General features: G+C 38.5%; 2 protein-coding genes and 1 long non-coding RNA gene across 3 annotated transcripts; all 3 read right to left on the bottom strand.

Annotated features, from left to right (window-relative positions):
• Positions 1–40,690: 40,690 nt before the first annotated feature.
• LOC124555421 lies at positions 40,691–45,566 on the bottom strand. The gene is made up of 3 exons (XR_006968551.1): positions 45,555–45,566; positions 45,340–45,439; positions 40,691–40,964 (listed from the first exon to the last, which is right to left on the bottom strand). It is a non-coding gene; the product is annotated as an uncharacterized LOC124555421 (long non-coding RNA).
• LOC124556142 lies at positions 45,566–47,752 on the bottom strand. Its single transcript, XM_047130156.1, has 5 exons — positions 46,433–47,752; positions 46,224–46,296; positions 45,980–46,078; positions 45,796–45,865; positions 45,566–45,653 (listed from the first exon to the last, which is right to left on the bottom strand). Exons 1-5 carry the CDS (start codon positions 47,750–47,752, stop codon positions 45,566–45,568), a joined length of 1,650 nt encoding a protein of 549 aa, XP_046986112.1.
• A 146-nt stretch (positions 47,753–47,898) lies between these two features.
• On the bottom strand, positions 47,899–48,759 carry LOC124556141. The gene has a single exon (XM_047130155.1). It carries the CDS (start codon positions 48,757–48,759, stop codon positions 47,899–47,901), a length of 861 nt encoding a protein of 286 aa, XP_046986111.1.
• Positions 48,760–72,089: the final 23,330 nt, after the last annotated feature.

The following is a 72,089-nucleotide window of genomic DNA, read 5'->3' as shown; positions in this document are numbered from 1 at the left end:
ACAAGTGTTGGTAGTCCCCTGCAGAAATAATGAGCCATGCTACCTCTGTAGCCATCCCTAATAGCGAAAGTGTTGCCTGTGCAGGATTTTGTGCACAAACCTTTCAATCATGTTCCATAAACTTTTGATGGGATTCATGTCAGGTGATATGGGTGCCCTGATCATTCGTTCAAATTGCCCAGAATGTTCTTCAAACAAATTGTGAACAATTTGGACCCAGTGACATGTTTGGGAACTTAAATTACATGACTGGCTATAATGGTCTCCAAGTAGCCGAACTTAATCATTTCCAATCAGTGAACAGTTCAGTTGGACCAGGGGACCCAGTTCATTCCGTGTAAACATAGCCCACACCATTATGAAGCCATCACCAGCTTGCAACGTGGGCTTTTTGAGCTCTGTACCACACTCAAACCCTACCATCAGGTCTTATCAACTGAAATCAGGACTTGTCTGACCACGCCTCAGTTTTCCAGTCATCTAGGGTCCAACTGATATGGTCACGAGCCCAGGAGATGCACTGCAGGTGACGGCATGTTGTTAGCAAAAGCACTCGCGTCAGTCATCTGCTACCTTAACCTATTAACACCAAATTTCGCTGCTTTGTCCTAATGGATACGTTCATTGTATGTCCCACATTGATTTCTTTGGTTATTTCACACAATGTTGCTGGTCTGTTAGTACTGACAACTCTATGCGACCGAGCGAGTTGATGTGGTGTCTAGCAGACTGGACTTGAATTCAGGAGGACGATGGTTCAAACTGGCATCCAGCCATCCTCATTTAGGTTTTCTGTGATTTTCCTAAATTACTTCTGGCAAACGCCAGGATGGTTCCTTTGAAAGGGCAAGCCCAATTTCCTTCCCCATCCTTGCCTTAACCAAGCTTCTGCTCTTTTTCTAATGAGACCATTGTTGATGGGATGTTAGTCATTAAGTGAAGGCCATTGGCCACTGCATTCTTCACGGTGAGAGGTAATGCCTGAAATTTGGTATTCTTGGTACACTCTTGACACTGTGGATATTGAGTTATTGTATTCCTGAACAATTTCCTAAATGGAATGTCCCATGTGTCTAGCTGCAACTATGAATCCAAGTTTAAAGTCTGTTAATTCCAATCTTGTCGCCACAATCACGTCAGGAACCTTTTCACATAAACCACCTGAGTACAAATGGCAGCACCACCAATGCACTGGCCTTTTATACCTTGTATATGCGATACTACAACTATCTCTATATGTGCATATCAGCACCCCATGACTTTTGTCACTTCAGTGTACCTCTACTTCTGCACGATTACTCTGCAGTTTGCACTTAGGCATTTGCCAGTGGGTTCATAGAACCATTTTCAGATCACTTCTCTACTGTTCCACAATCAAACAGCATGAGGGAAAAGTGAAAGTTCAGATTCATCTTATTTGAACATATTGATCAGTTCCTCTATGTAGATGAGAGTCAACAAAATATTTTGACTTTCAGGGGATGAAGTTGGAGATTGAAATATTTTGAAAATATCTCATCACAGCAACAAATGCCTTTGCTTTTATGACTGCCGTCCATATTTGCTTATCATATGTGTCAATCTCTGTCTCCCTATTTCGCCATAAAACAAAAGGAGCTGTCCCTCCAGCCAAACTATCTGATAAGGACTGCACACTTTGCAAAAGCACTGCATAAGAGGTCTGACAGGGGAAGTATAGGCAGTGTCTTTAGTTGCTTTGTTGCACCTTCTAATTGTTTTGCTAGTACAATTCCTACATTATGGTTCCAGTTTAAGATTTTTTGTATATTTTCAACTCTAGATATTTAGTGGGGTCTACAGTTTTTAAATTTGTTATTCATTATGTAACTAAAATTTAACGAAATATTTTTAATATTCATGTGGAGGACTTCACACTTTTTAGTCTTCAAGATCAGATATCACTTTTTGCATGATGCAGATATCTCAGTTAATCATTTTGTAATTAGTTTTGATGTTAGTAAATGACAGATATTTGCAAGCAATCTAAAAGGGCATCCCTGATTTTGTCCTGCATCATCTGTATAGATTAAGAATAGCTGAGGGCCTACAACTCTTGCTTGAGGGACCCAAGAGATTACTTCTGTTTCATTCACTGACTTCTTGCCAATTACCACCTTTCTGACAGGAAATCACAAATCCACTTGCACAACTGAAATGATACACCATAGGCATATAATTTGATTAGAAGCTACTTGTAAGGAATTGTGTCAGAAACTTTCTGGAAATCTAGAAATTTGGAATCAACTTGAGTTCTCTCATCGACTAGCGCTAATTACTTCATGTGAATTAAGTGCCAGTTGTGTTTTACAAGAATGGTATTTCCTGAATCCATTGTGACTATGTGTCAACAGCATTTTTTAAAATATTTGATAATGCTGGAACACAGTGCATGTTTCAAAACTTTGCAACAAATAGATGACAGTGATTTGGGTCTACAGTTTGATGGATTACCGCTATTTCCTTTCTTGTGTGCTCGTGTTACCTGTACAATTTTCATTCCTTAGGTACAAATCTTTCATCAGGCACGTGGTTATATATGATTACTAAAAATTGACCTATTTTATTATCTTACTCTGAAAGGAACCTAATTAATATACAGTCCTGGGAGACTTGCATTTATTACTGAAGAAATCTACTTCCAAATTACTCATGCTTACCAATATTTGCAGGGGTTTCTCAAAGCTAACAGACTAATGAAACACACACACACACACACACACACACACACACACACACACACACACACGCACGCACACATGGTTACAGTGTTCCAACACTACAACCTGACTACTGTAGTGTCTCTTATTAGTCTGTTAGCTGTAAAGAAGCTTAGTAAAGATTTGTCTCATTTATGTGCTTTTTGATCATTCAGTGTCTCTTTCCATTGTATTTTTTATGATTGTTTGTGAAATTAGGCTAACTCATGATTCAAGTTTTGAAATTTTTCTGTAAATACCAAACGTCAGTCACTGGACAAAAATTAAAGCTTTTATTTCTGGTACTCTTGTTGGGTAGGTAGAGGATGAGGATAAGAGAGGCAAATAAGTATTTCAGTATAAAACAAATAGGAGTTATGGAGCATGTAGCTTTTGTTGTGGGGAGGTTGAGGGTATTGAGGGAGATTTTGAAAACTTCTGATATGCTGTGATATTGTACACATTATCTGATAAGAGGATCTTAGAAAGTGGCCTACTTTGATGTTCTTCATACTTGTTCACACCCTGTCATCAATTCCATAATGCTGTAAGATGCAATATGAAAAAACAATAGAAAATTACATTTGAAGATTAAATTTAAACAGAGTCACTGGTAACTGAATGCATAGTATAAGTGTTTTGTAATCATGAAGTCTCTGACCATATGAATGTCACCAGCAACACCTTCTTTTATTCACATTTTATTTAAACTCTACTTTACTGTCATTGAAGTGTTAACTAACAAATACAGACATAATTTTTTTAAAAAAAAACATCCTTTTATTTTTAATTACTAATCACATGTAAATAAACTCAAATTTGCTTGACGTGTGAAAGGTCTAATTGTCAATTGATTAAATGTATGATTCAATAGTACTGTTCAATTTATAAAAATGAAAAAGTGATACATTTTCTATTTGATGCTACACATTTTTGTACAAAAGTTTCATTTATTAAGAATAATTGCCTTTACTAAATCTAAAGTGACCTAGGAACTTAATGAATACAAGACTTTTGTGCAAGCACTGCACCTCTAGCAACTTCGCTAAAATGCCCAAAACATTTTGTACTTAACAATTCCCAGATATCTTCAATCTTGGAAGGAGTTTTTTTTTTAAGAATACCATCATAATGCCTTAGGAAATTGATGAGCTGGCACTAGCCTTCAGCTGTTATTACCATCTAGGAAATAAAAGAAGTTTAGTTAAAGAACAAGTAAATCAATAAACAAAAATGATGACAGATTTTGTCTCTTGTCTACAGAAGATCAAGAAGGAGCTGGCGTTGATGGGAAAGCTCAAGGACTGGAAAGGTAATGAGGAGGCACTGCTCCACAGTTCTCTGTTCTGCAGCAGCTGCAAGAACTCCACATATCAGTCGGAGAAGAGTAAAGGTAACAAGGTAAATATTATCTCCAACACAGCCAGAGATTGACAGTAAGTCTTCCCAAAACCCTTATATGAAGGCCATCTTTTCACATTTTAGATGGTTCAGATGGCTCTGAGCACTATGGGACTTAACAGCTGTGGTCATCAGTCCCCTAGAACTTAGAACTACTTAAACCTAACTAACCTAAGGACATCACACACATCCATGCCCGAGGCAGGATTCGAACCTGCGACCGTAGCAGACGCGCGGTTCCTGACTGCGCGCCTAGAACCGCGAGACCACCGCGGCCGGCTTTTCACATTTTACAAATGACCTCTATATGGTGTTCAAGAGTTGTTTTAAAGTTTGTCTTACATTATTTTTAAAACAATGGCAGTTGAAAAATTTGAGAAATTATGAGGCAGATTTGCAAGCTGGTACTTGATTCAGGAGGCGAAATGTGTAGTACTGTCGGTAGATGTGTATAGAAGCAAGAGATATGCTTTTACTCATACAAAGCATGTCCACCAATTAAGTTTCCCACTCGTCCCACACCTAGAAAAACATATGTTATAGGAAGCAATTGTGTATATATGAAGGAATAATGATGTGGCATGCACTATCAAAACTTTCTGGGGTCTCCCAGTAGCTTTGTAGCAGCAGTTTAAAATGTGTGAAGTGCAATCAGTGATAAAGTTTTTGAATGTACAGATCTTATTACCAATTGAAATTCAGTGTCAGGTGTGCCAGGTCTGTTGGACTAATGTCACAAGCAAGCAGATGGTGTGTCAGTGGTGCAGAAACTTTGGAGTAGAGAGTTAAAACGTTCACAGTGAGGAGTGCAGCAGAAGACCATGTGACATTAGAGCTGATGGAGCTGGTATGGGAATGCATTATGGAGAATCATCACACTATAATTACAGAAATCAGCAGTTAGTTCCCACACGTGTGCCCCTCCTTGTTGCATGCTGAGCATGTGTAATTCTGGAAATTATGGCTAGGTGGATGCCAAAGCAACTGACTCCAGAACACAAAGCCAAGTGCATGAGGGCAGCTCTGACTTTCTGTAGTGGTGCTGTGATGATGGCAATTCATTTCTGGACCAGATCATCACAGGTGGGGAGATGTGGGTTTCACATGATACCCCAACAAGTGAGCAACCGGCAATGAATTGGCACCACAGTGGTTTTCTCTGCAGGATGAAATTCAGTCAGTTTGTGATTGCACAAAAAGTGCTGTTTTCAGTGTTCTGGGACAGAAGGCACGTTCTCCTCATTTTGAATTTATGACTGGAGGTGAGATGGTGAAATCTGAGCATTACTGCAAACCAGTGTGAAAATTTGGCAGGCCATTAAGAATGAGCCTGCGGGATACTTAGTGCCAGTGTTGTCTCACTGTCCAATAATACTCGGCTACACACGGCACTGCAGATGACATAAGTCCTGCAAATGTTCAGCTGGGAGATGTCTGATCGCCCATCCTACTGTCCAGACCACACTCACCATGATTTCCCTTCTGTTCCAGAGCCTCAAAAAATTCCTGTCCGGTTGGAGTCATTGCTTTCAGACTGACAAAGAGCCAGAGATGGTTGTCATATGGTGGGTCCAATCCCATGAGGCAGACTTCTGTGACATGAGGATACAAAAAGTTTGTCTGAATTTTGATGGTAAATGTGCAAAAAAAAAAAATAGCACAATATTTCCTTTATCTGTTCCTATAACTTTTTAATTAAGCTTTATTTTTTTCTTTTCTGTTCATGATCCCAGGGAAATTTATTTCATTGCTGCACCTCATATGTGTGTCTATAGGCAGTTCTATACTTATTGCCTCCTAGCATAAGTACTGGCAGTAAGCTTACTGGCCTGTGTTTGCCTGGCCTTGGTAGCTGCTCTTCTTGATATCTCTTCCCTTGTAATTATGTGCTTTAGCAACCTCATGGACAAGATAGCACACATGTCACCTAGAAATATTCTAAAATTCATTGACATCTCAGAAGCACTATGATGATGAGCTTCTTCTAATGAATTTACACAGTGCACATACCACTGGGCATTAGCTACACTTATGAAGTCTTATCAGTGGCAACAAACATACTGAGTAATTTCATTATCACATTTCATGACACATTCACTGTTTGCAGTAGATGTTCACACAAATAACATACTTGATGTTTGCACAAACAATTTATCTGATACTTACTAAATATTAATTAATCTCAGAGTGAGTCACAAAATAATAATACATTCAGGTGGGATCATTTGACCACCCAACCATATCAGTGTCACAAAGACTTTAAGGAAATGCTTGCAAACCATAAACTGATATATGAAGATGGCATAAGAGTTCACAATGCAGCCATTAGGTGCCGAATGACTGGAGGAAGTTCACAAAGATTGAGATCATAAAGATGTCCATACCATGGCCTGCCTGACTGACAAAGAGCCAGAGATGGTTGTCACACGGTGGGTCCAACCCCATGAGGCAGACTTCTATGACATGAGGATACAAAAAGTTTATCTGAATTTTGATGGTAAACAGCTGATTAATGATGTTGATGTTGTGAATCACTCCTGCAGACTGACTCAAAGAAGTTCACAAAGATAATATTTTTTTATTTAAATGACTACATTCTATTTATGAACCATGGACCTCGCCAATGGTGGAGTGGCTTGCATGCCTCCACAGCATGGATAGCCATGTCATTGGCACAACCACACTGGAGAGTTATTTGTTGAGAAGCCAGACAAGAATGTACTTCCTGAACAGGGGCAGCAACCTTTCCAGCAGTTGCAGGGACAACAGTCTGGATGATTGACTGATCTGGCCTTGTAACATCAATCAAAACAGCCTGCTGTGCTGGTACTGTGGACAGCTGAAAACAAGGGGAAACTATAATTACAATTTTTCCTGAGGGCATCCATCTCTACTGTATGGTTGAATGATGATGGGATTCTCTTGGGTAAAATATTCTGGAGGTAAAATAGTCCGCCATTCAGATCTGCAGGTGGAGAGTACTCGTGCGGGTGTCATCGTCAGGAGAAACAAAACTGCATTCTGTGGATTGAAGCATGGAATGTTAGATCCATTAATTGGTTAGGCATATTAGAAAATTTAAAAAGGGAAATGGAGTGGCAGAAGTTAGTGATAGTGGGAGTTAGTGAAGTTCGGTGGCATGAGGAGCAGGACTTCTGGTCAGGTGAATACAGGATTTTAAATACAAAATTAGATAGTGGTATTGCAGAAGTAGGTTTAATAATGAGTAAGAAAATAGGAATATGGGTAAGCTACTATGAACAGCATAGTGAACACATTATTGTAGCCAAAAATAGATATGAAGCCACAGCCACCACAGCAGTACAAATTTATATGCCAACTAGCTCTGCAGGTGATGAAGGGATTGAAGAAATGTATGATGAGATAAAATAAATTATTCAGATAGTTAAGGGAGGTGAAAACTCATTTGTGATGGGGACCGAAATTCGATAGAAGTAAACGGAAGAGAAGGCAAAATTGCTGGTGAATATGAATTGGGGGAAAGGAATGAAGGAGGAAGCTGCCTGGTAGAATTTTTCACAGAGTATAATTTAATCATTGTAACACTTGGTTTAAGGTTGATGAAAGAAGGTTGTGTATGTGGAGGATCCACAATTTATTGGTTATGAACTGCAGGGGGGGGGGGGGGGGGGGGGGGATAAATGGAAAGAACCAGAGGTTGTAGAGAGTAGGGAAAGGGATACAGTGGAAGATGAATGGATAGCCTTGAGAGATCAAACAGTGAAGGCAGCAGAGGATCAAACAGCTAAAAAGACAAGGCCTAGTAGATATCCTTGGATAAAACAGGAGATATCAAATTTAACTAATGAAAGCAGAAAATATAAAAATGCAACAAACAAAGCCGGTGAAAGGTAATACAAATATCTAAAAAATGAGACCGACAGGAAGTGCACAGTGGCTGAGCAGGAATGAATAGAGGGCAAATGCAAGGAGTTAGAAGCATATATCACTAGGGGAAAAGTAGATACCACCTACACGAAAATTAAAGAGGCCTTTGGAGAAAGAGGAGCAGCTGTATCAGTATCAAGAGCTCAGATGGAAAATCAGTCCTAAGCAAAGAATGGGAAGCTGTAAGGTGGAAGGAGTATATAGAGGGCCTAGACAAGGGAGGTGTATTTGAAGACAGCATTATAGAAATGAAAGGGGCATCAATGGAGATGAAATGGAAGATATGATATTGCCAGAAGAATTTGGCAGATAGCTGAAAAAGACTCAAGGCAAACCAAGGTTACTGGAGTAGAAGACATTCTGTCAGAAGCATTGATAGCCTCGAGAGCCATAGCAAAATTCTTCCATCTCGTGAGAAATATGTATGAAATGGAAAATACCCCCAGACTTCAAGAAGAATATAATAACTCCAGTTCCAAAGATAACAGGTGCTGACAGGTGTGAGCACATCTGAACTATCAGTATAAGTCATGGTTGCATTTTACTAAAACAAATTCTTTGCTCATGAATGGAAAAATTAGTGGAAGCCAACCTCAGGGAAAATCAGTCTGGATTCTGGAGAAATGAAGGAACATGTGAGGCAATACTTAACCCACAACTTATCCTACAAGACAGATTAAGGAAAGGCAAACCTATGTTTATAGCATTTCAAGAGTTAGATAAGGTTTTTGACAATGTGGACTGGAATTCTCTCTTCGAAATTCTGAACACAGCAGGGGTAAAATTCTGGGAACCAAAAGCTATTTACAACTTGTGCAGAAAGCAAACAGCAGTTATAAGAGTTGAGGGCATGAAATGAAAGCAGTGGTTGAGAAGGGAGTGAGACAGAGTTGTAGTATCCCTGATCTTGTTCAGTCTGTCCATTGAGCAAGCAGTAAAGGAAACAAAACAAAAACTAAAGTTTAGGGAGAAGAAATGAAAACTTTGAGGTATGCTGATGACATTGTAATTCTGTTGGAGACAGTAAAGAACTTGTCAGAGCAGTTAAATGGAACAGACAGTGTCTTGAAAGAAGGATATAAGATGAACATCAACAGAAGCAAAACAAAGATAATGAAATATAGTCTAATTAAATCAAATGATGCAGAAGGAATTAGATTAGAAATGAGACTCTGAAGGTAGCAGATGAGATTTTCTATTTGGGCAGCTAAATAACTGAAAATGGACAAAGTAAAGACAATATGAAATGTAGACTGACAATGACAAGGAAAGTGTCTCTGAAGAAAAGAAATTTGTTAACATAAAATATGGATTTAAGTGTTGGGAAGTCTTTTCTGAAAGTGTTTGTGTAGAGTGCAGCCATGTGTCGATGTGAAACATGAATGACAAAACAGTTTAGACAACAAGAGGATAGAAGTTTTCGAAATGTGGTGCTACAGAAAAATGCTGTAGATTAAATGGGTAGATCATGTAACTAATGAGGAGGTACTGAACAGAATTGGGAGAAAAGGAATTTGTGGCACAACCTGGCTAGAAGAATGGGTGGGTTGACAGTACACATTCTGAGATGTCAAGGGATCAACATTTTAGTATTGTAGGGAAATGTGGGAGTTAAAAACCATAGAGGGAGACCAAGAGATGACTAGAGTAAGTAGATCCAGAAGGATGTAAGTTTCAGTAGTTACGCGGAGATGAAGAGGTTTCACAGGATAGGAGAGCATGGAAAGCTGCATCAAACCAGTCTTCGGACTGAAGACCACAACTCCAGTCTATTCAACATAAGAAGCATCCTGATGCAAACATTAAGCTGTGTTTTCTTCTTCATTTGCTATTACCACATTGAATTATACAGGGTGATTCAAAAAGAATACCACAACTTTAGGAATTTAAAACTCTGCAACGACAAAAGGCAGAGCTAAGCACTATCTGTCAGCGAATTAAGGGAGCTATAAAGTTTCATTTAGTTGTACATTTGTTTGCTTGAGGCGCTGTTGACTAGGCGTCTGCGTCAGTTGATGCTAAGATGGCGACCGCTCAACAGAAAGCTTTTTGTGTTATTGAGTACGGCAGAAGTGAATTGACGACAGTTGTTCAGCACGCATTTCGAACAAAGTATGGTGTTAAACCTCCTGATAGGTGGTGTATTAAACGTTGGTATAAACAGTTTACAGAGAATGGGTGTTCGTGCAAAGGGAAAAGTTCTGGACGGCCGAGAACGAGTGATGAAAATGTGGCACTCATCCAGCAAGCATTTGTTCGCAGCCCAGGAAAATCGACTCGCAGAGCTAGCAGAGAGCTGCAAATTCCACAATCAGCTGTATGGAGAGTCCTACGAAAAAGGTTAGTTATGACACCTTATCGTCTGAAATTGGTTCAAGCACTGTCTGCAGCTGATAACAGCCCGTGACAGAGCACTTCATCACTGGCCTCCAAGAGGCCCTGATCTTACCCCCTGCGATTTTTTCTTATGGGCGTATGTTAAGGATGTGGTGTTTCGGCTACCTCTCCCAGCCACCATTGATGATTTGAAACGAGAAATAACAGCAGCTATCCAAACTGTTACGCCTGGTATGCTACAGAGAGTGTGGAACGAGTTGGAGTATCGGGTTGATATTGCTCGAGTGTCTGGAGGGGGCCATATTGAACATCTCTGAACTTGTTTTTGAGTGAAAAAAAACCTTTTTAAATACTCTTTGTAATGATGTATAACAGAAGGTTATATTATGTTTCTTTCATTAAATACACATTTTTAAAGTTGTGGTATTCTTTTTGAATCACCCTGTATTTCCTACACAGCTTCTGCTACGTATAGTTGGTACAATAACCTTATGTTTTATGTGGCAGCATAGCTCACCCACAATACTCTTTCATTTAATCTGTTTCCAATTACTGTACTTTAACTTTTGTCACAGATATATATTTGAAAACATTGGAACACTGTGAAATAATATATGTCAAAAGTATTAAAATAAAACATTGATGAGCAGATTAGACCAAACATTCCACCTGCAGACAGTTAATAAAATCAACAAACAGCAGTCTAATAATATAACTTGAAATCTAATTTAAATTTTAAAAGGGATACATTAATATACAGTTACACTCCAGTAATATTTTTCTTAAGGGATCATCCAGAAACCATATTTTAGCGTATAAAAAAACCTTAAAAATACTTGCATAAGCACAGTACAATTTGTCTCTGAGAGCACTGTGCGAGTTAAACAGTATATTCCAGAGATTTAGCTGTATAATGAAATACTGAAACCACTTAAGGTATTACTCACCTTAATCATGTGATAACCTCTGAACTCCTGCCATCTCTCTCTCTGAAGTAAAAATTTCATTAGTGGAACTGCCATCTTCAACACTGATGAGTAGTCAACCAACAACACAATCTATGGAACCACCCAAGAGCTACATTTTGTCTTCTTGTTTCATTACCATACATGTTGTTCTGCATCCCACCAGTGTTCAGTAGTGACTGACATGTGACAGAGTTTTGTTTATTAATTTAAGCATGTCTAGTAGCTTAAATGCCATATTCTTTCTTGCGACATGCGCTTCAGCTTGGCTTCAAATAAGATCTGTGGGGTTAAAATTGCAGGGGTACAGTGGTAACCTAATGACAATGTGACGTGAATATGGCTCTGTTTCATCAATAATGTAGTGATCTACAATGTTAGCTTCAAACTGTGTCAGTAATTCAAGCTTAATTGCAGTAGGATTGATGTGTGCTTCCTTCCCCATCAGCCAGTTTACAATGTATTTCTCCCTCCAAGATTTTGGTGGGCTACACTCAACCTTATTGTTATGATATGAAGCACTGTCCATAAGTATAACACTGTTGGGCTCTAATTTTGTTTTCAGGATAATCTCCAGTCCTTTCTGATTCAAATATCTATTCAGCAGCTTCCACAAAATCACAGTTGCTTCCTACATGCACTGTGCTTAGCCTTCTTCCTTTTCCCATCAGATTTTTTAACCACTGTGGTAGACCTGCAACAAAACCTTTCTCTTATCACTCATTCTTTTATCAGTCCACACTTTTCATGTCACATGTTCTGTGTTACCCATGTTTTGTCAAGGTAATAAATCTCCTGTATCTCTCACCTGAACTGTTGAACCTGCTGGTGATAATGCTTCCTCTACAAAGCAATATCCTCTCTATGTATAATTATGCTATTTCATTTCCTAATTTTGAATTGAAAATGAAAATCTTTCATCAGTGTACAAAATGTTGTTCTTTTAAAACTAAGCAAGTCATCATCATTATTTACCACTTGAAGTGCCTTGTTTATTTTAGGTGATTTGTTCCTGGAGAAAATGCTTGCACATTTGACCACAAGCATTTTTAATGAAATCATTACATTTGCCTTATAAATACACAACTGACATTTTCTTGTGTTTTCCAAAGTTGACAGCTTACCTGTATTGCATCTTTCTTTACAGACATACACACACACACATTATACTTGTCACAGAAACACAGGTAAACATGAATGTTATAGCTGCAAATTCCTTTCCTAGTAGTGATGGATGTTTCTCCTATAACTTCACAGAAACATTGAGAACAATTAGTCTTTTACCAATTTGTACTGGTGTTCCTCCTCTATGTTTCACAAAAGAAACAACTTCACAGAAACATTGAGAACAATTAGTCTTTTACCAATTTGTACTGGTGTTCCTCCTCTATGTTTCACAAAAGAACATGACAGAGTTTCAGCCTCTTTCACCATGCAAATGGGAAACACAAATTAGTGAGAAGCAGCACTATGATTGGCAACATGTCCATTGAGAAGCAGCTGGAGGTAGGGGCCACATTTCCCGCCATTGTCTTCAGTACAACAAGGAAGTTTTTTGCACCCACCTACCCTCTGTGTGTTTCTTCAGAATGACATATATAACTGAGCACTCTTGTACAGAAAGATCACCACCTACAAACTGAGGACTTGTGAGAAGTGCATTGTCACATACAAAGGATGATTTTCCTTCACATACTCCATCTACTCTCAAGTGTACAACACAGGATGTCATTTTGATAAGCATTAAAAAAATTAACTTAGAATGCAATCAAACCAACAACCTTGCATGTACAAGTCTGTTATTATATCCACTAGGCCACTACAACTGTGCAGATTTGGAGATATTTTTATAATGATACTATACCATGTTTCTCTGAGTTATTGAAAAGGTGAAAACCTAAGTTTTTCAACATTTCATTTTCAAAAGAGAAACTGAGAGAATGTATACAAAGCAAGATGACATGTACTGATCAGAACTAACCATAATGTCATGCACAGAACTGTTCCACGGAAACGATTGTACACTGAGTTTGAAAAAAGGAATAGCTGTCATAAACATTTAGCATACTGATTAGCAAAACTGTTCCTGTCTGTTAATGCTTTGGAACATCTTAAAGTTTCATTAGAGATAGTGTAACACAAAACACCTAATACATAATTAGAGGCATAACAACACCGATGAACACATGCTACAACCACTGACCAATCACTGCACATGTGTTGTTAACATCAGAATCATTCTTACGATGAATGGAATAGAGTATACATAGAGTTACAGAAATTACTGACTACTGCAGGGATTCACAAGTCCCACAAAAAATTGCAAAACTATTAAAACTTGTAAATTGAATAATTGGCAAACTAACCAACTTTCTGAGTGAAAGTGAGTATTTTTTGTAATGAACTACAAAACTATGAGACTGAATTTTGGAAATCATCATTTCTTAAAAATGGAATCTTCTGGAAGACAAGAAACTTTAATTGAGAATAACTTACCAAGCATGACATTTTTGGAAACAGCAACATGTTTGCTAAGAAGAGAGTAATGAGGAATTTAACATCAAATGTATCATTTTTGTCTGTAACCACCATTTAAGTTACAGCACATTTCATCTCCAACTGTTTATGAGGATTCTCAGATCACTGATATTTGTTCATAAAAATTTTTTGGCCAGATACAAATAAGAGACATGTGCTGAGGTTTCTGTACAAACATAATTATGTATATAGGCAGTTTATCCATTCTGGGAATCAAGAATCTCTCCATTTATGTCTGTTACTGACACTGATACTGGCAAGTTATTGGTCCCCATCATTCTAAGATTTTTGAGACTGTTTTAATTTCAGTAATATTAATGCGACATAGTCATGCAGGGGACATGTTACCATTATTATAATAATCAATAGCTCTCCATTCAAGCTGACTGGCTTTCAATGGTGAAAGTCAAACATCAGGCAATGAATGACTTTATTGCTCCTATGATGTGTTTCAGAATTTATCCTGATTAGATGTCCAGACCAGTTTTCAAATGTTTGTTTCACATAGAACTTGAAACACCATATCTATGTGCAGTCATCAGTCCTGGATATCTGATGACAGATAAATTCTGAAATGCATCATATGAGCAATGAAGTCATTCCTTGCCTGAAGTTTGACTTTTACCATTGTGGCCCATTCAGCCTGAATGCAGAACTACTGATTGTTTTATTTTCTACTGTGACGCCAGAAAACAAATGAGAAAAGAAATACTCCTTTTGTCACAAAGTTCCAGGACGGGTTTTTGACGTCAGAAAAAAAATGAGAAAAGAAATACTCCCTTTGTCACAAAGTTCCAGGACAGGATTTTCTTAAAATAGAAAATTGCATTTACCAAGTAATGATCCTAGCTCTTATCAGAGTAGTCCCCTTTGCTATCTATACACAGTTGCCAAGTTTCTGGAGGTCTTGGAAGCAAGCAGGGAAATTTTTATCTGTGATTCTGGGACGCTCATTTGTCACAGCCTATTGGATGTCTTTGATATCTTGATGAAGCTCTTCCCTCTCACAGAAACAAAGAACAAAAAAATCGCAAGGTGAGAGGTCGGGCAAATATGGTGAATGTGGGATGGAAGTAACAGAATGTCTGGACAGATGCTTGATTACAGATAAAGCAGTGTGGGGTCTTGCATTGTCATGCAGTAGGAAGCAGTCCTGAGAAAGCCACAAATCAGAGTTGTGATGTCGAACTGCTTCTGGCAAACATTTCAAGACTTTGATGGAAAGAGTTTGGTTCACTGTTTGACCTGGAGGAACATTCTCATGGTGAACTAATCCCTTACTATCAAAGAATGTGATTAACATTGTCTTTGTTCTTGAAGGTTGTCATTTGACTTTTTTTAAGACTGGTGATCCAGCACATAGACACTTAAACTGACGGTCATACTGGTAGCACCAGCTTTCATCCCCAGCAATAATCTTTGACAGAAGTATGGGAGCATGTCTGGCTCTATCCAGTAGTACAGCAGAAATTCTTTGTCTTTCCATTTCCCTAAATCTTTGTATAAAATCTTATCATGGTCATCACAATTCAAATTAAGTTCCTCTGATATTGCATGCACACTTCCATGCTGGTCTCCTTGAAAAAACTGCCTTACACACTTTATAATTACACTGGTATGTGCTGTAGACAGGCAACCAGCTCTGGGATCATCTTGCACTGAATCTCTGCCTTCAGGCAACCTTTTGTGCCACTCAAAAACATGACTTCTTCAAACTGCCTCACCTACATATGCTTGCTTACTCATTGTCCACATTTCACTATGGATTTTCCTGAGCTTAACGTAGAACTTAACATTCACTATTTGCTCACAGTCGGCATCCATTGCTTCACTGTAACTAATACACTGAGAACTCAAACAGTGTGTTGCTAAGCACAGCCCTGCCATGTAGTGAGTTTGCACAGAAACATGTCCAAGGTTATTTCAAGGACGCGCACATATCGAGTAACATAAGAACAACATTTGTTCCTTTTTATTATTGCAAATTCAGAAATGTTCTGGAACTTTCCTGACAAAGGGAGGTTTTTTTGTGGGGTGTAGTTACAAATTTACATTTTTCAGGTTTTTCCTTTGGTTGCCAAATTTCATGATTCTACGCCAATGGGAAGGTTAGTGCTTTTTCTTCTGGCGTATGGAACCCACATTTTCTGGTAGTCTACGAAAGTATCCTGCCCTGCCCCGTAATTCTAACATAAGTGAAAAGATTTCTTTTGTTAAGTGCAGTATACAATTACATTTGAGAACTGCTTTCAGAAATATAATTATGTGGTGTAATTAGTATAATAACATAAATTGGTAAGACTGCACCTGAAAACTTAGTAAAAATTAGACAAGTTTTCTGGCTTAGATTTTCACCTTTTTCTTACCTCTTTCACACATTTTTTTTCTTTTAATTGAGAATTTTTGGGGTCTCTTGCTCATTAGAACCAAACTGGGAGCAGCAATATATTAAAATTATGACTGCACTATGCTACAGCTAGAAGTCTCTGCAGTGATTAAAAAGAAAATGGGCTGTGGAAAAGCAGCAAGGTAGTTCAAATCCCTCAAAGAACAAATGAAAACAAAGTAAAGTGTCTTCATTTAAAGAAATAAGTGTGCCAGATTGCACTGAACACTGAAGAAGAAGAAGAAGAAGAAGAAAAAGAAGAGAAAGAAAAAGAAATTCTCAAACAAGTCCTCATGTGTACATGTTGGGGAATGCTTTTGATACTCTTGATCTACAGCTTATGATCAAAAAAATTTCGATTCAGTGGGGAAGCTGGTTTCACAATTCAAAAATAACTTACCTGGTGATGACTGGATCAGTTCTTTTGTGAAATGGCATAAACAAAAACTTTCTCATGCTACAGCTAGTGGTGGAGCAGATTGGCTTAAAGTATACTTCAGCCATTTTAAAGCTTCATTAGACAAGACAAATCTGTCTTATGATCCAGGGCCTAAAAAATGATACTTTGTAGAGGATACAAGTATCTACAAAAAGTTATAAATTCTACCAAAGCAAGTATTTATTTAATGCTTTCAGCTTTGGCATCAAAAGAGCTGCTTTCTCCTTTCATGGTGTATCATTCAAAGCAGTGACACATGTGGATTTTAGAAGGACCAAAGGAAACAAATATGGCAATTCAGCAGGGGGATGGTTTGATGCTCTGCATTTTGAAAAATGGCTTTTCCTTGTTGCTTTGCCATGGTAACAGCCTTGTGAATGTAAAAATTATGCAGAACTCATGACATTTTCTTTGTGTTCTTGCCTCCAACATACACTCATTTATATCAACATTAGGATGTTTCATCCTTTCCTCCATGACTTTTGTTCAGTGAAGTACATAATTACATTTGAAAACCAGTTGTAGAAATAAGAGAAATCAAGGCTTGTTATTACTGTCCCCCCTTCCTTCACCTCTTCCTTCCACGCCATAGCCCCCCTCCACCCCACTATGTCACCAGCACCTGTAGCCAGTCCATGTGGTGGAGCTGTTATGTTCCCATCTGGATGATCTCCTTGTTAACACAGGGATTACACATCCAATACCTGAACTGTTGCCTCCCCATGTATGCCCATGCTTGTCATTCTGGAGTAATGGAACTCGTGGCAAAAGTTGTCAAGTCAGACAGTCCTTGCTGTGGCTGAGTGGAACCCATGGGTAGAGCCCCTGATTGTAGTGAGTAATATCAGGGTGGACACTTTGATTACAAAATGTATCAACTTCCAAAAATCTGGCTATTCTTCTACAGCCATTTCTTTGGTTGGTAACATATCATTGACTGCTGCTTCTTATGACCCTGTGCCCTTCACTTCCCTGGCTACACCCTGAGAGGAGGGTCAGGCTCACCTACTTGCGCTTTCACCACTGCCTGGTCTGTACTAGGACAGGTGGGGACATATTCACCAACATAAGCAGTTAATTTTGTGGAAGATATGAAAGACAAGTTTGGCAAAGTGAAGTATCTCAGTAAGATTTGGTCAGGTTCCCTTTTGATCAAAACTACTTCTGTCACTCAGTCTGCATCTCTTTGTTCTTGTAATCATCTTGGTGATGTCCTGTTGTCCATTAAAACTTGCCAATGTTTTAATATGGTTCACATTTTTCATAGGGACTTGATACTTCAAAATGATGAGGATCTCTGGGACAATCTGGAACAATGGGGTGTTCATTTTGTTCAAAATGTGCCGATAGGTCATAAGGACAATTGCACTGATATTAGCACCTTTATTCTGGTTTTTTAGTGAGATACTCTCCAAGAGAAAGTTGAGGTTACGTGTTATCGACGTGATGGGAAGCTGTATGTCCCATCACCCATGACATGCTTTCAGTGCTTGCATTTTGGGCGCATACAGTAGATCCTCTATGTGGTGAATGAGGACACCCACTCCATGAGTGGAGCCCCTGTGGTCCACCACCCCTGTATGTTGACTGTCATGACTATCATTCTCCATGCTCACTAGATTGCTTGGCTTATAAGAAAGAAAAGAAGCTATGGCAGTATAAGTCTCTTGATCATTTGTCTTATGCTGAGGCTTGTCGGAAATATGACCAATATCACCCTGTGTTGATGACTTCTACTTTTGCCTCTCCTATGTCCTTTCCCCCTACTCCCTCTTCCTTACCCCAGTTCTATCCTCCTCTCCTCTCCCACTCCCCTGCAGTTACCACACTGTTACCACTCTTACCCGCCAGTGATGGGGCTCCCACCCAGAACCCCTCAGCATCTCTGAGGCTGGAGGTCTCCTACCACAAATTGGCCACAGGACACACAGTCTCTGTGCCCCAAGGTCAACCGCTCTCTTTCAGTTGTGGATCTTGCAGGAGCCTGCACTCCCTCCATGCCCTGCCCTCCTCAAACCATGAAAGAGAATAAGAAGAAATATAAGTCCCAGGTAAAGCACCCCTCCCCCACTAGTGCCGCCCTAGCAACCTGAGTCTGATTTCTTCTTTATGGATGTCACCCCATCCTCATTGCTGACGTCTGGTGACTTGGTGGTGTGATTGGCTACAGCCTCTTGGCCTCTCGTTTGCATACCCATTTCATGCTTATTCAGTGAAATTGTAGTGGATACTACTATCACCTCCCAAGACTGCTATCCCTTATTGATTTTTACTCAGCAGCTTGTGCAATTCTCCAGGAATCTCATTTTACTGATGTTCACTCACTGCCCCTTCATGCGTTCCATGCTTTCATTTGGAACTGGGTCAGCACTTTGAGGGCTTCCAGTTGCCTTTGCATGTTGTTAGTACATGGGTCTCACTTCATATAATGTTGCAAGCAGTTGCCGTCTGGCTTGACTTGGATTCTGTAGTCACGCTGTGCAATTTCTATTTCCCTCCTGACAGCCATCTATACCTGCTACCCAAACTGCCATCCTTCAGCAACTCTCTCCTCCCTTCCTCCTTCTTTGGATTTTAATGCCCATCGCCCTTTGTGGGGCAGTGCTTTTTTGTACAGTCTGCCACTTCTCATTGATCAGTTTCTTGCGGACCACGAATTGTGCCTCCTTAATGATGTTTCCCATACTCATTTTAGTGCCACATATGGCACTTTTTCTGTCATTGATCTTTCGCTTTCCTCCCATCCTCTTCTTCCTACCTTACACTGGTCACCACACAATGACTTCTGTGATAGTGACCACTTCCTGTTGATTCTCTCGTTCCCTTCCCTCCTCAAGATGAGCAAGTTACCACACTGGGCTTTCCATCATGCTCATTTGCCTCTACATATCTCTCAGTTTGTGTTTACGCCTTCTTTGTCAGGTTGTATTGATGAAATTGTCCATGATCTGTCGGATAAGGTAATCTGCACTGCCAACATTGCCATTCTCCACTTGACAGGCCCCGTTCACCATCAGCCAGTTCCATGCTGGAGCACAGTTATTGCCGCCACTATCCATGGTCATCATAATGCCTTGCAACATCTTGAGTGGAACCTGTACTCCACTGCCCTTATTATCTTTAAACATCTTTGCCCAAAGCCCATTCCTTAATGAAACAGAGCAAGCAGGTGTGTTGGGAACACATTGTCTCTTCTCTAGGTTCTCCTGTCCCTTCATCATGGGTGTGGGCTACACTCCACTCAACATCCTCCAAGGTTATCAGCTGTAGTCTTCCATCCCATGCCTTGCCCTTACAGGTGGCCTTTGTACAGATCCATCAGTTCTTGCAGAACATCTCATGACCCATTTTGTGATAGCATTGTCATCAGCCTCCTATTCAACCACCTTCCTCCTTCGGAAACAGTGGGCTGAAGCTTCCCACTTATGTTTTACCCCTTGTCAGACAGAATCCTACACTGAACCTTTTACTGAATGGGAGCTTCTGCTGGCCCTTTCGTTTTCTCATGATTCAGCTCCTGTCCTTGATTCCATTCATAACCAATTGCTGCAACATCTCAATCCTCCACAATGATGATATTTCTTCTGGGTGTTTAACTGTATTTGGCTCCAATGCATTTTTCCCCCTCTCAATGTTGTGACCATATTGTAATTCCTGTCCTTAAGCCTGGCAAGGAACCATCATTCCTTGACAGTTACCAGCCAATCAGTGTGACCAATGTCCCTTGCAAGTTGCTGGAACACATGGTGTCTCATCAGCTCATTTGGGTCATTGAGTTTTTGGACCTTTTATCTCCTTATCAGTGCAGCTTCTCGGACAGACAGTCTCCAATTGATCATCTGCTTTGATTGGAAACTGCAGTTCAGAAGGCCTTTTCTCAGTACTGCCATCTTGTCGCAGCTTTTCTTCAATATTAGTGAGGCCTGTGACACAGCTTGGTGGCCTCACATCCTCCTTACACTCCCTGAGTGGGGTCTTTGGGTCTTTTCCTTTTTCTCATTGATATTTATGGACTTGTGGCCTCTGCCAGACCATCATCTCTGCTCTGTATGTAGATGATTTGTGTTCTTGGGCTAGCTCCCACTCAGTGGCCTCTGGAGAATGACAACTCAAGGGTGCCATCCATTGTGCTTCCATGTGGATGCTCTTGCATGGTTTTCAGTTCTCTTTCCCTAAGTCAAGAGTGGTGCATTTCTGTTGCTGTACTATGGTTCATCCTGACCCTGAGCTCTACTTCTAGACCCATCACCTAACAGTGGTCCCCAGTTCCATTTCTTGGGTCTTCTTCTTGGCAACAAGCTAACATTGTTGCCCCATATTCATTATCTGAAGGTTGACTTTTTCCATAAACTGAATGCCCTACACTTGCCTTTTGGGGCACAGATTGTTCAACCTCTCTTCACTTTTACAAGATATTAGTTTTGTCTCATCTGGACAATGGTTGTCAAGTTTATGGATCAGCTGCCACTTCCACACTGCTCCTCTTGGACCTGATTCACCATTGTGGTGTCTGTTTAGCCACTGGTGCCTTTTGTACTAGCCCTGTCAATAGTCTTCTGGCTGATGCTAGGATGCCTCCGCTTTCAGTATGGTGGTCCCATTTTCTGGTTTCCTATGGCATCACTATCCACTCTTCCCCTGCTCACCCTTTCTCCCCCTTTTTCAGGTGTGTTTACCAATTGGGCTCTGCATTGCTTGTCTCAGTCCCCCCTCACTTTGATTAGTTCTTTGGCCCTGGATTCTGATGGACCACTTCCAGGGTCCAAAAGCCTCCAACACTCCAGTAGTGTTCCACTGTCTGTTCGGAACATACTTAGAGAAGATTCAGGATGCTATTGCTTTTTACACCAGTGGCTCTAAATTTGACAATCATCTGGAATATGCCTCGACATCATCTTCTGTTGGCACAGAACACCATATCTTGCCTGCCAAGTGTGGGATGTTTATTGCGAAATCGAACATGACAGTGGGTAAATAGCTTCTTGAGGTGATGAAAATGGCTGTCTTGCCTACTTTGTTGACACATTCATAGGATACATTAACGTGAAAAAAACCATTCAACAATGTAAAATGGTGCAAGATGTTCAAATTTTTGAGAAAAATGGAAATAAGCCATAAATAAAAATGGATAATATACAGTATTTAAAAGAACCACCAGGTAACAACAATACTGGAAGATGAAGAAAGAAATGCTCAGCTTAAAAATGGTGTAAGACAGGGATGTTGTCTTTTACCCCATACATTTACATTTATTCAGCAAAGGAACAATGATGGAAATAAAAGAAAGATTCAGGAGTGGGTGTTAAAATTAAGGGTCAAAAGGATGTCAAAGAAAAGAATCACTGATAAAACTGCTATCCTTACTGAAAGTGATGAATTACAGGAACTTTTAAATCTAGTTACCAACACTTCTTATGCTGATACATCAGTTTCTGCAAATACTTGAATTCATCAATAGTATGTTGTTAAGAAAATGGCAATAGAAAGCTCAATATTCCATTACTGTCAATCATCATTACTTAAATTAAAACATTCACTACTTTATCAATAAAATTAATACAAATTTGCTTTTTTGTCTTATATGTAGTCATCCAGGGGTAAATTATCATCCTGTGATGTATTCAGTGCGTAATTTTTGTTGAAGTTCACAAAAATCCAAGTGTAAAACATTGACTGGCTCATACCATGAAGCATTCTAAATTGAAGCAGACCCAATCAAAATTATTGTAAATGTACACAATGGTCTTGCAACAGCAAAAATGCCTGAGTTGTGCTTGAAAAATATTTTGCAGCTTCCTTTTCTTCAGATCCCCCACTCCACTCCCCATTCTGCTATCTTACCAAGCTAGGTGGCGCAGTGATTAGCACACTGGACTCGCATTCAGGAGGATGACGGTTCAATCCCACATCCGGCCATCCTGATTTAGGTTTTCCATGATTTCCCTAGATTACTTCAGGCAAATGCCGGGATGGTTCCTTTGAAAGGCCACTGCTGACTTCCTTCCCCATCCTTTCCTAATCCGAGCATGTGCTCCGTCTCTAATGACCTCGTTGTCGACGGGATTTTAAACACTAATCTCCTCCTCCTCCTCCTTTCTGCTATCTTTATCACAATTCTCAACAAAATTAGCATAAAGCAAGAAAATTTTCGTCGTAGGAAAGTGTTATCAATTTTGTAAATGTATTATAATTTTCCTTTAGGAGTGAATTCAAAAATTTCATACCTCTTCTCCAAAACATCACTTCATTGATATTTTCTTCAGCCTTAATGAGAAATGTTAATGTATTGTGTAAGGTTAATTGTTGATCAGTCATGTGATTACATTTTTAGTTGTTATTCAAGCCTTCGTCTTGCTAAGAAAAGTAAACTGCACAAATCAAGTTGCAACGTATACTGGAATAATAACATGTGCCTGGAATACCTCTTACAAAATATTAATATTTGCACCCATTCTTCCTCAGCTGCTACTGCAATTATGTGTATCATACAGATAAGAATTAATATTCAAATATTGCTAAGATTCAGAAGTTCAAAGTATTTGATTGTAACAATTGAACATTTTCCATGTTTTCTGTTTCAGGCCTGAAGGCACGCAACACTCAGAAATCATTACAAAAAAGCCTACAAAAATAAATGAAGTAGGATGATTCAGACAACAACTTATATAGACAACTGTTTTTCTAATTTTGTACTGCTTGCTATTACATCATGTGTTGTATTCAAGTAGTTGGGGTATTCTGTATGGTTGACATTTGAACTGGAAGTGATTTTTGTTTCTTTAGTTATACATTTATTTATTTCTTCTTCTTGTTTAAAAAAATGGTGAATATCCCTTTTGCTACTATAAGAAATGAGATCATTTTTGTATATAGAATAAAACTGCAGCAGTTTAACAAAGAAAGTTTATCCATTACTACACTGGAAATGTGGTAGAAACACAATACATTAAGAGCTGTGTTACATACATTAGTGTCCACATGTTATGAACAACTAGTTAAGAGCTCAGTAAAAAAATTTTCCCAATTTCTGAGAGCATAAGGACATGTTTTCACATTTAGTTCCTTCAGAGAGATGTTAATGGTTCTAAACTTTCCTTTATATGTCACTATGGAACAGTCACCATTCAGCCTAGTGATTTTGTGAGTAATTCTTTCCTCACTTTCCTTGCATGCATGGCATAGCCCTATGGTACACTAGTATGTACAGGCATTAGTGTATGGGCATTGGTACAAAAAGAAAGGCAAACAGAACACAGAAAATATTCTTCACTTTTTGGTTCTTTTATTGGAATAGGACACAATTATATAAAAATTAACATTCATATAGCATACAACAGACTCACAGGACTGAGGTTTCAGTGTGTGGCAAGTAACAAATTGTAAATGCTGAAAATTATACAGGGTGTTACAAAAAGGTACGGCCGAACTTTCAGAAAACATTCCTCACACACAAATAAAGAAATGATGTTATGTAGACATGTGTCCGGAAACGCTAAATTTCCATGTTAGAGCTCGTTTTAGTTTCATCAGTATGTACTGTAATTCCTCGATTCACCGCCAGTTGGCCCAATTGAAGGAAGGTAATGTTGACTTCGGTGCTTGTGTTGACATGTGACTCATTCCTCTACAGTACTAGCATCAAGCACATCAGTATATAGCATCAACAGGTTAGTGTTCATCACGAATGTGCTTTTGCAGTCAGTGCAATGTTTACAAATGCGGAGTTGGCAGATGCCCATTTGATGTATGGATTAGCACGGGGCAATAGCCGTGGCATGGTACGTTTGTATCGAGATGGATTTCCAGAACGAAGGTGTCCCGACAGGAAGATGTTCGAAGCAATTGATCGGCGTCTTAGGGAGCACAGAACATTCCAGCCTATGACTTGCGACTGGGGAAGACCTAGAGCGACGAGGAGACCTGCAATGGACGAGGCAATTCTTCATGCAGTTGATGATAACCCTAATGTCAGCGTCTGAGAAGTTGCTGCTGTACAAGGTAACGTTGACCACATCACTGTATGGAGAGTGCTACGGGAGAACCAGTTGTTTCCGTACCATGTACAGCATGTGCAGGCACTATCAGCAGCTGATTGGCCTCCACGGGTACACTTCTGCAAATGGTTCATCCAACAATGTGTCAATCCTCATTTCATTGCAAATGTTCTCTTTATGGATGAGGCTTCATTCCAAGGCGATCAAATTGTAAATTTTCACAATCGACATGTGTGGGCTGACGAGAATCCGCATGCAATTGTGGAATCACATCATCAACACAGATTTTCTGTGAACGTTTGGGCAGGCATTGTTGGTGATGTCTTGATTGGGCTCCATGTTCTTCCACCTACACTCAATGGAGCACGTTATCATGATTTCATACAGGATACTCTACCTGTGCTGCTAGAACATGTACCTTTAGAAATATGACACAACATGTGGTTCATGCACGATGGAGCTCCTGCACATTTCAGTCAAAGTGTTCGTACACTTCTCAACAACAGATTCGGCGACCCATGGATTGGTAGAGGTGGACCAATTCCATGGCCTCCACGCTCTCCTGACCTCAACCCTCTTGACTTTCATTTATGGGGGCATTTGAAAGCTCTTGTCTATGCAGCCCGATACCAAATGTAGAGACTCTTCATGCTTGTATTGTGGACGGCTGTGATACAATACGCCATTCTCCAGGGCTGCATCAGCACATCAGGTATTCCATGCAATGGAGGGTGGATGCATGTATCCTCGCTAACGGAGGACATTTTGAACATTTCCTGTAGCAAAGTGTTTGAAGTCACGCTGGTACGTTCTGTTGCTGTGTGTTTCCATTCCATGATTAATGTGATTTTAAGAGAAGTAATAAAATGAGCTCTAACATGGAAAGTAAGCATTTCTGGACACATGTCCACATAGCATATTTTCTTTCTTTGTGTGTGAGGAATGTTTCCTGTTACCTTTTTGTAACACCCTGTATACAGCTATTGCATACCCAGCAAGTACAAGAAAAGAAAACTTGTAGGTAGACTATGGAAATAAGGTGACACCTGACACACTGTCCACTGTGATAAAACTGTTACTGACTATTCCCTGATGCAGAAGTAGCCTACCGATTCTGTGAAAGTACCGCGAATGGTGTGAAAAACATCAATCTCAAATTGATCTGTATGAACAAAATTCTAATGCTCTGCCACCAGTGCTCAGCAAGGTATGTGCAGATGCCCGAAAGCATTGTTTAATCAAAATGTATGATACAGACCCACCAGCATTGTCTTGTTTGCAATCTTACATGTCCAGGATACTCTCACTGCATCTTGTACAAGCCCCTTCTTCAAGTCCACTTAGCGCAAAGGATACTCACTATTGAAAACTATCTAGTTCTGTAGCACTTCACCTCAACACCAATGAATACTACTGGCATTAATATTGGCCATATTCAACATTTTCAGTAGCTTTTAGAAGTCTCACTCCCCCCCTCCCACCCCATCCCAAACACACACACACACACACACACACACACACACACACACACATTCAGAGAGAGAGGGAGAGAGACTTGGGAATTATTCATGTAACAAGAAATTGTGGTATTAGTGATATGGGTGTGGTGTGTGTATTGTGCAATATAATCCAAAAAAATGGTTGCTTTATTTGACCAATTAAAATTAGCTTCTGTTGATCCTAGTTCCTGAAAAAAGAGGGGAAGATCTTGAAATTGTATTAATTAGATATTTTAGGGTACAGTCATTCTTAGGAGGGGAGGGAAACACTTTGATACCTTAATGGAGGCATAATGTGGAGACATGTGTAATGTTTATCACAAGCTGTATTAAGAGGTGGGCACTGTGGCTGGGGGATGGATTGCTAAATCAAGCACAACATCAGTACATTGTGGTGATGTATTTACTGTGTTGAACATTCTTGACAGATTTATGAACCTGTACTCTTCAGTGACATTACTCTTGCCAGAGCATGCTGCACTGTGTGATCTCAAGCTTCATTACTACTTACTTCTGTCTCATTTGGTATTGACAGAGACTATACTTCTGAATTAATAGCTGAAATGTGGACGAGCGGCTAAGGTGAAATGAGGATTTTCTGCGAAAGACAGGATCCCACTCTGGCACAGATGTGAATTGCAAGTGGCAAGAAATGCCATAATTTAATAGCAGTATGCACTCAGAAGAAGCAGACTGACGAGCAGTCACTTATCTACTGTGGGACAACTCATGAAAAAAGCTGAGTGTTCATTACTGATGCTCACTTCATATGTTTAAAACTAAACCATACAACAGTACAGTATAACACAAACCAGATTTGGAAAGTATATTAGAAGAATTTCACTCTCATGCTACAGACAGGTCTCTGACAAACACTCTGCAAAGTTAGGACAGGGAAGTTATAGTGTGTAGTTAGTCAAAAATTGATCTTTTCTCATATATTTTCAGCCAGGTATCAGCAAGGATACAATTGCAATTCTAAAATTGCCTCAAAAGAATACACGGGTGAGCCAAAACATTATGATCAACTGCTTAGTAACTTGTCTGTCCAATTTTGGAATGAAATACATCACTGATTCTGCATATCAGGCATCTGACAGTTTTTAGTAGGTGTTTGGAGGTATGTGGCATTAGATGTCTATGCACAGTTCATGTAATTTGTGTAAATATGTGCAGCTGATTTGCGTTCACAGTGATGGCACTCAATAGCAGAAGGGTTCCATAGAATTTACATTGTGTGAATTTGGTCACCAAGACATCCACGTGAGTTCACTATAATGCTCCTCAAATGACTGTAGCATAGTTCTGGTTCTGAGAAATGGACAATGGTACTGCTGGAAGATGGCATTTCCATAAGGTAAGACATCAAGCATGAAGTGATGCAGGTGGTTCACAGCTGTTAGCACATCTCCAATTACTACCACAGGTTCACGCAAGTGCAGGAGAATGTCTCCCACAGCATTAGAGTGCTACCTCTAGCCTGTGTCTGTGGCACCCTGCAAGTTTCAAGCCACCATGCACCTCATTGACAGTGTTTGTGGAGATGACCATTGATCTAGTGTAGCAAAAATGTGATTCTCCTGAAGGGCTGACACATTTCGACTGATCAACGGTCAAATCACAGTGGTCCCATGCCCACTGTAATCATAATTGACAATAATCGACAATGTTGCTGGGCCAACATATGAACGTGTAGGGGTGGTCTGCTGCAGAGCTCCATGTTCAACAATGTATGATGACTGGTGTGCTCCAAAACACTTGTGTGTACACCAGCACTGTACTCTTGCAACAGAGGTGCCACAGATCACCATCTATCCTACTTTACCAAGCAGACAAGTGTCTAAACCCTATGTTCTGTGAAGAGTCCTGGTTGGACAACCATTTAGTGTCTACTCGTATTTTCACTGTTCTACCTCTTTCTGTAGATGTAGCATTTGAATGTTCAACTAACTTTGTTGTTTTTGAGATACTGATTCACATGCTCTGTGTAATAATAATCTGCCCTTTGTCAAAGTCCGTTTATCTCATTGGATACCCCTATTTGCAGCCCATATATTTGCTAGGGTGATCCCCGATCCTTGTCTGGTCTGCTTTCTTACTTTCATTATCATGTCACTTGCCCACAATGCCATCAGGTGGCACCCAACATTGCAGTGGGCAGTGGTCATAATGTTTTGGCTGACCAGTGTAAATGTGGGCTGAGTAACACTATTCCAGCTCACCTAGGTAGCTAACATTGCCCTAATAAGAAAGGGAAGAGAGGTAAGAGAATATACCCACAAAATTGCAGACCAATATCCTTAATATCAGTTTGATTCAGAAGTCTTGATTACATTCTAAGTGTAAGTTTGAATATATTACAATTCCATGAGAGCAAAAACCTTCATGCCACAAATTGGCATGAATTTCAAAAGCTTGTCTACTGCAAATGTCAAGCTGCCCTTTTCTCACACAATATTCTGTGAACCATGCATGAAATGCAACAAGCAGATTCCACATTTTGTTTTAGATGGAGCCAAACTGCAGAGTTTTAATGAAGGTCTGATCATATGGAGTAGATTCTTAGACACGTAAGTGGCTTGAAGACTTTTTGAATGATAAAACGTAGTAAATTGACCAGGATTGTGAGTGTGCAGGAGAGAAAAGAAGTATTATCAGAAGTGTCCCAGAAAAGTGAGATATGACTTCTCTTATTCTTTATATGTGTAAATGATCTGACAGATAAGGTGACCAGTAAACTGTATATTTTTGGTGATGGGAAAATGTCATTGGGGTAACAGCAGGAGGGTACAGTATGACTTATATAAAATGTCAGTTTAGTGTGGTGAATGGCAGATTGCTCTAATTATGGAAAAATTTGAGTTAATGAAGAAGAGTAAAATTAAGACTCTGGTAACGTTTGAATATGGTTTCAATGGTATGCTGATTGACATGGAGATACTGATTAAACATTTTGGAGTAAAACTGCAAAGTGAGAAAAAATTTGGTTGAAGGGAAGGTGAATGGCAGACTTCAGTTTATTGAGAGAATTTTAGAGCAGCGTAGATCATACATAAAGGAGACTGCCTACAGAACACATGTGCAACCCATTCTTGGGAATTGCTCGAGTGTTGCAGATTCCCGTCAGGTTGGTTTAGAGCAGCGCCTAAGCAATTCAGATGTATGCTACTAGATCTGATCAACACATGACTATTACAGAAACGCTCCAGAGACTCAGATGAGAATCCTTGAGCAGAAGATTATGATTTTTTGAACTACTATTGAAAAATTTTAGAGAAGTGACATTTGTGAACACTGTAAAATGATTCTACTACATGTAGATGTAGAAAAAGGATAAAACCTCATCAGCATACAATGAAAAATTATATTATAGGTAGGGCTACAAATCAAAGAGGGGAGAACAATACGTGGTATAGTTGGACAATGGAAGAACACTTCTAATTTATGATCTGAGATTCAGTACGACAGGGAACTTTAAATATGAGTAAACCACATTTGGTGAAAGGAGTCGCTATTAAATTAAAATTAATGCAATATACTTGGCAGCATATTTCAGTTTCACACACATACTGTGAAACAGACCATTTAGACAAAACTTCGGAAATAATTACAGACAGTCTTTTATACAAAAAGTTTGCAGATATTTTGCAGTGAAAGTGGCTGTAACCAATCTTTCTCTAAATGAAAGGAAATGTATATTTTCTACACAGTAGCCTACTATACTATCAAGAATGTATATGAGCACTAGGCATGCTCTACACCAAGAAGACTTTGTACCAATCCCCAGCGGCTTCCAGGAATACCTGTTCCAGCGAGAAGTGATCTGTGCATGATAAAAGGAGAACGCTTTTTTGTACATACAAGCATTCAGTGTAAGGTAAGTGTGTTTCTTTGTGGCATTTTGTATGTTACTTGCTTTGGCTTATTTTCATTTGTCATTTGTAACCTAGCAATCTATTCTCCAAGGTTCCACAGTTGAAACTGATGTACCCAACTAACAGTATTGTTTTATCATGTCATAGACCGCAAGATGACCATTCACAAAAATACCATATGTCATTCATTCACAGCTATTTCTCCATGGGGCAGCTATCCAGGTTGCAGGCTAGGTACCCAACAGCACAAAAATTTGAAATAAATAAGTCTTTGTTTTAATAACCATAAAAATGGACCTAATTATTTTTATGGGCTTATCTGGCTGATTTCTTAAGTTGACAGCTGTCTCAAATTAAGTTAAAATTCACCTATTGAACTTCGCATTCACTCACATCAAATTCCCAGTGGTGCCCAGTCACATGAATTGCACTGAATTTTGGCAAAATGACTAAGAATAGTGAGAATTTTAACAGGCTGAATTGTATAATGTGCCTTAAGGTCAGTATTGTTATGTCTTAGAGTAAATTCAGAGGCTGAATAAATAAATGGGTTTAAAAAATACAATTGTATTTTTATAAAAAATATGTTTGGTTGAAATAATTATACATCTATCAGTTGGAAACAAATCAAACATTTTATCACTATCCCTGTTACAGTGTTATAATGGAAGTAATCCCTATTACAGTGTTATAATGGAAGTACACGTCATTGTAGGAGAATATGCAGAACTATCACAGTGGCTGTCTCTGTTATTAAAGCTGATTAACAACATCCAAGTAAAGCTCTCCTTCAATAAGATGTTGCTTTTATTTTTTCATGTAATCTATACCGACTCACCACTCTATGGTGAGTTTGTGCTTGGGTACTGCCAGTCCCCAGACTTTACAGCACCTCTTCCCTTTCCATGCTGTATGTCTATCCTCCGCTACTCATTTTTCCCTCCCATGGGGAACATATCTTGGATAGTTTTGGGAACACATTCTGAAATTTTGATAGCCTGGTATTGGAGCAGTCTCTCATTTGTTTTTGTTTTTTTCTTTCTTTCTTCGATCTCAATCTCCTCCCCTTCCTCTCCTTTGGTGTTTGAGGTTTCTCTTTGTTTCTTCTTCCGCCCTGTGCAGTTCTGAAGGCCGGCTCATGTGTTTGACGCATAACAGGTGACTTGGTAACGCGTAATTCACAGCCCAGGTTCAACAGATCGGGTTTGCACATACCCATATTACACGTCAGGCCAAGGGAGAAGCTGTTACTAAGCTGTTACCTTTCCAGTTCTCAATTGGTCCCTCTGTCAGGAGCTTGGGAGGTGTGAACAGTCACCTAAGGTAGGTGAAGCCCCCTCTGAGGAGGCCTCTGTTTGAATCAGTGTGCCATCAGAGGTGCTGGCAGTCGTGCTAGATATTTTCACTATGAGCCACTTGCTGTCCCAGTCTATGTCTACTAAATGTAAACAGAATCAGGATAAAGATTCAAAGACTCTACAAGCTGCACCTCAGTTTCTCATGGTATTATGTACCAAAGAAGGTCAGCCTTTTGCTGTGGTTAATCCATTTATTATTCAGAAAGGTTTTGATGCAGTTGCAGGCCTGTGAAATCCTGCTCTCACTTATGCAATGGGACTTTGCTTCTGAGTCCAATTGCAATTTTCAAGCCCAACAATTGCTTACAGCTTCGTTACTCCACACCTGTCCTGTTCATGTTGAGGCCCATCATATGCTGAATTCTTCACATTGTGTTATTCACACGCAGCTGCTTAATGTCATGACCGAGGGAGAACTCCAAACTTACCTCTCTGAACAGGGCATCACTAGAGCCCATTGGGTAATTAGAAAAGTTGATGGAAACTTAGTGCCTAAATGCACTCTTTTTCTCACATTTGATTGAGTTGTGCTTCTATTAAAAATTAAGGAAGGCTGTGAAGTCATCATGATCAACCGTATATTCCAAACCTGATGCATTGCTACCAGTATCAACATTATAACTGAACTCGTGTGCCATGTCAAAACCTGGCCAAATGCATTACTTGTGGTAGAATGCTCATGAGGGTGATTGCCCACCTTCTTCTACTCAGTGTATTAATTGTAATGGAGACCATGCCACCTCATCCCATGAATATCCCATGTACGTCAATTAGCAGGCAGTCCAGGAGATCCAGGTGAAGGAAAAAGTAACCTAGTCTGTTGCTCCAAGTCGTTGACTAGTCTAACGTCTTGCATTATACTATCTGGCACTTATAGTACGAGTTTTGCTATGCCTTGCTCCACAAAGGACATGGCCATACTGACTTGCGACCTCCATTTCAGTACTGCAGCTGTGAAATCGCCCTATATCGCAATAGCATCTCCCTCTCCTTCTGCTATAGCTGCACAACAGGCCACCAGATCTTTGCCCCCAGTGGCGAAATCACCTGCTTCACAACCGACAGGGAATACTCCCATGAGGGCTTTTTATTTCCCTCCGGCCATCAACCATCTGAGTCTTTGTCTACCAACTATAAAGGCTCTAAGAATTCAAGTCTTCTCCTTCTTCGGCTCAGAATCCTCCATTTCACCACTGCAACCCGCCTACCATTCGTCTGTCCTTGGATCCACAGGTCGACGCAGGGAGAATGTCGATGCCTCTGTTGATTTCATGGGACGGGATCCTTCAGCCTCTGCACCCTTTAATAGTGAATCTTTGGAGGCTGGCACTAGGCAGCTGCTGAGGTGACTACCCTTCATTTGTTCCCTCCTCCCCATTCCCTGTTGAGACTCTTCTCCAATGGGATGATCATGGCATTACATCCAAAAAGGAGGAATTACATCAGTTCTCGGAATTGCAGCATCTGCTTGTTTTCTGCCTCCAAGAAACAAAACTGCATCCTTTTTCCTGCTTGGCGACTTTAATGCCCACTATGAGTGCTAAATGGAATCCGTTAAACTTCAGTTACACGATGAACCAGTCAAATATAAAGGCCATAAATTCAACTAAATACCTAGGAATTACAATTATGAACAACTTAAATTGGAAGGAACACACAGAAAATGTTGTGGGGAAGGCTAACCAAAGACTGCATTTTATTGGCAGGACACTTAGAAAATGTAACCGATCTACTAAGGAGACTACCTACACTATGCTTGTCCGTCCTCTTTTAGAATACTGCTGCACGGTGTGGGATCCTTACCAGATAGGACTGACGGAGAATATCGAAAAAGTTCAAAGAAGGGCAGCACGTTTTTGTATTATCGCGAAATATGGGAGAGAGTGTCATTGAAATGATGCAGGATTTGGGATGGGCATAATTAAGAGAAAGGCGTTTTTCGTTGTGATGGAATCTTCTCACGAAATTCCTATCACCAACTTTCTCCTCGGAATGTGAACATATTTCGTTGACACCGACCTACATAGGGAGAAGTGATCACCACGATAAAATAAGGGATATCAGAGGTCGTATGGAAAGACATAGGTGTTCATTCTTTCCGCACGCTATACGAGACTGGAATAATAGAGAATTGTGAAGGTGGTTCGATGAACCCTCTGCCAGGCACTTAAATGTGATTTGCAGAGTATCCACGTAGATTTAGATGTAGATCCACTATGGGGTTCTTCAAGAAACTGTCTGAGAGGTTCCCTCTTAACTGATCTTCTCAGTCTACTCAACCTCATCTGGCTTAACACATTCCCTTCAGACTCCACGCACACCTATTCCCATATGGATCTCTATTTGTGCACTGCCCAACTTGCTGTCGTCTCTAGTGATCCATTCTTTCTGACATGTTCTCGAGCAACCACTTACCATGTGATATCCGTCTGCTAACTCCTATCCCACCTGCATTTAAACCCAACTGCCAGCTTTCTAAGGCTGAGTGCAGGTTTTACTCCTCCAAGGCTGCCTTTGACAAACAACATTTCCCCAGTTGTGATGACTATGTAGAGTATCTTATGAATGTTATCCTTAGTACTGCAGAATATTCCACACTGCACACTTCATCTTCCCAGTCCCCTGGTTGACTGAGGCATACCCCGACATGATTTGTGTGTGGAGAAGTGTTCTCCATGATTTTAACTGTCATGGAACAACGGTGAACTGTATTTGTTATAAACAACTGTGTGTGCAGTGGCGTCGCATTCTTCGGGATAGCAAAAAAGCTAGCTGATTTCGTTTGCTAGTTCTTGCAGCCATTCCACTCCCCCTTCCACTGTGGGGGGCAACCTTTGTAGGCTCTCTGGGACCAGGTTCCACTCCCTAATTTCCAGTCTGACCATTGTAGATGACATCATTGTGAACCCTATTGCTATCTCCAACATCTAGGGTCAATATTTTGCAGAGATTTTGAGCTCCACCCACTATCACCCCTACTTCCTCCCTCGGCAACAAGTGGAGTAGGCTCAGGTTATATCCTTCTCCTCTCAGAATCTTGAATGTTACAATGGTCCCTTTACTATGAGGGAGCTAGCCATACTTTCACTTCATCCTATTCTTCTACCCCAGGGCCAGACAGTGTTCACATCCAGATGTTGCAGCAGCTTTATCTTGCAGGCAAGCACTTTCTCCTTCATACTTAAAATCACATTTAGACAGATGGCATGTTTTCCACGTGCTGGTGTGAAACCACTGTCATACCCATACCTAAGACGATAAGGACAAACACCTTCCTTCTAGCTCCCTTCCCATTTCCCTCACCAGCTGTGTTTGCATGGTGATGGAGCATATGATTCATGGCCAGCTGTTATGGTGGCATGAGTCTCACAGTCTTCCAACCACTGCACACTGTGGATTTCGAGCATTCGATTCTGCAGTTCACCATCTTGTCACTTTACCAACCAAAGTTATGAAACGTTTTCTGCGGAAATATCAGACTGTAGCCATGTTTTTTGATTTGGAGAAAGCCTACAACACTCCAGTATGGGGTATGTCCTTCTCTGTTACCTCCCGGAGTTAGCTTTTGGCTACTGCTCCAGCAGCCTAACTTCACGCCCCAGCCACGTTACCAATGGGTAAAGGTGGTGAACTTAGCTTCATGTGGCGGCTCGTGCTCATCATGGACTTCTTCATTCACTTCTTAGGAACACTACTCCAGATTCTCTCTATCCCTGTAAGTTTCTCGACACTCAATTTAGCGATAGAACCTTCGTGTACATGTTCTCTAAGACTGACGCCGTCATTTGCACCGAGCATTTTCAGTATCAGCTTCCAGAACGCTGCTGGATTTCTACAGCAGATCTCTTGGCCCTCTATTAGGCCACCCAGTACATCCAGCAACACAGGCTTTTTAAATGCGTCATTTGTTCCAGTTCTCACAGTACCCTTCAGAGCTTATGTGTGCTGCACAGAGTCCATCGGTTAGTGCAACGGGCCCAAGAAAGCTTCCACTTGCTCACTGTTGAGGGAGCCACTTTAATGTTCATGCGCATTCTCGATCATGTTGGTCTGATTGGAAATGAGGCTGGTGCCAAAGATGCAGTCCTCCTACCTCAGCTTGCTAGCTCTTCCATTCCTTCAGGTGATCTATGCATTGCCATCTGTCAGCAGAAGGTGTCACTTTGGAATCACCACTGGTCGTCTCTTCACGGGACCAAGATCTTTGGAATTAAACCTCACCCATCAGCTAGACCGACTTGCCGTTGGGGACAGCTCGGCTCGAAACGAGACCAACCAATAGAATTTCAAGGTGGCTAGAGCCAATAGGATTGCTTCGCTTTGGATGAACCTGGCGTGAACAACTTTATCTTTGGTGTTTACATGTCATCTTCAATAACATGGACTGCATACGCGCCAATCTTTTGAGATAGTTATTCGTTTTCTCATTTATAGCTGAAATTTGTCATTAATTTTAACAATAAATAGTCTTGTCATGTTGCCTTTTCACATGTAGATGGACAGTTAACATAGTTACTGCGAAATTCCTTATGTTAGTACGATAGTTACCGTTTTTACATGCGGCCAAGTGAAACGTGTTGACAACTCTTTTTACCAGCAACAAAATTACGCATCATCAGTAAATACCTGTTTTCCTTGCACTGACAGTCTTTTAGTGGTACGATTACTTAGGAGAGGAAGACAAAATACCTGTTTGGCAACAGCTTTTTGACGATTTTTCAACTATACTAGTGAAATGTTTCGTTACTTTTTTATAAGAAGTGCAATGGTGTATTTTGTCACTGCTGTTATTTTTGTGAAAAAAGGGAGGTAAACATAACGTGGTTCATATTGTCAATGTTGTTGTGGTCTTCAGTCCTGAGATTGGTTTGATGCAGCTCTCCACGCTAATCTATCCTGTGCAAGCTCCTTCATCTCCCAGTACCTACTGCAACCTACATCCTTCTGAATCTGCTTAGCGTATTCATCTCTTGGTCTCCCTCTCTCTTGGTCTCCCTCTACGATTTTTACCCTCCAATGCTAAATTTGTGATCCCTTGATGCCTCAGGACATGTCCTACCAACCGATCCCTTCTTCTAGTCAAGTTGTGCCACAAACTTCTCCCCAATCCTATTCAATACCTCCTCATTAGTTACGTGATCCACCCACCTAATCTTCAACATTCTTCTGTTAATATGCGTGTGCTTATTGTGCTGGAACATTCACGTATTGTTTAGATCCACTGATATTTTTGTAACTTGTAGCACTTAGTTTAATGAATATCTGTCTTGACGAACTTTGTTGCTTGCTACAATTATGTGTTTATTTTGTTATTAAATGATCATTTATCTTATAACAAAAAAATGGCAGTGTATATGCCGCGAAAAAATCACATAAAGCTGGTAGAAAAATAATTTGTAACATTGTAATATAAAATTCCTTTGAACGTTTCAGTTTAGTTTCATGTGGATTTATTCAAAGCCATCCACTTCTGCAACTTTTTCGATATCCCTCTAGATTGGTAATAAAGTTATTCCTGTGACAAACTTAACTCATTATGTTGTATGCAGTGTCAGCACGTATCACAAGAAACAATTTTGTACACAACAGAGAATGGACTTTGAGATTAAGGTGTTCGACTCTGGTTTGTTCCGTAATTTTCGCACTTTAGACATGTTTTAATTCTCATTATATTTGGGCCTAGTGAAAGTGGTTAAGATTTTACACGTAAAGGGTGTAAAGCAAAGTTGTCCCGTTCCCTAACTGTAGCGTCACACACATGTACTGCATGTAATATTTAGTGGCTTTTGTTCTCTAAGTGTTACAATTAGTGCAGCAAACTGGCTGGGATATGGCATGTTCCATGGTAGGTTAACATAAGTAGGGTCAAGGCACCACTGACGGCCCGATTAAGGACAATTGCTATACAAATTAGTTTACAGATTACTTCAGTAATTCTGTAGTTTCAAATTCTGTGGGGAGCGAGTGTTCTAAATTATATAACAAAAGCAAACGAAAATATTGAAAATGAAATGGCACATTTCCCCAATTTTTGCCATGTTAAACCTCACTATGGCCAGACATTTCCTTGCTTTTGGCCGCTACCTATTATAATGAAACTGAGGCTTTACATAATTTCAGAATCTATTTGCAGAAAAGTAATTTATTCTTTGTACAAACATCAGGGTGGCCACCAAATTTGAATTTTCAAATTCAATGTTGTCATGTATTATATTTACTGTATGGGTTTAGGCATACATACTACACTGGAAAGAACAAATTGTTTGTTTTAAAATTATATGATGTCCGATATGAACCATGTCAAGATGTACACCACATACAGCATGACTGACCAAGTGGAGTGATCATCTGAAGGATAGTGCACATCAAAATGTCACATGGCTGCATTTATGCAACACTGTCTGTTTGTTTAAGCCAGATATATTAGGGTCAACTGAAGGGTTAAATGGCCAGTACATGAAAATAGTGACGCAGAACAGAGAGATTAAAATCCACAGTCACATCTCATGGATTAATGATGGTAGAATGTTACAGTTAATCTTGAAAGAAAACTTGAAGTTTCTCATTGAATTTTGTTAAGGTATTCATAATCTTACATTGATTTGTTTACAAAAAAAATTCCTTTTGCAGCAAATTATCATTACACCTACACTATGCAATATGAAGTTACACAACTGTGTATTAGCTATATTTGAATAAACTGTGGCGACTCATCAATGATTACTTGGTGATGTGACAGTTTGAATGTTTGTCAGGAAAGCTGATTTTTCATCCCATCAAGCCTGTTGAGACAAGTGATAAAGTGTGTGTAACAGGTACAACATACACCCTGCATATCCCTGCCCATCTGCATTAGCTTCCCTGCATGTTTGACTTTGAGCGACCATTCTGTAGCACACTTACCAATGTATACTTTCTCAAACATCAATTTCTGACATAATTTTAGGTGCTTCAGCTGACACTTTTGTTTTCAGGGATTGTAACACATTAATTTTAGATTTCATTCCTTTTCTGGATAATTTTTGTCCTTGTTGTTTTTCAGTTTCACTTAGTTGCTTCTTTTGTCATCTATGTACAAGCAACTTGGATTACACATAGACAGAATTAAACTTCTGTTGATTTTAAAATTGTCAACACTGTGCAAGCATTATGAGCAAGAATACTTTTCACTCTAACTCTCAACAATACACTCAGAAACTTCCTGACAGATTAAAACTGTGTGCCAGACCAAGACTCGAACTCGGGCAAGTGCTCTCTTATCTGAACTACCTGTGTACAACTCAAACCCCAACCTCATTTCTGCCAGTACATCACTGCCTACTCAAGTTTGAGTCTAGCTCTGGCACACATTCTCAATCTGACAGGAAGTTTCATATCAGCGCACACGCTGCTACAGAGTGAGCATCAATTCTGGAAATACATTCAGTTTATTGAAAAACCTCTTTCTACAACAGCATTTCCAGGCAAAGTACTGACATTTTAAGAAATTCTACAAAATTACAACATTCTTTTGTGGCAATGTAATGAGGTTCATCCAACCAAGTTTCACTTATTTTGAAAAATGCCAATTTTTTTTCTTTTTGAATATGAGCATCGTTACAAATATTGACAAATTGTTGTTTGACACAAACACAAATTTTCACCAGAAAGAGAATTTAAAGTCATAATGTCAATCTTTATACAGCTGTTTCTTGATTTAATGCTGCTGATAGGTCCAAACATGAAATTGCATGAGTAGGTTTATATTTCAGTGGTTCGCCTTCAAGTAGCTTTTGTATTATACCAATAATACAGGAATACATTTCTTCTTTTAGCCTCAAGATGTCAGTCAGTCAAGTCCTTAACTTTCTTTTGGTACCTTTGCAGCGAAATCCAAAATACACGAAGCATTGTGCAGTGATCAGATTCTTAACATTCTTCATGTCAGCCTACATGAGGGATTTTCCGATTATGCAAAATGTCTGAACTGACAACTTGCTGCATTGATCAGGTGGTACAAGTGAACAACTCATTACACAAGAAATAAGCCATAGGTACATCAGTTAGAAAATCACATAAAATTTTTTGAAAGGATGTGCTGTCAGTGAAAAAAAAGCCAATTTTTGACCTAAGAATTTGTCTCCAACTGTTAAGATAGAGTTTTCAAACACTCTGAATCAGGTAAGAGTTTAATTCTAAGCCAATTGAGAAATATAAGTTCTTAGATGTGGGAGAATTTAAAAGCTAGTTGGGCCACATTTACAATCCATTTTGTGCCACAGAATTGCAAAGGAAAACCTGAAGACACTATATATTCTGTATATTGACACCTTCGCGTAGGCAAATCGTGAAACACACAATACAAGGCTCTGAAAATAGTGGTCTTTCCTAATTTGTTTGTGACACTCCAGTTTTAAAAGTGCAATGAACTATATGCATGTTACAACCACCTAACTGCAAGAGTTTCATGTTACCAGAAATTTATTTTGCTTCATTATTCAAAAACTTCCAAGCTGGAAAATTTTAGAAATATTCTGCAAATTAAAAGGTCCTTTCAAAGCATAGGCTCTTTGATTCTGTCTTTATTCAATGCCAAAGTATCAGGTCGAGATCAGCAACTTATTTCAAATCCCAAAAACTAACATGGATGTCCATTCATTTGTGGTTTTATTTTTGTATGGCGTCGGTGCTGTATACAGTCTGACATAAGTAATGTGTGGCTGTTGGCCACATAATTTTATGAAGCTGCTCACGTTTGTTGAATGAAACTACTCAAAATAAAGAAAAATTATATGTAACTTGTGGCTGGTCTACAATTTCAATATCCAACAGTCGCTGGTTCCCTGCAGATGATGCTTGCTTTTGCTAACATGAAATTGCGTTCACAGCTTACACTGCCAATGCAGTCACTCATACGAATTGTCTCTCATTATTACCTGTTACTTGGCACACTTAAACATTGCAACACGTAAGATACACCAGGGTCATCAGGACACATTTACATTTTGAGTATGTTATGGGAAAAAATTAAACAGTTGATTGGAATTTAAATATTAAATTTTTAATTATGATTTATTAATACAATTTTAAGACTACATTCATAATTTGTCATCATATCTTATACTTTATGAAGTAATACAGTGACGTACAAAACATACAGAACGTGAAAAAAAAGTTTTCAAATATTCTACACATCAGCTACAAATATTAAGATACACAATTGAAACTTCATATATAAACAGAAAATAGATTTTAAATCAAAATTATAAACCAAAACAAAAGATTAAATTCAGTACAAAAGTTTCTGCAGGCATAACTTACAAGAAAATTTTACTGTAACTTTTAGCTGAATGTACAGCAATTATAAAAATATTTCACAGTATCATGAATTGCAATAAAATCTTAGTTTTTGAAAATTAAGTTTCTTTCCAGTCAGTTTCAGAAACTTGATTCATCCAAACTTCCAAAACTGTTCGCACACAGAACAATGGAACTTCCAAACACATTGGTGCTCGACATCTGGCACATGATTTAGTTTATCTGTGAGTTTCCTGGCATCACAGGTTGCTGAAACATCAAATTGAGGGCAAAATAATAGACATTTCAAGGGTATAGTTGCTCCAAAATTCAGTCTACCAGTGCCGTTTATAGCATACAACCAATCCAGTTCTTCACACACTTATCTAAAAGCCCCCCAAAAATAATAAAAAAAACAATTATCTTGATTTACGTATTGTCAGTTACTTTTGAGACAGAATTTTGCTTTACTTATCTGGCAATGGTGTAGTCTTTTTTCAATGGTTCTGAGTACTATCTCTGAAATAATTTCATTGTTGAAAAGCAGTTCCCAAAATGAAAGTGTCCTTTTGTTTAGCTGTATGCAATGTCAAAAGGCTACATAGTAGGCAACATAGTGTTAAGTACTTGAACAAGGTGAAACAGATCAATATAGAGAATTTGCCCTCTTATCATATTGTAGTACAAAAATAGTATCTAGAAATAACGGTGCGCAAATATTTTATCTGTTGCTAATTTGACATGTCCTGACCTCTTCTATAAAGCTTTTAAGTATACCAACATTTCCATTCAGACAATGGATCCAAATCACACCATATCTCTTCTGCCAGGTATTATTTCCAATCCACAGCATCACAAAGAGGTAAAATAAAAATTAGCATAGTGTAGAATACATTGTTTGTGCAGTTCTATTTCTTTCTCAGTGAAAACAAACAAATTGTGCTTAATTTTGAATGATACATCCTTAAATAATATGCTTGAACATGTTGCTGAATATAATTGATTTATTTAGTATGTGCTTAAACATTACTACTATTAACTATTTACTTCTATGGGACACAGCAGGTGACAATTTTTGTAAAGTCATACAATGTAGACTTTCATGGCCAACATTTTCTTGAGTCAAAATTTCCAGGTTAAAAGGCCATGGTTGATGTATAAAATTACTTCTTCCTGACGTTTCATCTCTAACTGCGGGAGACATCTTCTGAGGTAGAATGGAAGCTACAATTGTACCTCTGAAGATGTCTCCCGCACTTGGAGTAGTAGTTTTATACACTGACCACAGCCTTTCAACCCATAAACTATACCTCAAGAATTCTTGTAAGGTTAGTATTATCTGATGGAAACTATAAATAAGTTGTTACCATGAACAGTGCAGTGAGCTTATTCAGTTTCAAAAGTTACCTGTCTAAGAGAAATCAGCATAAGACATAAGACTCATTGCACCTCAAATGTAGAGAAAACCATAATTTAAATACTGATCATCCTGATCTGGAAATGTAATACTGTCAAGTATAACCTTTGGATGTTTGTTAACTTTGCAGGTGAGACTAACACAGGGGATGGGATGATGGTTTACACTATATGTTGCGAAGGAAAAAAAAGACACCATTTTATCCAACTGTCAACATCCCACAGCAATCAGTCGAGCAATGGAAGTTTGTCAGTTCCAGATGGGTTAATCTCAGTTTTTACTTTGGTGATTTATTTGTTTTTAAAGATCACATTTATTGACATATTTTTGGCAGTAAATAAAATACTTAAAAGTCACTGCCCAGTTTGGTGCTCTCCTGACATGCACTGGGCACAGACACACAATGGTAGCTCTAGTACCTTATGTGTATTGAAAGTGTAATCAAGTATATTTCACAAGCCAGTGGTGAAAACTGCAAACAGTTTGGAACTAGTAAGGAATGTTGGGCTAAGACTTTATTAATTTTAGACACAATTAATGATTAGTAAAGATTATTGTGGCACAATGTGTAACGTCACATGACATTTACAAGCCAAATGTAACTAATCCTATTACAAAACAGTAGTTATGCTTCAATATGGAACAGTAAGTGGGCAGTGGATAATGTGTGTTCAAAACAATGAACAATTTGTGAGTTCCTTCTGAAGTACTGGAAATACCATAAGAAATTGTGTGAAAAGATAATCTTAGACTACAGGATTCAAGAGCAACCACATTAATGGACCTTTGGATTAGAAATTTAGGTAATACAGTTGCTCTGAAAATCACAGTAGAGATGAGATGCACAGAAGCCTCAACGTAACCAATACTAAGAACAAAAAGTTAGGCCCAAATACAATCAAGTGTGCACACTATCAAATAATTATTTGTAGGACATATTGAGAATCTGTCAACTTGACACACTCATCTTCACGAATACTACAGTGTCTATTGGTGGCCACTGTCGTACCAGGAAGCGTGGTGTAATCTTATGGCACTTTAATTCTCCGACTCGTCACAGGACAAGTAACTTATTAACTTATTGCTGCGCATTAGCTGGTGCACTCATGCTCCTTGTGGCATGACAATGAGGAAACAAGAAGATATCACATTTATATGGGTTAAACTTTACTTACGGCTTAGGCGCCCTCGTGTGGTGATGTTGGCAACGACCGTGCAGTGCTGGAAATTATTCTCTAATATTTCATTTCTTGTAAGCACTTTTTCTAAATGTTCGCTTTACTAAGATAATTAATTTACTGAGCAGATGCGGGTACATGCAAGAACACGTCAACCATAGAGTAGGAACAGGATTAATTATTTATTTCATGGTTGGTCGCTGTTGACATCAGCACAGCACGCCACCTGAACCGCAAGTAAAATTTTACCATTATATGTAACTGAAAGGGTGAAACGGCTAACAACGAAACAGGCATCCAAAGTTAGGAGGAAATTTCCCTAAATTCTCAAAAGAAGCATTCTGGCTATTAGTCTGGAGGGAGTTTCAAAAATAGTGAAAAAATGAACCTGTGTTGTTAGATTAGGAATTGACTGTCACACCAACGAATGGAAGTCTAGTATGTTAAGAACCGCACATCCACACTCTCATTGGAAAACTTTTAGTCTCATCACATACAGTACGAGCCTGTTACACTCCTGAACACAGAACAAAGAGATAATCAATGCATAAAGTAACTACCATATCCCCCAACAATCAATCCTCATGTAAGGTCTACTAATAGCATTTAAAGAGTTCACTGCATACCTTTGCAGCTAGCAGAACTAAACTTTGATTATTTTAGCTAAAAATATCTTGGCTAACTGTGTTGAAATAAATTTTTTTAAAACCTTTCCAAACAGCAAAAATGTTGCGAGCACATATCAGGTGCTGAAAAGTGGTGTGAAGGGGAAAAAAATTTCAAAAACTAATGTTTATAATTTGTGAGGGCAGTAGGAAGCCATTAAACTAGCATTATGTCATTTAGCTACTCACAAGTTTCAAATATTAGCAATTAACACATTCGCTGTTGGCTTATGCATGTGCTATTAACTTGTAATAAGTGTCAATTGCAGAATATGTTAAGCATTGAATCAAGAGTAAACAGAATATTGTGTTGCTGGTCACTGCTTCAACTTACAGAGACAGTCTTCACAAAGAGTACATTTTTAGACATCTGAGCGGCATGGGAGAGAATTATGGAGAAAAACACTCATACAAAGTGAGTTCACAATCTTGCCTATATACCGTATGGCACATTCCATCTATCACAGCCATGCTGTCTCACAACCAACCTGTGTTTTAAAAATCTATTTATAGTGAGTCATAACTTGAATGAAAATTATAAAAATGTTGGGTATTTTCTATGTTGACAACTTCATTTACTTCAAGCTAAAAAGATTGTTCAACTAATCAAACTTTTGAAATTATGCTCTAAAGGCTGAAGATGTCAATATCTAGTGGTGGTTATATCATACTGAGTGCTGACTACCACACTGCATTGTCTTATTTAGCCTTTTCATTTGGTGTTCACTGCATCTGACACTTTCTCCTCAGTGAGCAAGGTAAGATTATCTGAATTTAAGTTTAGTGAGGAGTAAAATAAAGTGTGTATGATATTATTATAAGGAAGACTATGGAGTGAAATTTAGCCTCATTTAAAAACTATTGCTAAATATAATTCTTGGTGTAACTTGCATGTAATGTCCATTAAGGATGTAAACTGTAGTGTTTCTTATGGATTAAGGTGAAAGAGTTTACGTCCTATCTGCAGTGATTCAAAAGTTACAGCATTTTTTAATTTTCCTAGTGAAGTGTACTTCATGTGCGAGGTGTACTGGGACACGTGAACAAATCGCCAGTGCAGACAACATGATTCACAACAAGGATGTATGTGATCCTGATACAGTTTAATTCGTAACCAAGACAATTGCCTATGCCTGTAATGTGAAATATTGGCCATAACATCATCAATACAGAAAGAATGTATCACACTATTATATAGCTATATTTGTACTAATATATTTTGTGAAGAAAAACCAGTCCGACAAGTGGTAAAAAAATTTCAATTAAACAAAAGGACACTTGTCTTTGGTATAAATCAGAAATGAAATGTCATAAGGAAGGTTGTAGTTGACAAGCAAAATTTCAGATCAGAAAGGATCCACAAATACTGCCTGAATTTATAATACCATTCCATAGCCGTGTTGCAGAACATGCGCTGTAGTAAGGGAAGGCACTGATACCATCTTATCCTGCCCTGTCACTGGTTTAAATGTGGGAGAACAGCACCTGCAATCAGCATTTAAAACCAAATTGCTATAAATAACTTACAAGGGACTAGCATAAAGCTGGAATAACATTTTATAATAAAGAGATGCACTAATGCCTGAATTCATAAAATCACCATTTGTTGAGCTATGTAACAACACACGCACTGTACCGATGGATGGATGTGGTACCACCACAGCCTGTTTTGGTATTGGTTGAATTGTGGAAGTTGAGCCTGCAGGCAGAAATGCAAACTAAGTTACAGTAAGTAATTTATAAGGAGCTGTGACAAAAATAAAGAATGGCATAACACAGAGGTGCACTAATATCTTGATTCATAGTACTCACTATTCCTCGGGCTGTGTTTCAGCACATACGATGTAGCGAGAGACGGACTAGATACCACCTCAGCCTGTTTTGCTATTGGCTGAATCATGGGAGTTGAGCCTGCAAGCAGAATTGCAAACCGGATTGCTGTAACTTACAAGGAACTATGGCATAAAACTAGAATGATATTTTATAACAAAAAGGTACATTAATACCTGGATTTATAATACTCACGATTCGTCGGGCTGTGCTGTAGGGCACATGCTGTAATGGGGAATGGACCTGCTACACCCTCTGTATTTTTTATTGTTGGTTGCTTTTTAACAGCTGAACCTGCAAACAGTATATTGTATCAGATTGCTGACATTAACAGATAATAGAGCACTGGTTAAGTTCTACTTATAGCTCAGGCGGCGTGGTGCTGTGATACTGGCAATGACCGTTTATTTATTCTGTATATTTTGTTTCTTGTAAATACTTGTTCTAAATGTTTGCTTTACAAGGATAATTAAATTACTGAGCAAACAAGGGTACATACGAGAACCTGACAACTAGAGAACAGGAACAGCATTAATTATTTACTTCATAATTGATCATTGCCATCAGCAGCACACTATGCCACTTGAGTCATACGTAGAATTTTACCAGACTGCTTCATTACAAGCATTTTTTGCTGCAGGGATGTACGTTGTTGGGAGGGGAAGGGGGCGGGGGCACTAGTAACATACCTTTTCCCACAAGTGCATCTTCTTTGTCTGCCAGTAGAGATAATTTGATCAAACTGGATTCTTCTGAATTTGGTAGCACCAGGGATGCATTATTACTCCTTTTGTTTTTCTTTGTAGAGTACAGTCTACGTTGAGGTAAAATCTTTTGTGATTGTTTCCTTTCTATCTGCAGCGGTGCCTGTTTTTGCTGCAACATTCCGACAGCTACAGTTGCCTTTAGTGACGATAACATTTTTTTAGCAGTTTCTAAGTCATTTGAGGTCAGCTCAGATACAATACCAGAAAACTCTGCGATAAGTTCCCTTCTTTGGACTGACAAAGGTACAGAATCATTAACACTTTTTTTCGTTACCTCCGCTACTATTTCTGTTTTCTCGTCTACAACAGAAATATCTTCACTCTCAGTAAGTGTAACTTCAATATTTCTTAGGTGTTCAGAAAGTTGCTGCTTTAACTGAATCTGGCAAACACTATGTATGTGCTTGCACATATTCCATTTGATGGTATAGTCAATACATGTACAAGAATACCTATGAATGCAAGCCCTGCATTTAATGCACATCACTCTGCAGTTGCACTGAAAGTCATTATCATATACAAAATAATCTGTTGACCTTCTTGAAGAAGAACGCACTTTCCAACCAGAAAACTCCATAGTAATGAAGTCCTCCTTAATATTATTCCCTGATTTATGCCGAAGCCGAATGTCCTTAAGTTTACTCGTCAGTTTACCTTTATTTAGCACAATAAGCCTGTCAAACAGCTTGTGCTTCACAAATGACATCAATGCAAAAATAGCTTTGTCCAAACGCTTGACACATTTACTACCTAGATATATATATTTAATAGTGCGATGCATTCTTTCTATATGCATGTTGGTATTGATTCCAGCATTCAATCTATGGCAATATGCCCAAGAATTTGCATTCCCAACATAGTTGTCTCGGAAGTATGTGGCAAATTGAACTGTATCAGGATCACATTCCAATCTCTCTAACACAATATTTAACATCTCATCAAATGAATCTACATCCTGCTCATGCATCAAAGTTCTGATTTGCTTGTATACTTCACCTTGTTTTTCTACACCTTGAATCTTACATTTGATATTCTTCCTCCAACATCTATCAACATGCCATGTACAATAAAGTCGCATAGATGGAGCTGCCATGACATCATTCCATGCAATAAAGAAAGACTCGGCCAAATCCGACATAAAAACATTTGGCGAAATTGGTCCAACCTGCCTCTTTATGTGCTGGAAAAATATGGACAGCATCTGGGAGTCATTCCTGTTAGATATTAGAAACGCGCATGGAAACCCTTGTCTTAGATCGTCTAGCACTAGTAGAGTTATAAGTTCAAAATTATATCCATTAAGACCATGTGTCCCATCAACACAAACGCAGTCGTTCCCATATTTCTTTAATATCTCGCCTTGTTCATAATTATCAATGCAAAATCAGAGCGCTTTAATTGTGGGTACGAATCAAGGACTACATCCTGTGGTTTATAGAAAAGCACACAAGGACTGTCTCCACCATTTACTTCATTTACCCATGCTTCTACACTTATTGCATCATTATGGTGTCTTACTGACTTGAAGGACAAATTATAAGACTGATCTATATTATGTAGATCCTGTCTCGTAATCAAACGTATCCTTTCCAAGTTCGAATCTACAACTGTATCTCGAATTTTGTCTAATATGACAGAGAATGGTATGCCACTTGCTATATCTGCAGCAATACTTTCCCTTTCTCTTTTTGTTAGTTGCAGATGGCATAACTCGGATTTGTGGCCAACATGGGTTGAAACATATTTCACACAGCAGGTTCCATTCTTTTTCATATCTACTCTCATCTTAGCAGGGCACAGTGCATCAATCTTACTACTACCTTGCAATTTAAGACATCGCACGTTTTTTCCTCTAGACACAAACTTACCAGACCGGTGACAAATATAAGAAACAACTTCTGAATCAACCTTAGCATGGGAACCACGACGTTTGACGAACTTTGAGAGCGTTGTCTGCTCAGTTTCCTCCTTCCACTTCTGAAATTCATCAGTGGTGCTGAAATGTAATATTTCACATTTCACATCTACCTCATGTGCCGACCGTAAATGTTCAAACAGGCACTTTTCAGAAGTACTTCTTTCATTACACAGGGCGCACACAAACAATTTTTTCTGCTCTATTTGCAGTCCATGAACCTCTAATAGGTGTCTATTCAAATTTCCTTTTTTAGGATAGACTTTATCACACACATGACACTGAAAAATCATGTTGGACACAAAAATTTCACTGCTTACACGGACAACTCCACAGCACAAAGTAACAGGGCAAAATACACTTATTCCATACGTATCTGCTAACAAAACCGCACGTGTGTGTAACTTTCGAATGAGAAAAATGTCTGCGCCACGGCTCTTTCGAAACGAGCAATCCTATTGGATATCGCTACCCTGAAATGCTATTGGTTATTTTCGTTTCGAGCCGAGCTCTCCTTAAAGGTTTCTGCTAGACCGACATTATCTTAGCCCTCTCATCGTGAAGGGACCATTTTAGCTAGGCTACATTTTGGGCACTGTCATTTTAGCCATTACCATTTGTTAAGAGGTGATCCCCCACCACTTTGTGCTCATTGTCATCAATCTTTGTTGGTTCACCATTTCCTGACCCAGTGCCCTTTTTTTAACCATTTACATTCCAGCATATGTTGGCCATTTTAGCGAATGACGTGTGGGCTGTCGACCACATTTTACTTTTTATCCGTTTTAGCACTATGGCGAAAGACATTTAATCTTTGGTTAGAATCCTTCGCTGTATTTATGGCATATTTTGTGGATCTTTCTCGAAGGGGAAGTCCTTCTTTTTAGCTCATTCCTTCTGTCAGTTGTTCTGAACATGTAGTTGCTTTTAACTTCTTTTACTTATTCGTGCTCTAAAGTTATTATGTGGGTGCTTATGATCTCAGGTGTTTTTGTGCTCTAAAACAACACCAGAAAAAAAGGAAAAGAAATTGGCCATGGCTATTTGTTAAGTGGTGATCCCCCACCATTTTGTGCTCACTGTCATGAAGCTCTGACGGTTCGCCATTTCGTGACCCAATACCCCTCTTTTAACAACTTATGTTCCAGTGTATGTTTGCCGTCTGAGTTGTCAGCCATTTTAGTGAACAACACACATACTGTTTATCGCATTTTACTTTATATCTGGTGTAGCAGTATAGTGAAGGACATTTAAGATTTGGTTAGGCTCCTCCGCTGTCTCTAGGCGTATTTTGTGCTCCTTTCTGCAACTGGAAGCCCTTGCTTTTAGCTCCGTTTTCTTCCATTGATTAAGCTTAGCATATAGTCGCTTTTAACTTCTTTTACTTATTGGTGTTCTAAGGTCGCTTATGACCTCAGTTGTTTTGAGACCTAAAGTAAAAAAATAAAATCTAACAAAGTATAAGTTACTCATAAAAATAAACGTTTTCCGACCTCATCAATTCACTGGCTTTAACTTCAGCCATTGCTATAAAATGAAATATTATATTTAATTTTTAATTACGTCATGTTTACATGAACGCTACACTGCGATATTTTGTTGAGCAAGTCTTGATAAGAAGAAATAGATCACCAAATAAAAACTATGGCGTACTATATGTACTGTTGTTAATAAAAAACAAAGTTAAAAATAAAGCAACCATGCTGGTTAATATCCAAGTAGCTAAACATCATTTGCTTGAGGCATTTTAATTCTGCTTCTGCACAAAAGTTATTTTGGATCGTCGAATTAAATGGGACACCGCGTATAACTGATGATTGTTGCAGATAAAACTCTTATTGCATCCCTGTATCACGTACTCATGTAATGTGCCAATACTCCAAGTGTTTGAGGGGGCATACGTAGTTGATTTGCCCCCTTTGGTAGATGTAAACCTAGTGGTGCTCCTACTCTGGATGTGATCACAGTGGGCACTTCAACTGATGCATTGGACAGTAAGAAATGATAGGTGTCACTTTATCACATGGATGGAGCAATACCAATGAGACCATGGGATTACGATGTTAACTGGCCTAAAGACAATGGTTACTTTGTAATATACCTAATGAATGGCAACTGGTTGGCTGTAGGATCCTGAATTCTTATCAATGTCCATTATATGCTGATACTATTACAATAATACAGAAACATTTGCCATCAACAATGGATTACAACCAGTGTCACCTGCAAAAACATTTATTTCAATGGTAACTGATTTTGGTTAGTATTTCACTATCTTCAGACCGTTCTACCTCTATGGTTTGAGGGTCTGACGATGGTCAAATACTGAAAGAAACCGATTACCATCAAACTAAATATTTTTGCAGTCTGTAACCCATTTTTAATGTACTTTTAGCCGTACCTTTTTTCCTCCGTGAGAAACGTTCTCAAAAATTACATTTTCCATTGCTTATCTGCTATTTATTATTGAGAAAGGCAGTTTCCTGACAGATATGTGCTGATAATAGGGACTTGTGTGAAGTACTCGATAACATTACATGTTTTGAATAATTTTTTATCAGGTCAAGAACATCTGCAATATTAAGCACTCCAGAGAAAAACTGAGCTACTGCCAGGAGACGTGATGCTAATACTATGTAATACCTCCTCTAACCCTCGTAATGGAAGAGTCCACAAGTTTCTTCAGGTATGCCATACACAACTGAAACCACTCATTGGTGATTAGATCCTGCAGAGCTACCAAACTGCAGGGATGTTGATCACTACATTTTGCTCACTGGTTTAAGTAATCCTATACACTTTCTGTGAGATTAAGATTGGGTGACTTAGTGGGCTGGTTGAGTACAGTAGGGAACCAGAATGTTTAACCAGTAATGTATTCTTGCAGCCTAGATGACACGACCATTGTCATGTTGGAAGGGAGGAGTGTCCACAGCATGCTTATTGTGCAGACTTGGAAGAAAGGTCAATACTTGTTCACCAATAAAGTAGAAGTGAACATTCTGATTCCTGTACACAGTCATGATACGAAAATGCCCACTAAACGTCAAATAACTACCTGAGGGCTTAACTACCCCTTCTGTGCACTGTAGGTTAAAGGCCTCATTGTGCCAGTAGTATACTCGACATCTTTCCTGTTTTGCAAAGGGGTAAAACAGTATCTTGTCAGACCACACTACATGTCTCTGGTCAGCTACTGCTCCGTTTCTGTGTGTTTTGGTCCAACAAAAGTGTGCAGCTTCAAGTGCTGTTGTGAGCAGTGATGTTTTGCAAGGTACCCATCTACTGAGAACACAAAAATTAAAGGATTGCCAAGAGATGAAACTGTGCCAAAAATAAATTATTCCAATGACAATACTTCTTGTATAGCCCAATAATAATTATGGTACATTTGCTAGCTAAACAGAAAAACCATAGAAACTACCATTTCTTGAAGGCCTGAAATGATCTATCAGTCAAATTAAAATACGTTCTTTCGTGATGTTGGCAGAGGGACGTGGATACAATAATAGTATCATATCCTGTGAAAATTTAGTCTAGCAGAGAAAACTGACATTTGCTAATCGTGTTTGCTATAGTTACATATTAAAAATAGAGAAACGAACATCTTATTACACATTTTATGATGACTTCTAGTTCTATTTGTTCTCAGTGACGTTATATTCTCCTGCTTATTTTTGGCACAACATTGGACAACCTGATGGATATCAGAGCTCCGAAGAATAACACCAGGCTGTGGAGAGTTAACAAGGAACTAGTCATAAGAAAGAATTATTTCTTTCAAGTGAAGTAAAAAGCATGAAGGAAAACTTCTTAGAGGTGATCTGTGTGGCTAATGTACGTTCTAAAATTACTAAAATCTTTACTTCTTGTGTGATTATGAACAACGTAGTTTCTGCAGTCAGTAGTACATTATTTTTGTTTATTTGTCCAAGAATCAGTTTAGTGGATTTTTTGCACGTGTGATATCGAACAGTGGTAAACCTAATTGATTTATAATAGAGTAATCATTTTGGCTACATTGTTGACATAAAATGCATAATAATGTAGGTTGATGTACTATATTGCTTCCACATGTGATAATAGCAGTTATTAAGTGAGATGACATGATAAGCGCAACGTAAACTGTGTTTTGAATTGACAGTTAGTAAAATTTGGTAAATGAGATTTACTTATTGTGATGTTCCATAAATTCAGACAAAGAATAGAAGCAGTGGTCAAACAAGAACTGTTTGAACTTTATTTTAAATGCACTTAATGTTGGTATGTGTTTTAGGTAAGAAGGCAAATGGTTATATAGCACAGCTCTAGTATGATACACTCTTCTTTTGCATAAGTTTGTGTTTACTGTGTTCATGTGTAGGTTCATCTTCTGCCTAGTTTCATATGTGTGTATATCATAGTTGTGTCTGGAGAGATTTTCCTTTTTTAAGATGCCACCTTTTGTGAAAATTAGCATTTTGTATATGTACAAGCAAGGCACCACAAATATTTCGAGAGTTTTAAGAAGGGGTCTACAGGACTTCAGATCTGCCTAAACATGAATGCCTAGAAATTTTGTATGATTGACCTTCGGCACATTTTTTCCTTCGATAGTGAAAACAGGGTTTTGCGTAGTGTGGAAGTTAACTGTCACAGTTTTTTCAGAATTTATGATGAGCCTTTTGGTCCTGAACCAGTGCATTAAGGTGTGGATAACTGATATGGCAGCCTCCTGCAGATTTCCCTCATTCTGTAATTTAATTAGAATATTAGTGTTTTCTGATAAGAGTACAGTGGTTGCATCATGTATTTTACCAGCCAATTCATTTATACGCAACAGAAATAGGACAGGTCCCATAACTGACCCTTGTGGGACTTTATATTTTATTTTCTCCTCATAACTGTAAAAACTAGAAATTTTTTGTGTTTCACTATCTTTGTGTTTTATTTTTGTAACCTGCTGACGATTACTGACGTACAACTTGGGGCCACCTTTCAGACTGGCCACTCATGTTAGTATTCTTTCGTATCTTTTAAAATATGTAATAAAGCCAGGATTAGTATTTTGCTCGGAGTACTCATACAATCTTCTTTTATTCTGACATGATATCCTTACCCATTTTGTAATACACTTGTTTGTTTTTTGAGCAGAGTTAAATGTGCTATTTTCCTCGGAAAAGCCATTTCAAAAAAATGTTTGAATGTAGCCATAAACTTACCATATTTCTCGTTGGTATCTATACAGTGATGTACATCTTTCACCCTTTAGGAGAGAACTAAAATATTACACATTTTTTGTACCGAAGTTCCTAACAATGTGTTTTATTCTACTGAGAACTGAGTATCCTGAAATATTCATTGCAAGAATTTCAGCATTGCGATCACTAAAATGCGTGTTTACAAACTTGTATATTATAGGCATACTTGCACATATTTATCAAGATCTGATCAATAATAGATGGAGAGTGTGGTGTTTCTTGACTTGGTTCGGTTACCATTGCACTGATGTTGAACGACTGTAGTAAATTTGAGTCGCTTGTTTCCAAAACATTCTTTATCCAATTTTTGTGGAAATTGAGTTATTGTTACCATAGCATTCATCAGATTCTTTTACATCATATTAAACTACAGTTTTCGTTCAAAACTTCCTTTAAACCGTTACTATATAATAATAAAATCCTGTAATATGCCTATTTAGTTTGAGAATGCCCCTTATCCAATCCAACATGACCGACTCAACTACTGTTAATTTTTCTAACAAAACGACCTATATCCTTTGCCTTTCTCTAAACACTGTGTGTTTTTTTTTTCAAAAGTGACCTTTACACACAGTGCAACTACCAACCATTTTAAGGAATACGGTAATTTAAAATCATTATGTAGGGTATTTTTCCAGTGAAATGTGTTGTGGTAGAACTGGTGGTCAGCTGAAGCTAAGTTTTGTTTACTGTTCACAATCGGTTATTTTTTTGTTTATTGTGAAGTTGGTACTTGTTTTCTGTGATCACCATGGCGTTTTTGCTAGTTTCAATTGTCAAAATTCGTACCAATAATAGAAATTAGGCTGTTTTTAAGTGTTCTTCTGCATTAAAAGTGAGCTTCTTGTTTTAAAAGTGTACTGTACAGGCAGTGTTGTAGGTCTAAAAGTTGATAAACTTTGTGGTTAACCAATGGAGGAACTATAATCTCAAATTACTGAACAACAGGTTATGGAGGGACCGTAGAAAACTCCATGCCAGAAGAACAAAGGAAGGAAATGTATAAAAGATCCAGATAAATGGAAAAAGGCAATAGAGAAACAGAAGCTCTACACGTCAAAGACTTTGCCAAGACTACCAAAGTGCCTTCATTCTGATCAAGTTTTTAGGTGTACTCAGCTTACAATGCAAGATATTTGTAAGTTTCAGGGAGGCTTTTACTTTTCTAAGAATAAAATTGATCACGGGAACCATATGCTTAAATATACTGTAAGTGAAACACCTAAGCTTAGGAGAACTAATGAAGATGAACGGAGACAAATCATTGAAAATTGGAATCACTATCTAATCCTACAACCAAATCTGGGAACACTTCTTTGGTTCAGGTACATAAGAAATCCTTTGTGGCATACTTTGTGTTAGTGAGAAAAGGGCTCAATGAGTTTGTAAGAGACATTTCGACTCCAGAAATCTAGCTGTAGGAAATAGAGGAGGAGACCATAAGTCTAAGCTGTTTGAGGCTAAAAGACAATCTGTAAAGTCATTCATAGAGAGTCTCTGTCCACTTGAAAATATTGTTGCAGGAACACCAGAATTACAAGACAGTATTTTTTGACAGATCTTTCAATAAGTAAGTTTCACAATGCTGACATTTCAAGAGTAGAAAGTAATCTTCAAGTTCCATATTCATATTTTTATGAGATAATTGTCAAAGATTATAACTTAAGCCTTGGCTCTGCTGCTGTGGACAAGTGCTCCAAATGTATCCAGTTTTAGTTGAAATTTGACAACAGAGACAAATCGGTTAAAATTGATTTCAGTCTCCACAAAAAGAGGGCACAAGCATTTTTTAATTTACTGAAAAATGAAAATGAAATCACCCTTTCCTTTGACTGGCAAAAGAATTTAGTTTTACCCAAAATCGCTTACCAGGCAGCGTACTATAGTCGACAGTTCTATTTATTTAACTTTATTATCTGCCAAAGTACATCTAAAGATAAGCAGACAAAAAACCATGGTTTTATGTATCACTGGATGGAATCGGAATTCAAAAAAGGTTCAAATGAAATTGCATCAGCAATTTTACATAGGCTAAAAAACACTTACTTGGAAGGAGTGAGCACTGTAAGGCTATATTTGGATGATTGTGGAGACAAAACTGTAACATTTCAAAGATGATTATGCTTCAATACTGGTTGGTAAATGATGTGCCACGAAATATTAAAGACATTATTTTAGTATTCCCTGTACCAGGCCATTCGTATATGCTGCCTGATCGTGTATTTGGTAGAACTGAGAAGGAAATTCAAAATTATGACACTATTATTAAGACTGAGAAATAGATTGAAATCTTTAAGGAATGTGGAACTGTTTTCAGTATTACTGAGAGCTGTAATATTTTTGACTCGAGGAAGGTATGTGAAAAATTACCAAAAGAAGCCTGGAAATTGACACTTCAAATTTTCAACTGTTGAAAGATTTATTATAACACTAGGCAATGTGCCAACCTGTGAAGTACTTGTTGCAGGTGAACCTTGGTATAACACCAATCTCAGGAAGCCCAAAAAAGTACTCAAACCTGGATTTAAAGTTCAAAACTTTGAACTACCGTTAGTACTACCTGGAGTAACAGTAAAAGAGCTGAAAGTGAAAGATGTCAAGAAGCTTCTGACTCTTCACTTCGGGGAAAACTGGGCTCAAAATGAAGACCTGGCCTTCTACAAAAATATTATCTTCAATCCAGTACAGAATATACCTGAAGAACAATCTGATGATGAAAATGCAGGTGGACACATGGACGATGAAAATGGTTTTTAAGTACTTCACAGCAGTTAACAGGACAAATTCTGATTTAAATAAGTAAATGACTACCCTTAAGGCACTTTTCAAATTATGTTTTCTGTAATGTGTGTGGATATAATGTAATGTTATTTTTTAATAATTTTCTGCTAAATGTATGTTTCTATCTGTTTCCCTAGCTTAACCTGAAATTATTTCAGTTGTTTCAAAAATACCTACAGACATTGTATCGACAAAAATTAAATTATGTACATTTACTAAATAAACACTGTTTATAATTTTTCCCCTATTTTCTTTTCCAAACTGTCTCTTATCAAAAGTTTTTATTTTCAAAATGTCTCTTCATATCTTGGTTCCAAAACATCCCTTATCCAAGAGTTTTTTATTTGTAACAAAATTTTGAAATAAGCTATTTTTATGTTGTTTCAATAACAAAAATAGATGATTGAGAAAAAAGCAAAAAAAATTTCAAGTTTGTACATGCAACATAAATTGTTAAATAGCACAAAATGGGATTACTTGAAAGAGTTTCGAATTTCCTCAGCATCTACCTTTCTCAATTTTACAAAATAAGGGGGTTAATGAACTTTAAAGTACAGGTGACATTGCAGTGAAGATCCTGCTGGCAGAAAAACTATTGTCTTAAATTTCTTTATGCTGATTTTTTACAAAAATGTTGGTGTTTCAAGTTGCCCATGGGAAGGTGTTACTCGAGACACCTATGCTTTCATCAGTGGCGGCTCATGACCAAACAAAATGGTGGTGCACTTTGCTCACAAAGAAAAACTTCAACAAAAGAGAGAAAATTAGTACACTGCTCATGTTTTTGTAATGCCTAATATAAACAGACCGCTCGCTCGTGTGACTCCTGCATTTACTCATAATAAAACCAAAAGGTGTACACAGAAAAAGGTATTACTTCTGCAGAATAAATGAAATTAAAATCACTGCAGCACTATGTATTCAAACAGTGGTAGGCATGCCTTACTAACCTTTTTCAGCAGGACTGATGTTAACGTCGTTCGATTTTATCTCTGAATTTGGATGTGGTGATGGTCACTTGTACAGGAACTCTATTCTTCTTTCTTTCATATTTGCAAATCTTTCACTCTTCGATTGAAGTCTGCAACTCCTAAAACGAGATCTAGTTCAATAGAGAGCATCGCGAATGCTGATAGTCTTTCTTGGTCCATAGTATTCCGCAAGAAGGTTGTGATGCGTTTCGGAGAAGAAAAACAACGTTCTGCTTCTGATGTGGTCATTGGAATTGTAATTATCGCTTTCAGGAGCTTCACATATTGGCTCAGTGTATCACAAAGATTATTGTCTGTTCTGTAATCTAGAAAGCTCAAAGCTCCACACATGCTTTTGAACTCCTCTCTTCCATAAATAACAGAGCGTTCTGTTCGAAGTTTCTTTGCTTCCAAAAAAGAGTAGCATTCAATAGCAGCTCTGAATGATGTTTCTGGAAAACTGGAAGAGTAAGTAGCGAATTTCTCTGACAGAAGGAGACAGGCTGCAACTAGGTGTCCAGTGAACTTGAATCTTTCTTTTGCCTCATAACTTATGACATCACATACTTCTTTTGCTTCCCACAGTAGATTACACATCGCTGCGCCATCTTCAGTTGTACCTCTTTTATTTTACTCGTGTAAACCTGTTGAATTTTCACTCACTCCTTCCCTAGTGTTCGCAATTTCACGCTCAAAAGCTGTCAGCTGATTTTGTGCGTAAGTTGGGTCACTACCCCTTTTTTGTAGCTGGTTATGCAAAATATGCACATGGATCATGATTTTATGAGAAAATGGAAGCCAAAAAATGAACTTTTCATCCTTTAAAATTGTTATTAAGCCACAGGCTTGTAGGATCGTGTTCTCATTCCACAGTTTCTCCCCCTGGCTCATATTATTCATGCAAGTGATAATATCTTCCCTATATTCGAAAATGGTATTGACGCTCCTTGACTGAAAGTTCCAACGAATAGGCGCTGAACGTGGCAGTCGTTTTCGTACTGTTTCGTCGAGAACTGCTGTTCTTTAAGGAGATGCTGAAAAGAAACTGCAAAGTCCTTGAAGTTTAGTGAAGAATATTAGTACATTTTTATTAATGAAAGCGGCTTTAAGCATAATGAGATTCAACTGGTGGGCATAACAATGAATGTACGAAGCATTGGGAAACTTTTCCTTAACAAGAGCCTGCACCCCACGCGACGAACCACTCGTACTGCTGTATCATCATATGTTTGCACTGTTAGCTTATGTGGACAATTCCCCAAATGATTATTTATCTGTTAGATGATGGTCACCATCATATGTTTGCGCTGTTAGCTTATGTAGATAATTCCTCAAATGATTATTTATCAGTTAGATGATAGACGTTGCCAAAGACTGGGCATCATGCTTTTCTGGTGCTATGAAGTCCCAAAATCTTTCAACTAGTTTTCCGTTAATGATGTACCTACATACTATAACCATTTGGAAAACACAGGCTACATCACTACTCTCATCAGCTAATATGGACCAAAACTCAGCACCCTTAATTTCCTTTCTAATTTCCTCTTGATAGACCTGAAGCATGCACTGGAGGAGTTAATTTTGGATGGTTTTTGAGGTTCCTTTGAAAACTGTAGTTTTCTCTAAATTTGATTTTAATACAGAGTCTAATTCTGCACTAAAATTAATCAAAGAACGAAAAACACCAGGATTGGAAGATGATTCAGTTTCATCACGTCCTCTAAGAGCAAGATACAACGTGCCACAGAAACGAATACAGTTCATAATTAGATTCAATATGTACCTATTATCGATAACTTTTTAGTTGTGTAATGCCACGGACCTTCTGTACCCACTGTCTAATTGGGTAGCCATATTTACATTGCCTAGACTTTCCATATTCAAAACGTTATTTACATGGACTGAAAAAAGTTCGTGTTTTCTAACTTTGTCATGGAGGTGTTGAATGTCACAGACTCCGTGCTTAGACCATGAAAGATCTCCTCCAAATAATAAACAAGGAAAACAAAATAAGTCATTTTTCATGTCACAATCACATAGCCATTCATGCTTGTTGTACAATTCAGAGTTAACTTCCTATTGAATTGGCGACTTTTCGTTTTAACGGTCTGCGAAATTGTTAAAGAAGGAGTCGGCCTACCTAGCTTCTTGATGTCAAATTTTTCTTCAAACTTCCGTGAACTGAAGGGTTCAGAGAGCAATGAAATTATATGGTTCATTATTTCACATATTCACTTGTCATTTGAGCCTCAAAATTCACTGTAGCATACACTATAATGACTAACACAACGCACAGGAAATAGCTAGTTCGCTCGCAGCTACACCTGAACTGGTAAGGTGACGCGAGAATCCCACTCTGTTAGAAGATCCAATGGTTCCGTTTCTCTTCGGAAGAGTTCGGGCCCTCTTCCTGCTGCTGGCAGGGCGGCCCGGGTGAGGTGTTTATACACACAAGGGCCGCATACGAGTATATTGTTGCCAAGCGTTGTCCCCACACCTCTGAGATATCCAGGTCCGCATTTGCAGCCACAGTGCAAACCCGCTGTCGCTATTGGCACGTTCCGTCCAACTCCGCTGCGTTCGACGTCTGGAGACCGGGCATTTCAAAACAGATAAACGATGCGCTACTTCTCCACTAGTATAGAACGCTCAGAAGGCCATCAGTGTTGAACAGAATTATTCCTTGGGGGTAGCACAAACCTGCAAACCTATACAGGAGCCGCCTCTGGCTTTTATACTGAAAACTTGCAGTTTTTGCAAGTTTGAACTACTGTGGGACACTTGCAACAGTGAATTAATTCCAAAAGACGTTATGTGGTATATTTTCATCTACCAAACATACAAAATTGGGTACCAATTGCAAACATTAATGAAAAATTTTTATTGACGTAAATTTCAACTGGAATACACGAGGGTGAAATGTAGTACAAACTACAAAATAATGACACAAGTATCTGCAAATTAAAGTACAAAGTTATATTTCCAATGGAAAACAGTAGCTTCCTCGTCTTTCAAATAAAGGGGTAACCACACTGATAACATTTTTTGTGGTAATTGAGCCTATATCTTATTCTTGGGGAATATATATATATATATATATATATATATATATATATATATATATATACATATATCTATATCTTATTCTTGAGGGAATATATATATATATATATATATATATATATATATATATTCCCTCAAGAACAAGATATAGGCTCAATTACCACAAAAAAGTTATATATGTATATATATATATATATATATATATATATATATATATATATATATATATGTTTAATGGTTTTCTTAATATCCTCAAGAATTTCACATCATATTTGTCTCCATTAATGCTCTGTTTGTGGGCAATATTTCCAGGGCCTGCAGTTGCACGTGTTGCATGCTGATCAAAGCGATTTTCATACTTGTCCTGGTAGTAATATTCTACAGTTTCAAGTTCAGGAGAACACTGCTAGGGTCATGCACAGAATAAAATCATCAGTATCACTGCTGGCTTCACTGCCAGTACAAATCGCCTTTGGTCTATTCTGGTACCTCCTTTTATTAGAGCTCTTTTCCTGATGTTGTCCAGATTGCATTTGTTGCTCCTCAGATGGGTTATTCAGTCTCCTGTTCTTCTGTTTACCAGTACCGGAATCTGAAAGCTGCAAGTTTTTCATGTCAGTGTGCTGTAGTTCCTGAACATCATCCACTGAAACACTTCTTCTTGGTGTTATAGGAAGAGCACTAGCTGACTGAAGGTTTACATTGGTATGTGAGGATCTCTTAAACTGCTCCAAAAACTCTCTTAAACTGTCAGACCAAGATTCCACATCTGCAGTATCTTCATTTCCGTTTGGTAATTTTTTCAGAATCTTATCTTTATTCAGTGGCATAATCCCAGTAGCTTCAAACCCTACCATCAGGTTTTGCTTAGATGAACCATCTTTTTCTAATTCAGTCAAACACTTCTTCAGCAGACGAGGGAAACTATATTTTAGAATGGGTCCTCTGTGCTTCGTCTTATATTCATCAAGAACCTTCTGCCAAGACCTTTTACGAGGCCTGAAATATGCTACATCAAGAGGTTGACACAAATGGTTAATGTCTGGGGTAAGAAGAACAAAACAAATGTTATTCTCGTTGCAATCACTGATAACTGCCAAAGATATGTGGCTGCTGAGATTATCTCCAGTGAGTACTGTAGGAGACTCTTTATCAAACTTCCTTAAGTATGGCAAGGCAACACTTCGAAACCAGTCCTCAAACACAGTCCATCTGAGCTATCCCTTTTTAGTTCTGTTGTATCGACAGCCAGTAGGGTCCTCTTCAGTCCATGAGTCACATGTGATCACTTCTGCAGTGAAAGCTGCTCTTGCTTGAGTTATATTGTGGCACAATCGCTCTGACAGAACTGATTGATGTCTATCAAGTTACCCTCTGACCCAATCAATGCCAGACATATTTCTTGTAAAACGATTCTCTGCAATGCTCCTTCGATGTAAAAAATATATTCACAATGAGACGAATGTCTAACTGAGTCAACAGAAACCACCATTCACTTGCCAGACTAACTCCCTCTGCAAGACATCCTCTGGGGTCAATACTGTTGGTCGGCCAACATTTTTCGTATGTTTTCCATGTAATTTTCTGATAAGAGTTCGTGCAGAGATTCCATACTTCTGTGCTGCCTTATTCAATGAAATAACACCACTCTGTATTTCCTTCAAAGCCTCCTGTAAGGTTTCTTCTCAATAATTTCTGTATTTTCGAGCATCAGGGGTAGTTTTATACACTCTTGACGTCTTGGACTAAAATAAAACAAAAGCAAAATATAAAATTCCCATATTCTGCCTATCTACCTATGTAATTACAGTATGAAACAGTATTTACATTTCAGCCTGGGGTAACTTGAAATGTATAGGGCTACTTGAAACACCCATTTCTAATTACCCCACTCCTGTCATTAAAATTTAAAATGAAATATATATCAAAAAGATGGAGAGCTATTGAAAGATTGATACTGTAGCCATTTTGACAATAAGTGAGGTTAGGCACCTCAGTGTTTCAGTAATCTCACTCATCTGTATTTAGTTTTGCATCAGAAGTTTACAGAGGTCTATTTTTAGGTTAAGAAATGTCTCTGTGATTAAAATTTCAAAAAAAATACTGGAGTAGTTTATGGCGAATTCACTCCAGAAGTCACCAATAAGGCTTCCTTCAACTGTCTTTACATACAACATATGAAATACACTACAAATCAGTGTTGCCAACAATGTAGAAACAAGACATGACACAAGCATTTCAAGTAAGCACAGTATTTCAAGATACACTATTTGATAGTACATTTTTTACTAATTAAAGAAATTTATACTTATTGGATAAAGGACATTTTGAAACTGAGCTCCTCATTTATAATGTCATCTCTAATTTCTTGGATCTCAAGAAATCAATATTAAAATCACAACATACAATTATATTTTTCTTGGGATAGTGAATTTCTTCCAAGATTTCCTCCATGCGATTGCAAAACATTTTTTTGTCTCCATCTGGTGATCTGTACACACAAATAATAACTGTATTTTGCCTTGGTAGTTCAGCTAAAGAGAGGTCTATATCTTTTTCACAGGACAGTTTATGGTGTTTAGTTACACTATTTAATTCAATATTTTCTCTAACATACACACATGTACCCCCCATTACTTGATATTTTCCTGCGAAACATGCTTGAAAGTTTGAACTGAGGAATGTATATTTGCTCTAACATGTCTTGTTTCAGCCAGTGTTCTGTAGAGCATAGTACAGAAATATCATTTAGGTCATTTAAAATTATTTCTATTTCATTTAGCTTATTCGAGAGTGAGTGAACATTTTGATGCAGTAATTTAAAATTAGGTACTGGTAGCAAATCATTTCTTGCTTGACCACTTACCCCACTATTTGAGCTAGTGTATTTAGTGGGGAAAAATTCTCATGTTTTCCAGGGATGGCATTAATGGTGTTTGACAAATGGCGTGCTGGTTCACCATATGTGGGTTCCTGTCTTTCTTCTGTGGAATTGTTTCCTATTTACACTTTTTTTACGTCCTTTTTCACCGATCTGCCCATTAACGACTGCCTTGTTGCTGCATTTCATGTCCTGAAATTTTACCTAGTAAGTGTGTTGTTGTGACTCTCTTTGAGTTTATTTTTTGTTAACTACTGATCCATAACAGTATGTTTTTTCAAGGGTGTCACTTTCACTTCGAGACTGGCACTTTTTTCCTGTTACCCTGTAACGCTACCGCCCTGCTCGGACGTACGTTAGCCCTATAAAGCCTGTACTGCAATAAGTTCACGGGCTTCACCTTATAAACAAGGATTTTAGTACATTAGTTGACCGCGTGTACCTAATAGAAGCAAGATCGGACTTATACTCAGTCAATAACTACAGTGATGCATCAAGAAAATGTAAAGTATAATTACTCTTTCGCATGGACAAGAAGTACACACAGTAGATGCTACCTATAATTAATAACTCGGTCGCCAGCCTACTTAGGCAATGAGTGAGTTTTTCCTTGTACAAGTGGGTGCATGTACAAGCATAACTACACGTAGTAACGTTGCGTTATATGGCAAAGTTTGGATCCAAAAAAAATACACTGAACTAGAGTTTTCTCCTTTTGTATTAATTTGGACGAGCTAAAATTACACAACACCACACAGTAATGATTACTACGAACTGCATTTTGTATGTTGAGCAGACTGAAATCGGGCATAGATTGCCCTAGCATCGACAATCTTGAAAGTACACACACAATATCACTATTAATGATGGAAAAACACTAATACACTTAGGATTAATATAGACTTAGCTTTACTGGTCAAATCTGATCAACACATTTCAAGGTTTGAAAGAATGGACAAGAGAAGGGGGGGGACTCGGAAACTGTTATGGTCGTTAAACTGAAACTATTAAGTACTGAAGGCAAATTAACACTCAAAATTATCAATCTATGGATAACTACTCTTTTGTCTTACTTCTGGATAATTTAACTGTCATTATTTCTGTCTCAAATTAATTAAATAACATCGCTAACTCAATTCAAAAAAACTCTCTTCCAATTTAGTCATGCTTTTGTTCTTTACCAACATTTGCAATAACACACAGAACTTTAGATTCCTTTATGGCATAGATTAATCTGCCGATAATTTTCATTAACAGTAACATTAAACTTTCAGTTCAGGATACTCGGGTTGCACAATACGAGGTAAGGATCCTGTCTAGGTCAGTGATCAGGATAAGTCATGGCTAAAGCAATTCTGGTAAAAGTCACGTTATTATTGAACATTTAGAAACATTTTCGACACTGGTCCACACAGATACACTTCTAAAGATGAAATAAATGTTTGACCTGTGCAAATCGGTGCGGCGGTTGGCGGGCAGTGAGATAGCGGGCAGCACGGCACACATACAAGCACGGCTAAGGCTCACACAACATTGGCACTTTCCATCTTCTTAGCGTCGTAATCTTTCCAATTTTGTGCCTAAGAATATAGCCATGCCAAGTAGTCGTCGGAATCGGTTCATCCGAGGCTCAATGGAATCCACTTTTCCTGGGTAGCCTCCTCGGTACAGTACGTGTACTTCCGAACGATGCCCAACTCCAACTGTTGCTTGCCTCCGACTGTAATACTGTGTCCGTTGTGCCGAACCGCGCCAGTGTGCGTTTTCCCGCCTCGCCTGCCTCCACCTTTTCCCGCTCCCCTACAGGTAGGGTATTCACCACAGGTTTTCTACTACACATATCCTAATGCATTACCTACGTATGGACCAAGTGTATAAATTACAATTTTCACATCTTACAATAGTTTTAACATTAAATACACTTTCCTTTGATTACCACATTATTTGAAATCTAACATAAATAATAATATTCATTTCAAAAGTTGCTCACAGTGTCTTTAACATAACGATACGAAACGAAAAGAAAGTTCAAAACATTGCTTACATTAATTTATCTAAATTCATAAAGAAAAAAATTATTATATGTACAGTTGTCGTTACACATGCCCCTGTTTCCAGAAAATTTTCTTAAGTCCAAATTTTATGGGAACTCTAAATCTTACAATTATACAGTGGTTCCGAATCTTTACTTAATTGTCCAAAAAGATTTACACTACATATTTCCTTTTACTCACTGTATATAGGTTTACACTTTTTTAACACATCAAGAATAATTACTTGTCATTTACTCAAGTGCCTTTTGCACAGTCCAACTTCCCATCATAACATCACTAAAATAACAATTTAATCATTTTTTCTAAATTTCTCAAAGAAATAATTTAAAATTCTGGAATACAAACATTTAACTACAAAAACAATTGCATATTTTGTATACACTATAAGATAATTTGTCGCTGCTTGCTTTGAATAGCAGTCCATTTTCTTACTTACTAAACAAAATACACACACATATATTCAGAAAATTAACTACACATATTTGCTGCCTATTATGCGGATTTGGGCAGTAATTTTCACTTCATATTGTCACATCTCCCAGATCACATTTACAATTTTCCATCGATTATTTATCTGCCCTCACTGGTATTTGGCAGTCCTTCATATCATGGTTCATACACTGCCCATTTTCATTTTTGACAGTCCCATCTTTTATCTGGCTGATAGCATTTATCCTTTCTTTTCAGTCCTTTTCTCCATACATTTTTACAGTTACAGTACAATTGGTAATCTGAAACTCACATAACTACATTAGCAGACTTTCAAGGGTATACAGACATTTACAAAGATTAGATACAATTAGAATAACTTGGGTTCAGCATAAGATATAGCACATTTACTCGTTCCTAGGAACATACAGTTTCAGGTCCACAATATTCCTTACACCTAAAGGTCTTTTGGATTTTGGGGAGATCTGGTAGTAAGCATTGTCGTGTGGAATATTCTGTATTATATATGGTCCATTATAAATTTTGAAATTTCGTGGTTTAGTTCACTAGACTTTTCGTGGGTTTTTAAAAGAATATAATTTCCAATTTTAAATTTTGAAACTTTTAAATTTTTATTGTGTCTTTTAGATTTAGATTCAGCTTTTTGCTTTGCCCTTTTTCTGGCTAATTCTTTCTTTTGACTCAACCCCAAACTTGTACAAAGTGGAAACTCTAGTTTTTCTTCAATTAAACTTTTACTCCTGCCGCCTAACAAAATTTCTTCCGGTGGGAACCCAGTAGATTCATGATGTAAGGTGTTCATGACAGTCTCTAAGTCCAATATAAATCTGCCCCAGACTCTAAATCATGCTCCTTCCTCTTTTTTCCGCAATGCACCTTGGTCGACTGTGACATCGTCCCAAGATACGTTCCTGACCTGTGAACCTTTTATATCTGGCGGCTTTTTCGGTTTCTGGAGTTCAAAGTCTTTGCTTACTTGAACTCATTGCAAAATGAACACTGAGTCGTCTGGTGGTTCTTTCTTTCTTTGTTCTGTTTCAACGTCTGGATTTTGTTTTGATACGTCGTCATCGTTAGGTACACTATCGCAATTAACTGCATCCTCTTTATTTTCACTGATTTTCTCATACCCTCTTTCAGTAAAAGTATATTCATTTTCCTTTACACCTGAAAATTCATCTTCACTAGAATCACCACTACTCTCTTCCTCAACATCAGATTCACTTAAGTACGCTACTTTTGCACAATAGGGAGAGTTAGTACATTCATTTTCGTCTGTATTTGTGTATCTTTCATCATCCGAACTATCGTCGGAATCCGACCATTCCGGATCGCTTTCAGGTTCTAACATAAAAGCTTTTCTGAGACAGGCACTAAGTTCTGCCTCTGTATTGTCGTCAGGCTTGGATTTTAATTCAATCTCCTCTTTTGGCAAAACGGCCTCATCATCAGCTTTATTTACATCTACTGTGACTTCATATTTAGTGTAATCCTCGTGGACTTTAATTACTTTCAGGTAATCATCAACCCCTTCTCCACGGTGCCTCTCGGTAGCAGCTTGTACTATTGGCGGACTGTTAGCAGAAGTTATTTCTTTGCCAATGCTGAGGATTACATCCTCCAAATCCTTCCTATCATTAACCTTCCTCCTATCGGCAGCACGCGTACTTTGCGCGGCGCTATTTATTCTCCCCTCTTCAAATTTGGGCCACGTCACTTTATGGACGTCCCTACTATCTCTCTTTCCACCAACTAATTTCTTCGCCTCATACTCCCTTTTAAAATCCTCCCACTCACATTGCTTTAGGCCCTTGTACAGATCATTGATCTGCACACGCCAATCAGTTACTTCTGCTAATTCATCCTCGCCTTTTATCTCATTGCAAACACTGCTAACCGCACCTCTCTGTGTATTCACAGTTTCATTTATTGTTTCCTTTGCCACGGAATTATCACTCGTAAAATTTTCCTCAGCTCTTACGGCTACGTTCGTACCTACTGCTGCCGTATTGCTAGCGGCTTCTTTCCGAACAGATGTTCTGCTAGGCTGGGCCGTTGCCCTCTGATGCTCCACTCGCCTGTTAACATGTAGCGCTCTGTGCGGCAGAGATGACTCATTGTGGCTCGCACCTGACGCTTGTTTCGCCACAACACGTCGCGGCGTTCCATGACTGTCCCTATCCTGTCTCATTACATTACGGTCGGTCCGATATCTTTTCTTAAATCGGGGCCTGTATGTGTTGTCCGCTTCCGTTTGGCCCGCAACGTTCGCGGTAATTAGTTTCCCGTGTCGTTATTATTTTGCGCGGTATACTCTCGACCGCGACCTGGATAATTTCCTCTGCCTCTTCCTCTACCTCTTCCTCTCTGTGTTACATTGACGCGAAATCCATCGCCGTCATTTCGTTCGTCACTGTGTCGGTTATTACGGTTACCAAAATTTTGATAATTGGCACGACTTTCGCGCCAATGATCTTCGTCTTCGACTCTTTCGAGAAATGCTTGGAAGCTGCGATGATTGCTTCCTACATACCTCTTTGAATCTTCTGGAAGCTTTTTATATAACTCCCAGATAATTTCTGAATCTGATCTTCGGCCTCTTAAATGCGTCAATTTCCGGTACCAATGCTCGCAGAAATCTTTCAAAGAATTCCTGCCCCTGTTATCATGCTGTTTGGCCATGATGAACTCCCGCCATAAATGGTCCTGCTTTTGTTCAGACCAATATTCTTCCGTAAATCTCTGCCTAAATTCTTCGAACGTCATTCGTTCGGTATTTAAATTTATCCCCCAGCGCTTAGAGTCACCTGCTAAGGCGCTAATTAGTACATTTATCTTTTCCTGATCAGACAAGTGCTCAGGAAATACTCTCTCGCAATTTTTGATAAAATCTAACGGATGCCACCTGTTATGTTTCTTGGCTGGATCGAAGCGTTCCTCGCCTTCTAACAGCTTCGTAATTGGTGTGCCATTACAGACAACACCAGGCCTATCTTTAATTTTGCTCTCCAGATCGAAAATTCTGCCTTGAATTTTCGTAGTATTTTGTTCACAATTTTGAACACATCCGGATACTTTTTTACTTAAATCCCTTTCAGTGTCTAAAACTACCTTTTTCAATTGCGATATCCCATGTTGACATTCGTTTACGATCTCAGTTTTAAGACCGAAAACTTTTTCGTCTACCTTAGTTTCAACCAGAGGTTCTACTTTCTCTTGGATGTTGAGAATTTCAACATCGAATCTTCTATTAATGTTTCCAATTTCCTCCTGCATAGTATCCATATTTCTGTTAATGGTAACAATTTCAAGTTTCAGTGTATTTACCACAGAACTTAAATTACCCACTTTTTGTTCTACCTGCTCTATTTGTTTACTAATTTTAATTCCCTGTCCTTCGACCTGTGCTTTAATTTGATCCACCTGTGTTTTGAGTTGCTCGTCAACGTGTGTTTTAAGCTGCTCATTCTGTGTTTTGAGCTGCTCGTCAACGTGCGTTTTAAGCTGCTCGTTCTGTATTTTGAGCTGCTCACTCTGTCCTGCAATTTGTTTGGTTAATTGTTCAAATAAATCGTTCATGTTTAAAATTTTCACACTGTTTTGTTCTACGGAATCGGTGTGTTCCGATCCTACTTCAAAAGTTTCTTTCGGTTCTTTCTTTATCTGTGGTGAATCAAATATGTCAGTGGATTCGTTCACGTACCCACTATCATCTACAAAGTCACCCTCTTCTTTCTGTTTTGTCCCTTGCTGTATTCGAGACGATCTCGACATTTCAATCTGTTCGTTGACGTGTTCCTGGTATTGTAAGCACGCCAATTGTCTTCCGCTTACGCCATCTGTTATCTGGCCGCGTAAACTCTGGCTACTGCCAGCCGCATTCTCCATTTCACTTGGCGCATCTACCCTGCCTACATTCCTGTCCATATTGAATGCCAACTATACCACACTATTATACTTGACTAACACTGCAGTTTATTTTACTGACTTTTATTGCAATTCGTGCCACTGAACATCCACTGTTCGGTATTTACATTAATTTGTAACCGACAACAGCTGGATGTCCTGTCACCGGGAAGCCACTTGTAACGCTACCGCCCTGCTCGGACGTACGTTAGCCCTATAAAGCCTGTACTGCAATAAGTTCACGGGCTTCACCTTATAAACAAGGATTTTAGTACATTAGTTGACCGCGTGTACCTAATAGAAGCAAGATCGGACTTATACTCAGTCAATAACTACAGTGATGCATCAAGAAAATGTAAAGTATAATTACTCTTTCGCATGGACAAGAAGTACACACAGTAGATGCTACCTATAATTAATAACTCGGTCGCCAGCCTACTTAGGCAATGAGTGAGTTTTTCCTTGTACAAGTGGGTGCATGTACAAGCATAACTACACGTAGTAACGTTGCGTTATATGGCAAAGTTTGGATCCAAAAAAAATACACTGAACTAGAGTTTTCTCCTTTTGTATTAATTTGGACGAGCTAAAATTACACAACACCACACAGTAATGATTACTACGAACTGCATTTTGTATGTTGAGCAGACTGAAATCGGGCATAGATTGCCCTAGCATCGACAATCTTGAAAGTACACACACAATATCACTATTAATGATGGAAAAACACTAATACACTTAGGATTAATATAGACTTAGCTTTACTGGTCAAATCTGATCAACACATTTCAAGGTTTGAAAGAATGGACAAGAGAAGGGGGGGGACTCGGAAACTGTTATGGTCGTTAAACTGAAACTATTAAGTACTGAAGGCAAATTAACACTCAAAATTATCAATCTATGGATAACTACTCTTTTGTCTTACTTCTGGATAATTTAAAAGTCACGTTATTATTGAACATTTAGAAACATTTTCGACACTGGTCCACACAGATACACTTCTAAAGATGAAATAAATGTTTGACCTGTGCAAATCGGTGCGGCGGTTGGCGGGCAGCGAGATAGCGGGCAGCACGGCACACATACAAGCATGGCTAAGGCTCACACAACATTGGCACTTTCCATCTTCTTAGCGTCGTAATTTTTCCAATTTTGTGCCTAAGAATATAGCCATGCCAAGTAGTCGTCGGAATCGGTTCATCCGAGGCTCAATGGAATCCACTTTTCCTGGGTAGCCTCCTCGGTACAGTACGTGTACTTCCGAACGATGCCCAACTCCGACTGTTGCTTGCCTTCGACTGTAATACTGTGTCCGTTGTGCCGAACCGCGCCAGTGTGCGTTTTCCCGCCTCGCCTGCCTCCACCTTTTCCCGCTCCCCTACAGGTAGGGTATTCACCACAGGTTTTCTACTACACATATCCTAATGCATTACCTACGTATGGACCAATAGTATAAATTACAATTTTCACATCTTACAATAGTTTTAACATTAAATACACTTTCCTTTGATTACCACATTATTTGAAATCTAACATAAATAATAATATTCATTTCAAAAGTTGCTCACAGTGTCTTTAACATAAAGATACGAACCGAAAAAAAAGTTCAAAACATTGCTTACATTAATTTATCTAAATTCATAAAGAAAAAAATTATTATATGTACAGTTGTCGTTACAACCCGTTTGCGTATGCTTTTTCCCTGTACCAGTACATGGTTTTTCAGTTTTCGACATGTGTATAAAAAAAAGCAAGCCTATTAAAAATTCGAGTCTTTCCTTATTTGTTTAGATGTAAACCATGAGTAGTATATTCATTTCTTTTCAAGCGTTCGAGCCCTAAATTCACAGATAATCTCTTCCTACCTTCGCCTGTGGCGGTGTTGATTTTTTTTTTTTTTTCACACATAATGCGATTTACATATAAGATTTTTTCATTTAGACCTTGAGCGTCACGTCTAAGCGGTATTGGATGAATTATTAAATTCGTTTTGTGTTTGTGTTTCAGTATATACTCCAAAGAATCTATCATGTTCTTCCAAAATTCTTCCAGTCATTTGTGCCACCAATAACGATTAACGTATCATTAACGGAGAGGTTATCAGTCAATTTGTCCACGTATTTCGCAACTTCCACTCCGCAAGGATGTATCTTTACTGGATCTGGAAAAATCTATGGACGGCATCGCTCCTGTTTTATGTAAGCAACCTTCACAGTACCACTGCTACATCTATGACAAATATTATGCATCTAATGATGACTTGCAACGGTACCAGCA

This window comes from Schistocerca americana, chromosome X, assembly GCF_021461395.2.
Source record: "Schistocerca americana isolate TAMUIC-IGC-003095 chromosome X, iqSchAmer2.1, whole genome shotgun sequence".
Classification (NCBI taxonomy): domain Eukaryota; kingdom Metazoa; phylum Arthropoda; class Insecta; order Orthoptera; family Acrididae; genus Schistocerca; species Schistocerca americana.
This window is presented reverse-complemented; position numbering and strand designations above follow the sequence as displayed.

Excerpts from the sequence above, each read along its gene's own strand:
- LOC124556142 (XM_047130156.1), bottom strand. The coding sequence starts at position 47,752 with ATGCTGTCCATATTTTTCCAGCACATAAAGAGGCAGGTTGGACCAATT. Across the intron at positions 46,297-46,432 it reads CCCCTTCCCCTCCCAACAAC|TTGTCAGGTTCTCGTATGTA; the intron begins GTACATCCCTGC and ends CCTGTTCTCTAG. Across the intron at positions 46,079-46,223 it reads AAAGCAAACATTTAGAACAA|GTTCAGCTGTTAAAAAGCAA; the intron begins GTATTTACAAGA and ends TACTGTTTGCAG.
- LOC124556141 (XM_047130155.1), bottom strand. The coding sequence starts at position 48,759 with ATGATTTTTCAGTGTCATGTGTGTGATAAAGTCTATCCTAAAAAAGGA.